Raw genomic sequence first — 63,759 nt, forward strand, 5'->3', positions numbered from 1 at the left:
TTGAGTGATTTGTTTTCACTTGAAAACTTTTTCATGGTTCTCATGTTTTCCTCATTCCTTTGTTTTCATAAATCTATTTTTATACACTATGTTTTTATAATTGTGTAATGAGACACTTCTTTCATAAATGACATATTAATATGTGTTATCATTGTCTTTTTTGTATGTGAGTTATGTTTAGCATATCTTTCATTTATGCTTACTCATATGTTTTTGCCTTAGCTTTCATTTCATATATTCTATATGGCATTTTGATAGGGGGAGCTATTCCCTATACTTGTTTTATACTCACTCATGCATATTGATAGGGGGAGCTTTCGCTCTCTTCATTATTGTTGTTTTCCCCTTTTTGATGTTGTCAAAGGGGAGAAATATTATGAGTATACATTTCCTTGTATATTTGCATGTGAATTATAATTTATATATTCATTTTCATTCATGCATATATCTTTTTTGTAAATTGTTTGTCATCATCAAAAAGGGGGAGATTGTTGGCCTTGTTGTTTTGATGATGATTTAACAAATAATTTACATCTAATATTATTTGTCTAGTGTTTGTGTTTTGTTATATAATTTACATCTAATATTATTTGTCTAGTGTTTGTGTTTTGTTATTTATTGTAGACAAACAATAAGTTAGAGGATGGATGGATTGCGTCATAACGATCATATCAAATGGAGGTTGGCGGAATAGTGGTTGAAGTCTTGCTATTCAAAGTTAAAGATCCAAGTTCAAACGTCATCCAAGTTTACCAAGTTGAGCTACAATGAAGATCAAGATCAAGCTTGTGTAACATTAGTTTAGGTTTATATTATGTGTGTTAGTACTTTAAGCTCAATCATATGCACACACACATTATATTGGTTTCCTTGTATATATATAGTTATATATATATACAACACAAATTTTGTTTTTATATATATACATAGTTATATATATATATACACAATTCAGTTTTGGTTTCCATGTATATATAGTTTCATATATACATATATGTTTTGTATCCATATATATATATAGTTATATATATACACACATAGTTTTGAGTTTTCATGTTTATAAATATAAGATTACATATTTCACATTTATTATTCTGTTTTGGTTTAGCTATATAGATATGAAATAAATTTACATTCATATATATAATCATATGTTTCATACTCTATTTTGTTTGAGAATATATTGCATAGAATATGCAGTTTTGAGAAAATAATGTTTTTATGGTTTATGGGCTTAACAATCATTCATTAAGTCCACAAAATCATTTTGTAAAGTTTCAAAACATGGTTTAGCCAAAATGTTAAAATTTATGTGTTCACATTTTCATGTTTTGGACTATTTCTTAAAATGATGATATTTCTCATTTGAGAGGTTATTTTTGAAAATTAGTTTTTGTAGCATGTTTATTATCATGTCTACAATCATCTCCCAAAGTTTTATAAGTTTTGAAATTTATTTGATATTTTTTAACATTGTTTAAAATTGAGTTTTTCTGTGCACTTCAGGTCTGTGCATGTTTAGTCGACTCATTAGTCGACTCATGAGTCGACTCATAAATAGACTCACGAAGTGCAGCGCAGTTATGATTTTTCTTCTGCTGAATCGACTCATATAAGTCGACTCATAAGTCGACTCATAAGTCGACTTATGAAAGAGCCGTTGCACAGTAGCGGCTAGTTTCCAGCAGTATATTCTGGGGGCTTTTTTGGTCTTTTTCTTAGGGTTTTTGCTGAAGTTTTGGGTTCCTATAAATACCCCATTGCTCTCATTTTTTAGTTGAACAAAGAGAATTTTTTAAAGAAGTTTAAGAAAGTTTTAAGCAAGGGTTTAAGTTTTGTTTAAGTGTGTTTAAAAGCTTTTAAGCATTTTTGAGTTGGAGTTTGTGAATTCAATTCCACAAGAGCTTGAGGAGATCATCTATTGGAGTTTGAGCAATCAACTATTCTCCCTCCATATCTTGTCATCTATTGAGAAGTTTTCTAAACTCTTTTCTAGCTTTATATTTATTTGTTTGATTATCATCTTATTAAAGCTAGTTTTATATTGAGTTTAGATTTGATTAATCTCATTGTTACACACACCCACTTGAGCTTATTGTTTTTGCATTCATAATATATTTGGGGTTGTGAGAGATAGTAACATTGAGTTGAGCAAATTGAGTTCTCACATTGTTTAGAGAACAATCATTTGTTGTGTGTCAAATTGTGAAGTTCACTTTGTAATACACTTGTACACCGAGAGGAGTGTGTGGTGAGGACGGAGTTGATACACTTGTACACCGAGAGGAGTGTGTGGTGAGGACGGAGTTGATACCGAGAGGAGTGGCGTCGGTGGCCTAGTGAGAGGTGATAATTCCGAGCACTTGAGGGAGTCGATACGTGAGGACCAACACTTGAGGTTGTAGTTTGTGTATGTACTTTGTGAGGATTTGTGAGAGTTGTCGGTTGACTTGATAACCGAGTGTGTAGAGTTTTCGGTTAGCTAGAAAACCGAGTGTGTAGAGAAGTTCCGGCTTCCAAACCGGGTGTGACGATAGTAGAGATCTCCTCGAGGTGAGGAGCGGGGACGTAGGTCGTGGGGACCGAACCTCGTGAACATATCGTTTCTTTGTGATTGCATTGGAGCACTTATTTTTGTGTTTATCATTTGTGATTGCATTGGAGCACTTATTTCTGTGTTTATCATTATATCGCCTTTGTAAATTGCTTATTGTTTATATCTTGTTTATATCTTGTTTCACCCTTGTGTTATTTGTATATCCTTGCATATATGACGCATCGCGGAAGTTGTAACCTTGGAATCCACCAGGGGTGTTCTCTGAATCCATAAAGAACGATCTTCGAATCCACGAAGAAATATTAAGGAAAAATAAAATTTTATTAATCAAAAGTTATGCCTTTAGGGCTTACAAGACTCTTCTTAAATAGAAAAAGAAACAGGACTCCTACAAGGACTCTAATTCCTACAAGGACTCTCAACTTACCAAAAATGGTAAAGAATTCCTAAAATATTAATACTCCTAAAAAGACTCCTTATGATTAGGAAAGTCCTCCGGTCAAATCTGAGATCAAATCGGATTTGTTTCCTAAACCAAACAGACTCCTAAAATATTACCAAAAAAAAGTAAAAACGGACAAAAATGCAAATATCTCTCAAACCGTAAGGAATTTGGCGAAACTGACAACGCAAACTGAACTCGATGAGGTCAGTTTGGATGGCTCCGTCTCGTCGAGATAGTCGATTTTCATATATAATTCGTCCAATTCCGATGTACGGTTTGAAAGTTACGGCCGTTTCTTCGAAACAAGTTATTTTCTTCGACCAGGCCTGCATTTGGGCTTGCGACTATCTCACTTTGACATAAAGGTGTCTGCTGTGTGTTCTACATCAGTCCCCCCTGCTTGAAAATAGCTCGACCTTGAGCTTACACTTGCATGAATAGCTATTTCTTCTGGTGGGTAATACTCAAACAAATCTGCAACATTAAAACTAGGAGAAATACCTAAATCTGTGGGATGGTCAACCACATAAGCGTTGTCATTAATCTTCTTCAGTATTTTGCATGGACCATACTTCTTATTCTTCAGCTTGTTGTAGGTGCCCACGGGAAAACGTTCTTTTCGCAGAAACACTATCACCATGTCTCCTTCTTCAAACACCTTCTTCCTCCTGTGTTGATCAGCATCGGCTTTATATTTAGCATTAGACTGCTCTATCTTTTCCTTCACCTCCTGCTGGATAGCACGTATCTTTTCAACCATATGATCCGCAGGAACACTCTGTCCGGGAAGCTTAGGCAATAGAGCAAGGTCGAGATAATGATTCGGAAGCCTTCCATACACAATCACAAAGGGTGCCTTGCCTGTAGTTCGACTTTCCATACAGTTATAAGCAAACTCAGCATGTGCCAAAGCAAGATCCCACTGTTTCGGTCGGTCTCCAGAGATGGATCTAAGAAGATTACCGAGTGTGCGATTGACCACTTCAGTTTGGCCATCTCTTTGAGGGTGGTAGACAGTACTAAACTTAAGAGAAATATTGAATCGCAACCACAAAGTTCTCTAAAAGTGAGATAAGAACTTAGAATCTCGATCGGATGTAATGGACTTCGGCACTCCATGAAGGTGAACTATCTCCCGAAAGAAAAGATTAGCAATGTTGCTCGCATCTGCAGTCTTCTTGCACGGAATAAAGTGCGCCATCTTCGAAAACCTATCAACCACAACAAAAACAGAATCCATGCCTCGTTGGGTTCGAGGCAGTCCCAACACAAAGTCCATAGAGATATCATGCCATGGTGCAACTGAGGCCAGTAATATCGTTCTTCAATGGCTATAATATTTTTCTGCTCCCTTCTTCAACTAAGGCCAGTAATATCATTCTTCAATGGCTGCAATTGTTTTATCACGTCCCAAATGTCCTCCTAGTCCGCCAGCATGAAGGTCTCGAATTATCTACTCTCTTAGTGAACTCTGGGGTATGCACAATTGATCGCCATGAAATAGATAACCATCCTGAATATGAAAGCCTTTGATTGGTTTATTTTGAAGACAGTCGTCCCAAATCTTCTTAAAATCTTCATCCTCTGCATACAGCTCCTTAAGGTACTCAAACGCAATTACTTCAGCCTTTAAAGTTACCAACAATCCAGCTCTCCTACTGAGTGCATCTGCAACCTTATTCTGCTGCCCAGATTTATGCTTCAAAACAAATGTGAAACGCTGTAGATATGCAATCCAACGAGCATGTATACGGTTGATGGTAGTCTGACTATTAAGGGTCTTCAAGGCCTGATGATCAGTGTGATGTAGAAACTCTCTCGAGAACAAATAGTGCTCCCAATGCTTCAAAGACTGAACTATGGCATATAACTCCAGTTCATATGTGGTCCACTTCTGCCGAGCTTCGCTGAGTTTCTCACTGTAAAAGGCAACTGGACGCCCTTCCTGAGATAAAACACCACCAATTCCTATGATGGACGCATCACAATCAACTTCAAAGACTTTTTGAAAATCTGGAAGTGCAAGCACATGTGCGGTGGACAACTTCTCCTTGATCAGTGCAAAGCTACGATCTGCATCTTCCCTCCAATTGAACTTTCCTTTCTTCATGCATTCAGTTATAGGTGCTACAATGTTGCTAAAATTTCTTACAAATCTCCTATAGAATGTTGCTAGGCCATGAAAACTACGAACTTCGCTGACAGTCTTCGGGGTAGGCCAATCTCTAATAGCACGAACCTTCTCTTCATCAACATGAATACCCTTTGCACTAACAACAAAGCCTAGAAACACGAGGCTACTGGTCATGAAGTTGCACTTCTTCAGATTGATGTACAACTTATTCTCCTGCAAAACTGTTAGTACCTCCCTCAAGTGGTCCAGATGTGCAGCCCCACTCTGGCTATAAATCAGGATATCATCAAAGTAAACTACGACGAACTTGCCGATAAAGGGTTTTAATACCTGATTCATCAATCGCATGAAAGTGCTAGGGGCATTAGAAAGACCAAAAGGCATGACTAACCACTCGTACAGGCCTTCTTTTGTCTTGAAAGCAGTCTTCCACTCATCTCCTTCCCTAATCCGAATCTGATGATAGCCGCTTTTGAGATCTATCTTGGAGAACACTTTTGAACCAGATAACATGTCTAGCATATCTTCCAAGCGTGGAATAGGAAATCTATACTTTACTGTAATCTTGTTGATAGCCCTACTGTCCACACACATACGCCACTCTCCATTCTTCTTTGGGACTAGTAGTGCTGGCACTGCACACGGACTCATGCTAGGTCGTATAAGGCCCTTCTGGATGAGATCTTCCACCTGCTTCTGCAAAATCTCTCCTTCCTTCGGACTCATCCTATAGTGTGGTAGATTTGGTAGTCGAGATCCAGGGATAAGGTCGATCTGATGTTGAACGTCCCTAAGCATGGGTAATTCAGAAGGAAGATCATCAGGCATAACTGCATCAAAGTGCTGTAAGAGGGTTTGTACTTTAGGTGAAATTTCGGCAGTGACAGACTCCTCTTTTCCTGAAACTACAAGGTATAAATCTCATTAGACTGCTTCACATCTTTCATAAAGTCTTCATTGTCAACGACCAAGAAATTCTTCTTTTCAGCCACATTGGTTTTGACAGGCCCCTTCTCGGTTAGAGGCTTGAGCACAATTCGACGACCATCCTTTTTGAAGATGTAAACGTTATCTTTCCCCCTATGCGTGGCATCAACATCAAACTGCCAAGGTCTGCCTAACAACATATGACATGCATCCATCTCTACTACATCACACAATGCCTCATCCACATAAGTTCGGCCAATGGAAAAGGATACCCGACACACTTCATCAACCTGTACGTCATTACCCTTGCGAATCCAGCCGATCTTGTAAGGAGCGGGATGCTTCTCCGTCTTTAGCCCTAACTTCTCCACCATGCACCGAGAGACAAAATTCTCGCTGCTCCCACTATCAATGATGACATCACAGATCTTCTGTTGCACCGTGCATCTCGTTCGAAAGATGTTATGCCTCTGTGGTGGTTTTTATGCTTTTGGAGCCAACAATCGTCGCCGCACAACACATGAGAGTTGTTCCCCATCATCATCAGCATCCAACCCACCATCATATTTTTCATCATCGTCTTGGTCTGCATCCTCATCTTCATGATCCACCATGTTCACAGTAACTCTTTTAGGGCACTGATTGGAACGATGACCAGGCTGTCCACATCTGTAACACTTGATCGGGTCAGGCTTGGCATAAGGGTTCGCTGGGGTATGCTTCTTTACTGTTGTTGTCGCTGGACCCTTGCCCTTCTTCGTTGTTGCATCCTACTCAGAAACAGTTTGAGACTGTTTACTTCCACCACGTTTGAAACTCGTGTGCGACCCGTCGGAAGCTGCCCATGATCCTTTACTATTTCGTCTGAGTTGTCGCTCCACCTTCTCGGCTAGGCTAACTGTATCTGCTAAGGTATAGGTCTGTTGTAGAGATACACGATCCTGAATCGCCATCCTTAATCCCCTTGTATATCGAGACATCTGTTGGGCCTCACTCTCGTTCAAGTTGTTGCGGGATGACAGCCGATAAAATTCTTGCGTGTACTCATCCACAATTCTTCCACCCTGCTTACAGTTCTGGTACTGCCCGAATAAAACTTGTTCATAATTACTTGGTAGAAAATGGGCTCTCAGTAGCTTCTTCATCTTTTCCCACCTTTTGACCTTTGGCTTCCCTTGACAAGATCGATTCAGACAAACAGATTCCCACCAAGCTGAAGCTCCACCTTTGAGTCGGTTTCAGACAAACAGATTCCCACCAAGCTGAAGCTCCACCTTTGAGTCGGTAGGCCACCAATTTTACCTTGCGTTCTTCTGCTGAAGCTCCACCTTTGAGTCGGTAGGCCACCAATTTTACCTTGCGTTCTTCTGGGATCTCCATATACTTAAAGAACCTCTCTACTTCTGCAATCCAGTCGATGAACTCTTCAATATGCAATTGCCCGTTGAAAGATGGCAGATCCATCTTCATCTTGAAACCTTCAACGTCATAATTATCCCTTCGTCGTCAGTCTCTGCGATAACCACCGTGGCGTGGGGGTGCATAACGATCTTCCTCGCTGTCGGAATCTTCATACGGAGTCGTCTCACGTCGTTGGCGACCATCAACGCGATTTCGATCTCCTGTCATGTCCAGACGCTCTACTACCGCAGCTAGTCGCTCCATGACAGTCTTCATCTGATTGACATCAGCCTTTAGCACGTCAAACTCAGTTCGAGAAATAGGGGCTTCATCATCTGCCATCGGATCGGAGGAATAAGGCTCTGATACCAATTGACGCAGCGCGGAAGTTGTAACCTCGGAATCTACCAGGGGTGTTCTCTGAATCCACAAAGAACGATCTTCGAATCCACGAAGAAATATTGAGGAAAAATAAAATTTTATTAATTAAAAGTTATGCTTCTAGGGCTTACAAGACTCTTCTTAAATAGAAAAATAAACAGGACTCCTACAAGGACTCTAATTCCTACAAGGACTCTCAACTTACCAAAAATGGTAAAGAATTCCTAAAACATTAAAACTCCTAAAAAGACTCCATATAATTAGGAAAGTCCTCCGGTCAAATCTGAGATCAAATCGGATTTCTTTCCTAAACAAAACAGACTCCTAAAATATTACCAAAAATAGTAAAAACGGACAAAAATACAAATATCTCTCAAACCGTAAGAAATTTGGCGAAACTGAGAACAAAAACCGAACCCAGTGGGGTCGGTTCGGATGGCTCCGTCTCGTCGAGATAGTCGATTTTCATATATAATTCGTCCAATTCCGATGTACGGTTTGAAAGTTACGGCCGTTTCTTCGAAACAAGTTATTTTCTTCGACCAGGCCTGCATTTGGGCTTGCGACTATCCCACTTTGATATAAACGTGTCTCCTGTGTGTTCTACATCAGTCCCCCCTGCTTGAAAAGAGCTCGACCTCGAGCTTACACTTGCATGAATAGCTATTTCTTCTGGTGGGTAATACTCAAACAAATCTGCAACATTAAAACTAGGAGAAATACCCAAATCTGTAGGAAGGTCAACCATAAGCGTTGTCGCTAATCTTTTTCAGTATTTTGCATGGACCATACTTCTTATTCTTCAGCTTGTTGTAGGTGCCCACGGGAAAACGTTCTTTTCGCAGAAACACCATCACCATGTCTCCTTCTTCAAACACCTTCTTCCTCCTGTGTTGATCAGCATCGGCTTTATATTTAGCATCAAACACCTTCTTCCTCCTGTGTTGATCAGCATCGGCTTTATATTTAGCATTAGACTGCTCTATCTTTTTGTAAGGACCGTGAAATTTTAATATTAGTTAAAATAATTTTCTAGTATTTAAAATATTTAAATATTATTTTTGGAAGAGTATTTATATTTTTCTCGAATTTCTAGATTTTTTTATGATTTGAAATCTAAGTTTTTATATTTATTTAAATGATTTAAATATTTATAAATTTATTTAGCACAATAAATATTTCTGGAATTTATCTGTTGTGTTATTGATACTATTACGTATCATTTTGAATAATACATGGTATTATTATTATTATTACGTATATTTTTGTATAATGCGTTGTATTATTAATTACGTATTATTTGTATAAATTATTGTTGCGTATCAACTGTCGTATTAGTATAACTGGTACGTTTTACTGTGTATATAATCATCCCATAATTGTTTGATTTTAAATACAAGTAAATATATTTTATTTATTAATTATTCTCGTTTAAATTGTACAATATGGGTATATTTTGACTATTTCGTATCAATTGTTGTATTAGCTCAACATGTACGTTTTTATTTGTAGATAATTATTATGTAATTAGTTTAATTTTTAAGTACCCAAAATTATTTATTTTAATTATTTTCGTTTTAAATACCCAACCCAAACCCTAACTAATACATATATATATAAATCCTTTTTCTTTCTTTTTCTTCTTCGTTTTCACGCGGCCGCCCCACTCGAGCTCTGCCTCTGGCTCGATCGCTGACTACAGCACCTCCCCGAGCTCGCCCCGTGCACCCCCTGCAGCCCTCGTCGCTGTTGTCGCTGTTGTCGTACCTCAGCAGTAGCTCCGCTGCGTCAGCATCGGCACCATCGCATCGTCATCAGACCCCACGGTCTCGTAGGCAAGATCCCGAACCTTAATTATTTTATTTTAATTATTAGTTTATCGTAAATTATTATGTGACTTGCCATTTCAATATTTATATCTGTTAGTAATTGATTAATTAAATTAGTCTGTGATATATTATTACCTGCGTGGGATTGCTTGACATGAATAGCTGTGTGGAAGCTTGTTGTGTTATCACTTAATTGTTACCCAATAGGAGAGACTGTACATGAAGACGACTTCTGTTAAAAGTATGATTTATAAGCGTGCTTCAAAGCATGGCTATACTCGCTCGACATTGATATCCCGATGTGAGGAGTCCCGAGTTCCCTCGATATCGACATCGCGGTATGAGGTTTCCTTGATTATTATTATTATTATAGCATTGACTAGACGATGCACTCTTGATCGGACGTGTTGTGGGTCACGGTTATGTTCATAGTTTTACAGAAGTCGTTCCACGGTAACTCCGTGGCTAGTGCATAATATTTCATGTACAGTTGCGTAATTAATATGACCAACATGGGGTTATAAAGGGGGATTGGATGGAGAATATAGCATGTATATAAACGGGCACAGCGCTTTCTTGTTATCTTGATATCATGAGTGTTATGTACATGGGCCAGAGGGCCAATACTTGACTTGAAGGCGGCCCCCGAATGACTTTACGGGGACCCGATTATATACATCAAAATATTCTTCCCCAATTCAAATAACATGTAAAACAAGAATAATATCCTTGCGTGCTTTATGGTGGACCTTGTTAGTTTTGTTGAGATGTAGATCAGTGTTGTTCTTTTCATACATAGATCGGGATTAATATTTAATTATCTACAATTTGAGACATATGGTATATACATGAGGGTTTCCTTGTTTGGATTATGGGTCGGGTCTTGCCGTGTGCCATACACGCTGACGTACACCTGTTTTCTTTGGTGTACGTCAGACTTAGTAGAAGAACAGGTTCAGCAAGAGCCAGAGGATTCTCAGCAGGAGTGCCTTGCAGACATAGCAGAAGAAGAAGCCGAAGTCTAGTCGTCTCTTTTGTTATATGCTGGTCATTGTTACTTTTGTAGTTCTTTCTATTTCCGTTGATCGATGTATCTTTGTACCTCTTCAGTATTCATTTGTTTAGTTTTGTATAAGGGCATGTTGACCCGAATATTCTATGTCTCGGATGATTTTGTATAAGGGCATGTTGACCCGAATATTCTATGTCTCGGATGATCTACTTTTGATGATATGTTTATTTCATATTCTGTATTGTTCATTATATTCTTGCTGATTGTGATCGGGGACCTGTGACTTCGCATTGTTTTTATTTCCAGACGCTTAGCGTATTGGATTGATAAGAAAAGAAAAGAAAGAAAATGATAGTATATATATTTCTTCTCAATCTAATACGTCGCGGGCTTGTTCACGTCTCGATTCTCGGGTATTTTGGGAAGCGGGGCGTGACAGGTTTTAGTGGTGGCCCATGCAGGTCACAGTCCCGGTCACGGTTCCGATCACGGTTCCGAGTTTTCACTAGTGAGAATATAATGGACAATTTAGATACATATCATATTTTATCCGTAAGACTATTCTTGAGCCCTTATTCCATTTCCTTGATAGATTTCGTTTCGTCCCTATCTTATCACTCTTTGACTTCGGAGTTTCCATCGTTCTTGTCCCATCACTTCGCGATTACCCTCTCTTGTTTAACTCCTCTATCCTCGTACCGATCGTTATTATATGTGTTGTTATTTTTACAACTATATTTTCTTTGATTTGACTTATACATTATTTGATTGTATTAATTTTGTATTATTTATTACATATTTTATGTATCACATACAGTGTTGTATTGTATGTTTTTATTTGTTTATAAATCTATTTTATCTTCCATAGTTCATGTTTTATGCATTATACATTTTATTTATGTATATGACGCTGATTGTATTTATGTGATTTTTGACTATTGTTTGTTGGAAATTTGCAGTAAAAAGACAATGAAAGAAAAATTTGACTTGTATTCCTCTCAAAATCAATTACAATTTGGATTCCGATTACAAAAGAGAGGAGAATGAATTTGATTCTCCCCTTTGTTTAAAACTGGGTTCTTCTTGGTAGCGATGGAGTGCCTCCTCCGATTGATCGCGTCGAACTTGCTCTCCGTTGACGATCCGACCGTCCTACTTCACTGGAACAATTGAAATGCTTGATGACTTCGATTTAGAACTCTTAACGAGTGTAAAGAACTCAGAACGAGTTGAAAACTCTGACAAGAGTTGTTGAAAACCGAATGTCTGATTTGATATGATTAACTTGGATTGCAAGCTTAATCACGAACTCTTAAATGAGTTTCAGAAATAAACTCAGAGCGAGTTAAAACTCGATAACAGAGTTGTTGGAACCGAAGATTCGGTTAATTACCAAATGGATTATGCCGTTGATGAAGGGATCCTCTGGGATTCGATTAACTGATCGTTGATCAGTTCTTTGATCTTCAAAAGATCTCCCTCTTCGTGCTGTTGAACTGCTGAGATTTGTTGACCCTAAACGGTTTTGATACCAGCTCACCTCAACCCTATGCGGTTTTTCTGCTAGAAACCGATCAACCTCTTATTCAGTTGAGTAAGTCGGTTATTTATAGGGGGGTTAGGGGTGTAACCAACCCCTAAATCCGCTCCTGAGTGGGCGAAGATCCCTCAGAACGTGGGATAACGGTTTTGAGGCCGTTCGGTTTGCGTTTGAACAAGTCAAAAAGCCTCAGTTGGCGTTCTGGGCTTTAACTCTACGTCCAAGGCTTGAGACGCAGAGTTAAATCTCTGTTAGAGATTTGAGACGCACAGGCCGTATGCGTTCTGAAATTGGAAACGCACAGGTCGCTGGTGCGTTGAAGTTCAACTCTGCGTCCAGAGTTTGGGGCACATAGTTGAGCCTGTTGAAGAACGCACGTTATGTGTGCGTTTAATGCTTTAACTCTGCGTTGCAGAGTTAGATATTTGCTGGAGAACGCACAGGGTGTGTGCGTTTCGTGATTTAACTCTGCGTTACAGAGTTCAATGTCTGCTGAGGAACGCACAGGTTGTGTGCGTTTTTGAATTCGTGAAACACAGAAGTGAATTTCTGCGTTTGAGAGAGGTTGTTGACTTGTAACCTCGTCCATTATAACATTGCAAAAGCTATTGCTTATTGATCTTTGCATGTTATAGGATATGAGAGTCGTCAGATTATAACTCTCACTGTTGGTTGTGAAGGCCACTGAACAGAGTTTTCATCAGCTGTCGGAAGTGTCGTCGAATTGTAACTCTTCTCGATCTGTGTGGAAAGTCTCCTATTTGCCGCTTTCGATTGTCGGCGCGAAAACTATTTGATTGTAGCTTTCATTGTTGGAGCTTGACGGGAATTAACATCCATAGTGTCTTCTGGACGAATATTTGCCCACAGCTCTCTACTAAGCAACTCACCAACTAAGTCCAACCTTTTATTTCTGAAATCATTACACTGCTCATCAGCATCTCCAGTAGTTGCTAATATAATATTAGTCATGCTGTTATCGCAGCCATCAAGATCAATCATCTCAGAGATGAGGCCGTGTTTATAGCGGTTGCAGAGTTGCGGATGCAGTGATTAGAAAGTCGTCTGATTGTAACTTCCATTATCAGGGCTTGATAGGGATCGGCTATCTATTGTGATTTTTAGACAGCCTACAGAACCCCCTCCAAAGTTTTCGAAAGTTCGCGGTTGACTGGGACGAATTTTCGGAATACTTTGGATCCCAAAATTTAGAAGACATTGTCAAACTTGGTTGATTGTAATCTAATTGTACTCATCCAATGGACTCTTCAGTAGAGTCACCTATTTCTTCTTGGCTTTAGTCACCTTGATGGCTGACATTAACCTCCCTCTAGTTATTTGGAACCATGTCTTGGCTTTAAACATAGAGGAATTCATCTAATTGAATTAGAACGCACAGATAGATTTCTTGCGTTATCGAACTAAAACGCAGGGTTGAATTCTGCGTTCAAAGGTTCAACCAATGCAGACGCACAGGTATATTTCTTTGTGCTAAATCATTACAACGCAGGGCAAAGCTCTGCGTTCAGAAGTTCAAGCAACACAGGCGCACAGGCCGTGTTTGGCGGGATTCTCGAATCCCGACCCGATTTGACAGCTCATAGCTATCTATAAATAGACCACCAAGGGTCAAATCAAAAGTCACCCGACTTTTTGCCTCTTTTTCTTCGAAAGATTTTTAACGAAGCCTCTTCGTTTTCAACTCCGGTGACCCTGTTCATCTTCTCCGATCCTTATCCTCCATGGGTTCCAAGAAAAAGGCTGCTCCTCGCCCCAGATCTCCTGTTGCAGCAGCGCCACCGCCTCCGGCTCCACCGGTCGGTGGTAAGTATCGCCCTTCGTGGCCGTCAAACTTGCTTCGACGAGTTCTTTAAAACCCTAGATGTATTGCCGTCAAACTTGCTTCGGCGAGTTCTCTGAAAAAAACCCTAGATGGGTTCTTGCAAACGAGGAAGATGACTCGTTTTGTAACGCAGAGTTAAGGCTCTGCGTTTTGAATTTGAAACGTCAGGGGCCTGACCCTTGCGTTTATGAAATTTTAACGCCAGGTTTGAACTGTGCGTTCAAAAACTTAACGCAGAGTTTGACCTCTGCGTTGATGAAAATTAACGCCAGGTCTAAACTGTGCGTTCAACAACTTAACGCAGAGTTTGACCTCTGCGTTGATGAAAATTAACGCCGGGTCTGAACTGTGCGTTCAACAACTTAACGCAGAGTTTGACCTCTGCGTTGATAAAAATTAACGCCAGGTCTGAACTGTGCGTTCAACAACTTAACACAGAGTTTGACCTCTGCGTTGATGAAAATTAACGCCAGATTTGAACTGTGCGTTTGATAATTTTCTTTCTTATGGACTTAACTAAAGCTCCCTTCATTTGATTGATTGAATATTTCTTTCTTTTGCAGTGCCTTACACCCGCGAACCTCTCAATCTTTGTCATCACTTCGGACGTGGGGGCGGCGTGGATTTTAACATGCAATTCAATCTGCGTCAGGAACTCCCGATATTCCAAGACTCTGACAAGGATCGTGTCGCCCTGATCTCGGATCCCAGTACAGATATACTTAGGGTATTAGTTACAGACGCCAAGTTTGAGACTGGGTCCCGTAAGAAGCTCGTCAAGCCAGCTTTTTTATTTGGGGATCGTGTCACCACCAAAGAGATTGTGCATGGCAGCCATTACAAGTGGCTAAGACAAATTGGAGATCGTCGTCTCTTCCTCCCTGACATGCATAGGATGTTTCCCATCTCTTACTACCAATGTGCTTCTGTTCCCCGCCACATGAACTGGGACTTGATGAGAGAGCAGGATGGGGTAGCTGTTGGGGTTTTGACTCACAAGGGTGTGCATACCGCTGGTTATAATCGACAAGTGTCGGCCTTGGAACCCTGCTTATTCTCGCGGGGATATCCTTTAGGAGAAACAGCTAGCCCAGCTAACACCTTCATGCGAAGATTTTTGGCCGCCAAAGGAGAATTCCCAACTGCAGTATTCCGAGCTCCTGGATGGGTACATTCCACCAAAACAGGATGGTGGGCACGAATGATAGAATTCGTGTTGGCAGAATTAAAGGAACCATTAGCTCAATCTGGGCTTGCTTGCCCTATTATGGCTACTAAATATGGAATCGCTCTTAGTCCATATAACTTCTTCGCCATTCTGGAGCGGTACAATCCAGAGACTTGTACGTTTTTCACACCGGGGAAGGAGAATTAGGGTTCGCCCTGCATGAGATGTTTGATGTCTCAGGTCTTCCTTTTGGAGACCTGCCATATGAAGAGTTTATTCCCGGATCAACTGAGCTGAAGATCTTGAAGGAGACGAACCCCGAAGTATATGACACTCTGTGGGAGGTGATGTGTTATTTTCAAATCTGCGGCCAACTGACAGGAGCACTTGGACGTGGTATCAAGCAGCTATCTTGGGCCGAGTATCTTTTCCAAAATTTGTCTAACAAGGCTGCCACCGTATCTTGTCGGGAGGCGAGCACTCCTGAGACCATTCAGGCTTTGATCAATGACGTCACCGTTCACTATGTCAGCGAGGGAATAGAAGATGACTTCCCAGCGCAGACTGAATTCGAGAGCTTCCATCACCAGGCAACCACTCCCATCTCTGATATGGCTTTATTAGCAGGTTTTCTCATGCTGTGGCTAAAGCGGTGTGTGGTAGATGCTGTGATGATTGAAGTAGCTTATCCGGCCGTCCTCTTAGCACATGGGAGACCCATAAATCTACTTTCCGCTATGACGTGCTGTTTACAACACGGTTTGAGGGAACTATGCCTCGAGTTTATCCAAGTGAAAGAGATAGATTCTGAAGGGACGAAAAGCTTGGTGACTCCCAATCCTCGAGTACCCTTGCCGTATACTTATCTAATGGCTTGGTACGTCTCCCATTGTGTACATTTGATGAGTGCTCATTCTGCTATGGATGAAGGCTTCATCCCTTTCGTGCAGAGATTAGAAAAAGCTACTTGGATAGGCACTTACGTAGTGAGGGTCCGTCAGATTCTGTCGAGAGACCTCAGCTACGACATCTTCCGCTGCTTCCCAGATTTTGAGGGCGGAGGATATGGACAGGTCTTCCAAGATACCACTGGTCCTAATGGTTTTACCCGTTTGGACGGGGGAGTTTTCAATTGGCTGTTAAATATTAGACCTGGTTATCTCCTCTTCAGGCAAAATGACAAATGTATAATTGAGCCCTATCAACGGTATCGCTTTGCTCGCCAATTCGGATACGACCAACTATACGTTGGGAATCCGAGGAGGCAGCTTTCAGTTATGGGCAACATATATGAAGGAGCTCGAGCCTGGTATTATTCCACCGCAGGTTGCACTGGGGCTACCTTCAGATTACCCCACAAAACATCTAATTCTCTTCTCTCCGTGGCTTTCTGTAACTGGTATCATACAGCTTCTACGATGCCAGATTATAAACTGTACACTTCAGGCCTTCGTGCGATTAGGAAGATGTATTCTTCTCGGAAAGGAGGTGGTCGTGTATCTCGTCTGAAGGGGATTGATGAGTTTTTACATTTTAGGAGAAGAAGAACTGGGACTAGAGAGTGCCCCGGTAGCGAGCCCTAAGGCTGTTGAAACTTCGAGAGCCAAAGCAACTGGAAAGAGGGCTCTCACTGAAGCAGAAGAAGCCCAATACGAGAAACGTACTCGTAGAAAGCTGCTAGTAGATCCTCCTGCTCAGAAGCTAATGGCGGGTGCTTTCAAATCTGCCAGTGGAGAGAAAGAGCAAGAATCAGCTGTTGCAAGTCGCCCTGATCGTGCTGATCCTCACTCTGGGGGATCTACCTTTTCTGAAGAATTTTCTCCTCACTGTCCCTTGGATCAGGCAGGGGGTGGAGATGAATTCCCAATTAGGGATATGGGGGTTTCTTCTACCATGGATCCCGACACCTCACCATTTCTAGATCAGACTCCTGGTGCTGCTGCTTCACCTGCAAGGGTACCGCCTACAACGTCTCCATCTGAAGGGGATAAACTGCCTACAGATGAAATGGCGACAGATGAACTTGCAAATCTTAATGAGAGTCAGTCTCCCGCTTCCTCTATACTACTGCCATCTTCGGGGACTATTATTCCTAGTCTCACGACTGGCCGGCTGACACAAGTGGATACGACCGCGAGCTCTCCTGGACTTTCAGCTGCTGACGATGACGAACCATTAGACTATGGGAGCTCGTCTCACCATGATGATGATGCTGATGAGGATGAAAGAGATGATGATGACTTTTATGATTGGGCGGATCAACCACCACCACCTTCTGACAAGGCGTCTGGTTATCTTCCTTTTTACCCTACTAGTAGAAATTACACCCTTTGATTTTTCTCACACTTTGATTTCTCTGGTGTTTCTTTCTTTTATACTGACTGCTCTGTTGTGTAGGTTCTCCACCTCCGGGGCTGCTGGTACGTCATCGTCTCCACACCCGCAAGTAGCAGACGTTTCCCCCTCCGAATCAATGCCGGTGACGACGAGTTCTTTACCAGAAGAACCTCTTTCGCTGACGATTCCTCTCAAGCCTGTGGGAACGGAGATCGTGCTAAGCTCAACCCAAACAGGGGCACTTATGGCTCTCCCTTCCAGTCCCTCACAATTAGATATCATTTTGCATCAGGGTCTATGCTTTTAGGCTCCCCATCGACATCTCCGATGAAGTCTCTGAATCCAGTGGCCATCCCTTCCATTCTAAAAGCTCTTCTACGACCGTTGGAAGATATGATGAAGATAGCGATTGAGGAGATCAGTGCTGGACGAGCTTCATTCGACTTTTTCAAACCAATACTCATGAACTCTTTGAACAACGTTCGATATGTGGATGACGCTCGATTGTTCCAGCACTGTTCTGAAGGCATCTCTTGGTTGGAAAAAGATCTGAGAGCTTTGGAGGAATTGCATCAGGCTGATCTTACTGCTCAGGCTACGTTAGTCTTTGATAATCTTCAAGCTGAGGCGGCCCGCCAATACGAATCTTTTCAAGAAGCCATCACTGAAAGGGAACTTGAAATTGCATCTACAGGGGCAATGCATTCAGAAGCAACATGCTGTGGACGCTTCTGGTGCTACTATACAAACGTCCCGTGCAGAAATTGATCGCCTTAGAGTTGAGTTGGCTCGACACGAGGCTGATCTCGCGCGAGAAGAAGAGATCTTGAAAAAGCTCACGCTAGAAAGCGTGAAAACTTATGCTACTTACCCTTCGTTAGTGGAGGACCTTGAACTTCTCCAAAATCAAGCTAATGCAATTACGCCGGACGAAAGCACCCTTAGGAAGAAAGTCGAGGTGATGGTGCAGGCAGCTCATGAAGAAAAGCTATCTGCTATTAAGTCCCGGCTCGCGTATTTCACTTTTACTGATCCAGAGGCTTAATCATGTAGTGTTCTTTTTGTTTGCTAAGAACAAGGTTTTTGTATCACTCTTTAATATTCTTGATGATAATAAAAAGAGTGATTCTGTTTTGTCTCTTTTCATTGCATGTGTCGTGTTCTGACTTGCAACGATGGAAAAATACCCAATCTTTAAAATTTCCTTTATTACCATCTAAGATAATTCTAGAAAAACTTTAACTTGTTGGGGGGGGTATGAACACTCGTTATTCCTTTGTAGAAGAATTAACTGGTTCAAACGGGTTTGAACTGTTAGAGGTGGTTTGTTAACATAACAGAGATTTGGGGATCTATCGATCTATTGAGAATAGTCAATAGATTAATTTTTGTAAGTGGTATGATTTTACTCTGACATGCGAGCGATCGCAATCAGAGTAATTTGAGGGCTTATCACTCTATTAGGGAGAGTTGATAAGTGGATTTTTTCAGAGGTGTAGTGTTAACGTGACAGAGAGGATATTGCTATGGAAGCAATTTTGAGGACTTATCGCTCTATTGAAGAGAGTCGATAAGTGGATTTTTGTCAGAGGTGCAGTGTTAACGTGACAAAGAGAATATTGCTATAGAAGCAATTTTGATGACTTATCGCTCTATTGAAGAGAATCGATAAGTGGATTTTTGCCAGAGGTGTAGTGTTAACGTGACAAGAAGAATATTGCTATGAAAGCAATTTTGAGGACTTATCGCTCTATTGAAGAGAGTCGATAAGTGGATATTTGTCAGAGGTTTAGTGTTAACGTGACAAGAAGAATATTGCTATAGAAGCAATTTTGAGGACTTATCGCTCTATTGAAGAGAGTCGATAAGTGGATTTTTGTCAGAGGTGTAGTGTTAACGTGACAAGAAGAATATTGCTATGGAAGCAATTTTGAGGACTTATCGCTCTATTGAAGAGAGTCGATATCAGAGGTGTAGTGTTAACGTGACAAAGAGAATATTGCTATAGAAGCAATTTTGAGGACTTATCGCTCTATTGAAGAGAGTCGATAAATGGATTTTTGCCAGAGGTGTAGTGTTAACGTGACAAGAAGAATATTGCTATAGGAGCAATTTTGAAGACTTATCGCTCTATTGAAGAGAGTCGATAAGTGGATTTTTGTCAGAAGTGTAGTGTTAACGTGACATCTGTGGCGGAACGAATATTGTAGCGTCTCACTAGGGAGGACTGCTAAATATCTTATCATCGGAGCGATGAATTGTGACTAAATATCTTATCATCGGAGCGATGAATTGTGATACTTGTGATTCGAACAAGATTTTGAGAATTTTATCACTCTATTAAGGAGAGCTGATAAATTGAATATTTACTACTCTATTAGGGAGAGTTAGCAAATTGATCATGATTTGACCGATTTTGGAGACTTATTGTTCTTTTGATGAGAATCAATAAGTGAGAATTAGACAGAGGAATTATTGTTACAACGATGTAAACAAAACTCAAGCTCTGTGGGATATGACATCCGTCTGAGGTGTAATATTAACCTGACGATGATTTAAACCCTGTTGAGGAAATACCAAGGTTGATCCTTCGTTTAGGATAACTGCAACGCAAAAAGGCGACCTTTGCGTTTGAGGTTCGAAACGCAGAGTTAAGAACCATTGCAACGCAGGTCTAGGCCTAGCGTTTGAAGAATTTGAACGCAGAGGTAACTCTGCGTTAAAGTCTAACCGACTTTATCCATTAACGCGAGAAATCACGTTTCAGATTCGGTTGGGATTCTTTCTTGGAGTCCCGAACCGATTGAACATCCCGACGGCTGTTATAAATAGACCTCTAAGGTCACATCAAGAGTCATTCAACTCTTTTTTCCTTGCTTAGTTCCAAGAACGAGAATTCTCGTTTCTGTTGATTTTCAGTCAATTCTCCTTGAAGAACTTCGTCTTCTCCGATCGAGATCACCCTCATGACACCCAAGAGGATGAGTTCGGGTTCCAAGAAGGTCGCCAAGGCGGCTTTGGAGGCGCCGCCGGCCGAGACCACTGGCGATGTCGCTGTTCTGACCAGCGCTTCAGCATTGATGTCGCTGTCACATGGACCTCGGTGCTGTGGTAAGCGGTGGCCATGGCAACTTGTTTCGACAAGTTTTCTAAAAACCCTAGATGGGTTCTCCTCAACGAGGAAGATGACTCGTTCTCCATCAGAAACACAGAGTTACGACTCTGTGTTACAAATTGGAAACGCAGACTTAAGACTGCGTTTAGGAAACATAGAGTTAATTCTCTATGTTAAAATTGGGAACGCAGAGTTTAGGACTCTGTGTTAAAAATTGGAAACGCAGGCTTAGAATTCTGCGTTCAAGTGTTGTAACGCAGGATTTGATCTCTGCGTTCAAGTGTTGTAATGCAGGATTTGATCTCTGCGTTCAAGTGTTGTAACGCAGGATTTGATCTCTGCGTTCAAGTGTTGTAACGCAGGATTTGATCTCTGCGTTCAAGTGTTGTAACGCATGGTTTGACCTCTGCGTTCAAGTGTTGTAACGCATGGTTTGACCTCTGCGTTCAAGTATTAATACAAGGGTTGGCTCTTGTATTAAAGCTTACCACGTAGAATTTACTCTTCGTGTTTATTTCATATTAGCAACCTCTTTCTGCTACTAACTATTGTTTCTGATTTTACAGTGTTTTTTCCCAATGTGCCACTTCTGCCGGAGCAGCACTTCAACTACACTGATGATCCCGAAGTGGGGAGAGGTTTTGGTCTTCGTAGAGAAATTCCTTTATGCACTTTCCCAAGTTTAGAACGAACACATTTAATTAGGTTTGCTGAGTGTTCCACGCTTAGGGCTCTGATCACCGATCTGGATCTGGAAACTCCTACGGGTCTGGATCAATTTGTCAAACCCTCATTTTTATTCGGTGACCATATATCTGCCGATGGACAAGTCAGGTATGTAGAAGACTCCCGGATGCTGCGAAGAGTCGATGACCGTTTACTCTTTCTTCCAAGCATGAAGAGAATGTACCCTCTTTCCTACTTCTTGAGTGTCGGTGGTCGCAGAGGTTTGGCCTTCGATCTCGTCAAGGAGAAGGAAAACATCTCGTTTGGATCTGGTCGATCATCTCGTGTTCAAATTGGCGGACAACTCAAAGGTCTGAGACCTGGTAGATTTGAGAAAAAGGACTTCGCTCATGAGACACCTCTTCCAGCAAACATTTTCATACGCCAGTTTATTGCTGCTAGAGGCGAATTTCCTACACAAGCCTTTCGTTCTCCTGGCTGGTTATTTTCTGGAGAAGATGGCTGGTGGACCCGGATGGTGTATTTTGTTCTGGAAGAACTTAAGGAGCCCCTTGCTCAGTCTGGCCTCACGATACCAGTACAGGCTACAAAAGGAGCCCCTTGCTCAGTCTGGCCTCACGATACCAGTACAGGCTACAAGACGCGGGATCATTCAGAATTATCCCTGCTTCTTTGCTATGCTGGAGCGATACAATCCGGATAGCTGCACCTTTTTCACACATGTTGGGGAGTTGGGATTTGCTCTCCATGAGATGCATGCGATATCGGGACTATCCTTCGGGCAAACGCCCTATGAAGAATTTATTCCCACCACCGAAGAACTCTCCCTCCTGAAGACTACTCATCCAGAGATATACAGCACCTTTTGGGAGCTGATATGCCATTTTCACATCTGCGCTCAGGTCGCTGGGATGCGTGGGGGTGGTCTTATGCATACTGCTTGGGCAGATTACTTGTTTCTGAATTTGGGTCAAAAAGATCTGAAGGTGACCCGTCTTGGCGTAAGCTCTGCTAAAAGCATCAAAGCTCGCATCAAGACTCCTAACGCTGTTTATAAGAATACGTGTTTGGAAGATGGATTTGAAGCTGACAGTGAATTTGACAGTTTTCATCATCAAGCTACAATTCCTATTTCTGACACGGCCCTCCTTGCTGGTTTCTTGATGCTATGGTTGAAGCGGTGCGTCGTGCCGACGAAACCATCTGAATCGATCTTGATTGAGGTCATTTATCCAGCCGTTCTCTTGGCTCACGGAAGACCTCTGGATCTTCTTTCTGCAATGACAGGTTGCTTGCAGAGAGGCTTGCGGGATTTGATTTCTGAGCTCCTTGACGTTAAGGAAATGAATGTTGCCGAAAGAAAAGTTTGGAAGACTTCTCAACCCCGCACACCAATGCCCTACACTTATTTAGTGGCTTGGTTTGTGCTGCACTGTCCCTCTTTGATGCGGGGGATTATACATAATAATGAGACCTCTACTCCTTTCGTGCAAAGGCTTGAGCTAGCCACGTGGACGACTGCGTACATAGTTCAGGCTAGACAACTTTTGTCTTCGGAAGCCAGTTATGACCTCTTTTGCTGCCGCCCTTGCTTTGATGGGGCAGAAGAAGAAGTCCCAAAGTTTGGCGACGTAGTCTTTGAAGGGTCCTCGCTTTTAAATACAGGGACCTTCCAGTGGCTTCTCACTATCAGGGTGGGTTATCTGGTTTTCAGAATAGGTGAAAGATGCATAATTGAGCCTTACGTTCCTTCACGTTTTGCTCGACAGTTCGGATATGACCAGCTTTACGTTGGTAACCCTAATCCACAATTAGCTCACATCGGGAATCTGTATGAAGGAGCTCGTGCTTGGCATTTCTTTATTGCTCGAGGAACTCATGCGCAGTTTACTCTGCCTAATTTGCCACCTAATTGTTCCACCGTAGCGGATTTCCGCAATTGGTTTAATAAACCTTCTCCAATCCCAAAATATGACATTTATACTTCATGTATAAATGAAATCTGAGAACTTTATAAATCAAGAAGTGGTTCCGGTAGGACTCAACTACCAGGGATAGAGGATTATCTGTCCTGCGAACGGGAGGTGGTCGGAATCGAAGAGATCCCAAAAGAATTGCCTGCTACAAAGCCTTCTGAAGATGAGGACACTAGAGAAGTTCTCGAAGGAGCACCCCCTCCCGAGCCCCGCTCCTTGAGATGATCTGGAAAGCAGGATCTCACTGCTGAGGAGGTAGGCGAATACGATAGAAGGATTCGCAAACGAAAACCCGTTGCAGTTAAGAATTCCAAGAAAGCTAAGTTGATGGGGGACGCTATGAAGTTTGCACTTGCTTCGTCTCCCGAAAACAGCGGGGATACTATGCCTCCAGCTGCTCCTCCTAGTCCTGAAATCCCCACAGGTGGGCAGGGATTGACCGTCCCAGGTTTAGTGCCAGATGTACCCGAAAAGCTATCATCTGAAACTGCGCACACTCCCATTCGCACTGATTATGAGAATTGCTTTATTTATCCGCCGACTGCTCCACCCCCAGGCTCGGAAACTTTAAGGAAGCTCATCGAGCAATTAGAGTACTGGATGCAGATGACCATCGATGTTGTTAGTCTCGGGGACGTGAGTTTCAAAGTCTTTGAACCCCATCTGCTGGAGTGTCTTGCCAAGATTAGGGACCAGGGGGATACATTGTGGACTGAACATTGTTGCGAGAGCATTATTGTTCTGGAATACGAATTGGAATTCCTTTCAATGCTACAACGCGATGCCATCGAACCAGAAGTGGATCGGGCTCTTTCTCAGGCCAGAGCTTTGAAGGTACAGCAGCAAGAGGCTCTTCAAAAGAGTCTAAACGAAGCAGATTCTCGTATTGCTCGCCTGCGCGGGGAACATCTTCAAGTGCAAGTGGACTTGGGCACTTTTGCTGCAGGTATTCGGGATACTGAGATTGAGCTTACCCGTGCTGGTATGGAGCAATCTCAGATAACTGCTCGCTTAGTGGGCGACATGGAAGTTATAAAAGGGTTAATTACTTTCTACGACGGTCTCTTCAAGGGCTTTTGCGACGAGCTTGTCGCTGCTGACAAGATTAGGCGAGAGATTGCAGAAGCAGCACCAAATGAAGAGGGGCTCAAGAGCAAGATAACAGAGGAAGTTAAAAAGGCTCGTGAGGAGAAAATATTGGCGCTGAAATCTAAACTCAAGTCTTTTAGACTGATGAGCCCCGATGTTTAGGACTTGGATTGCTTTTTAGCTAGGGAATAATTTTGTATCATTTTCGTTTCGACTGTCCTCATTTTGTATTCACATTTAACGATATTGAATGAAAATGATATCATTTTGGCTTTCATCATCTCTTTTGTTGAAATATGATTCAGGACAATAAAAAAAAAAGCAATTGCCATGAATATAGTGTTAACTTGGCATGAAATCAAAATTCTCTTTATTAGAATAATTCTAGAAAATTTCAATCATCAGAGGTTTAATGTTAACATGACGAAATACAAGACAGAAGTACACTATAAATAGGCAACCCCCAGCCTGATTTAGCTGGGGTTTAGGGGGCTACATGATTTACGGGAAGTATCTCTTAAGGAACTTCCCATTGATTGGCATCATGAGCCTATCTCCTTTTTGATTGATGAGCCGATAAGCTCCATTCGAATAGACTGATTCTATTACGAAGGGCCCCTCCCATTTAGGATTGAACTTCCCCTTGGTTTTGTGAGTCATTACCATGGGTCGTCTGTTGGCCAAAACTAAGTCGCCTTTCTTGAAAGTCCGTTCCTTGACCTTTTTGTTGTAGGCTTTGGAAATACAGGCTTGATACAACTCGATCTGTTGCTGAGCTTGAAGTCGTTTGTCATCTAAGGCTTCAAGTTCTTGTAGACGTCGTTGATGCTTTTCTTCTTCTGTTAGTCCCGTTGTAATAGCAATTCTCAGAGAAGGGATCTGGATTTCCAATGGCAGTACAGCCTCGCAGCCGTATACCAAAGAGAATAGTATAGCCCTTGTAGGGGTCCTCACCGTTGTGCGGTAAGCCCATAGACATTCACCAAGTCTTTCGTCCCAATCGCGTCGGCTCTTAGAAACAAACTTTTTGAGAAGCTTCACTATGGTTTTATTGAAGGCTTCTGCAAGACCATTTGCTGGCGGATAATAAGCCGTAGATGCAACACTTTGGATTCTGAATTTATCACAAAATCTCTGAAACCCGAAGCTAACGAATTGTGTCCCATTGTCATGATCTATTCGTCTCGGGACTCCAAAACGGTAGATGACGTGATGTTTGATGAATTTGATCACATTCGAAGTATTGACTTCTTTCAGCGGGATGGCCTCCGCCCACTTAGAGAAATAGTCGGTCACGGCTAGAATGAACTGGTGTCCTTTGGACGTTGGAGGGGAAATCGGTCCGACGATATCCATACCCCACATTTCGAATGGCCAAGTCGCTGATGTAGGGTGTAAGTTTCCCGGCGCCTGATGGATGAAGTCCCCATGAATTTGGCACGCATGACAACGTTTAGCATAGTCAACCGCGTCTGAAAACATCTTTGGCCAATAATAGCCGATACGTCGGAGGCGATCTCCTAATTTAGCTCCGGGCTGATGAGCTCCGCACATTCCGTCGTGAGCTTCCTTGAGAGCCTCTTTCGCTTCCTTTTGGGAAAGGCATCGAAGTAAGACTCCATCATGTGATTTACGATATAGGACTTGAGAAACTGCATCGTAATAGAATAGGAGGGCTTTTCGTTTAATTGCAGCCGCTTCCTTAGGATCATCAGGCAAAATTCCATATAGAGCATAGTCGATGTATGAGAATCGCCAATCCCTAGATTCGAACTCCATAAATGTCGTACAGACTTCTCCTGACGTCGTCTCGTCTGAGTTTTCCTCTGTAGGAATCTTGGAAAAGTATAGCTTATGTCCCATGACCGGAATCATTGTTTCGACCTCTGGTGGCAAGGCCAGGGAAGTTGCCAAAGAGGCTAAAGCATCGGCATATGCATTCTGAGCTCTTGGCACGTATTCGATAAAGAAGCCTTTGAACTTTTGAGCCTGCTCTAGCACTACGAAGTAATACGGGATCAAATCCTCGTGACGTACTTCATATTCTCCTCGGACTTGATTAACGATGAGCTGAGAATCACCGTAAGCCTCGAGGTGCTGAATATTAAGTTCTTCAGCACATTGCATTCCTAATAGCAGAGCATTATACTCGGCTACGTTGTTGGTGCAAGGTTCGATTAAAGAGAATCCCCTGGGGATTACGTGGCCGTTCGGAGAGATTAACACTACTCCTACTCCCGCAGTGATTGCTCCATGAGGATTTGCTCTGGATGCACCGTCGAAGAATAACTTCCACACTTGCGTAGCTTCTTGGGTAGCGCAAGCTTCAGCGACCTCGTCAGGTAATTCTTCATATAATTTAGACGTTCCCGATACTGGATGATCGGCTAAGAAGTCTGCCAGTGCTTGGCCCTTGACCGCCTTTTGAGGCATGAACTGCATGTCGTATTGCGACAAGAGAATGGCCCATTTTGCAAGCCGGCAATTTAGAGATGATGGTTTTGTCATCAGAACTCTCAAAGGATTTACCTTAGAGATGACCTGAATGGTCTGTCCAACTAGGTAATGTCGCATCTTTTGGATTGCGAATACCAAGGCGAGACACTCTTTTTCGACCGGATTGTACCGATGTTCGGCTCCCATCATAGTCCTGCTCAGGTAATAGATGGCTTGCTCTTGACCTTGATCATTGTTCTGAGCTAACAAAGCACCAAGAGAATGATCCATGGCCCTCACATATAACAGGAATGGTTTTCCTGATATCGGGGCCACGAGAACTGGCGGTTGAGTGAGATATTTTTTAATCTCCTCGAATGCTCTTTGACACTCAGCATCCCAAACAAAGGATATTCCTTTCTTCATGAGTTTAGAGAAAGGTTGGCAGCGCCCTGAAAGATTTGATATGAATCTTCGAATGTAGGCCAGTCTGCCTTGCAAACCTCTGAGCTCTTTGAGATTCTTCGGAGGTGGCATGTCTTGGATGGCACGCACTTTTTCTGGGTCAAGAGAGATTCCCTTGGAAGTAACGATAAATCCCAGGAATTTTCCACTTGAAACTCCGAGGAACGATTTTGTCGGGTTCATCTTCAGCTGATGTGCTCGCATGATTTCGAACATTGTCTTCAGATCTGCAAGATGATCGTCTTTACATTGGCTCTTTACTGCTATGTCATCAACGTAGCACTCGATCTTCTTTCGTAGGTGTTCGTGAAAGATTGTGTTCATTGCACGTTGATAAGTCGCACCTGCATTTTTCAATCCGAAGGGCATCACTGTATAGCAATACACCCCCAGTGGTGTTCTAAAAGCAGTATGTTTTTCATCGTCCGGGTGCATCTTTATCTGATTATACCCAGAGAATCCGTCCATGAAAGACATCCTTTCATACCCGCAAGTGTTGTCAATCATAACATCCGTGATGGGGAGTGGGAATTCGTCTTTCGGACAGGCGGCATTGAGATCACGGAAATCGATGCATATCCGGACTTTACCGTTCTTCTTGGGAACTGGAACGATGTTGGCCACCCAGTCAGGGTGTTGTTCATCCCTAACAAAACCTGAGTCTATAAGATTTTTAACTTCTGACTCAATTGATTCCATGATCTCTGGATGAAACCTGTGTTGTTGCTGTTTAACGGGTTTTACATCCGGATCGATGTTGAGACAGTGCATGGCCACCTTCGGGTCAAGGCCAGGCATATCTTCATAATTCCAAGCAAAGACATCTATATATTCTCGGATGAGAGATATAAGGTCTTCCTTCTCGGATGATGATAGGTCTTCAGCTATAAAGATAGGCTTGGGATCAGATTCATCTCCCATGTTGACCTGAATTACTTTATCTTCAGTGGGTGCTTCGCGTTGTTCGAATCACATATCCCACAAGATGTTAAGACGTTTGATCCAAGGATCGTTGGGTGACTCGATTAACTCTTCATCACCCCCTGCATCTTCATCAGGGTGACTAGTTAAAACCATGTTCACAGTCAAATCTTTAAAGAAAGGTCCGACACTGACATCGGATTCCCAAGAAGAGGTTCCGGACGAATGATCCTGACGCAGATAATTACTGGTTTCATTTTCTGAGGCAGGGGGAGTTGTGACATAACCTAAGCCCCTTCCGGTTTTTTGATAATAATCCGGAGGTTTTCCTTCAGGGGTTAGAGACATCCGGATTGGGGTTCGTCTACCTTTTCTGAAGTTCAGACCATGTTTCTCATTAAAGTTATACCCCATTTGCTTCATTAAGTATATAGACATGGGTTCGTGATAATGGAATTGGGGAACTCCGTCGTCTTCCTCTTAACTTCCTCGTTTGAGTTGTTCGGGTTTGACTTTACCAAAACAGATCGGCTTCTGCCCTTTCCTTTTGGATGGGACTTTGAAGAAAGCCTTCTGTACGTCTTCTGCTTCTTCATCTGAAGCAAAGAAAGATTTGATTGGCAATGTAAGTGATGCCTCTGTGCACATTGTGTGCCATGGGTTGGTACCTGCATTAGAATCATTCTCTACTGATTTATTTTTAGAGGACACATCAGGCAAGTACTCCAAAAGAAAATCTTCATTAATGCACCATTCACCCTCGCTCGGTACATTATTATTACTCTCATCCTGACCCATTACATCTAAATTCAGTTCCCATGGACAATCTTCCTCAGGATCTGGTTCGATAATGTAACAAGTCACTTCGGACTTGAGATCTCCAATTTGACACCTGAGTTTGATTTTCCCCAGGGGTCGAGTACTGTTGGCGTTGAACCCAAAGATAGTGGTCTGTGTGGTGTGCAGCCTGTGCATAGGGATCCCTAAGGCCTGCATGACCCTATAAGGCATGATGATGAGTGCAGAGCCCGGGTCAACCTGGACACGACTGATTTCGGAAGATCCGATATACCCCGTGTAGTATAGCAGCCTGTCGTGCTTATGTTTGACCTGCATGTCTTCTTGAGTAAATGATATGTAGGGTAAACTTCTTGCCGCTTGCAGACATTGCCGACCAGTTTGATCTTCAGAAGCTTCGGCGATCGGAGTGACTTGGGTGATAAAACTCTCTGTATTCTTCAACGCTTCAATTAAAGCTTCCTTGGTGGTTTTGGACAACCTCAGGAGCTCATATAGCGTAATTCTGGCTGGTATGTTAGCCAACTGTGCCATGACATTAAATTGGAAGGGAGTGCTCGACTCCCCGTATTCCTGGTGGAGATTCCTGTTGAACCGGAGTTCTTTTTGTTTCCCCTTATCAGCCGGCTTCTTCGGGACAGAACCCCCAGCGTCTTGGGGCTGTTCCTCAACTTCTTGAGCATTCTGACCGTAGTCTTTCAAGTAAGTCTTTCCAGACCGAGTGCCAGGGTTGTCTCCTGGGTATGCAGCCAGGGCAATCCTCTCTTCCTCCGAATCCGTGAGGGTCTTGAGGTGATCATCGTTCTCAGTAATGGAGGGACTAATCATGTTGAAAGACTTAGCCTTACCTCCTTTCTTCTTGGACGAGGTATTCGTCCACTGTTGGTCTCCCACTAGATCAGGGTGAACCCACATGATTTCTCCTTTTGAGGTGGTGAGGGGTATTAACCCCTTGTCTCTCTGACTGTGCAAGTCAGTATTCTTCAGACGCATTTCTCCCTTGTGGATGGGGACAACGCCATCTGCGGTCGTCACCGGAGGGAAGTCACCGAACTGGACTGCTATCATGTTGGTAGAGACAGTCTTCTGCTCCGGTTTCAGAGTAAGCACTTTGGCGTCCACCAAATTCTGAAGGATATCCTTAAAGATGTAACATCTTCTGGTAGGATGCCCCAGAAACCTGTGATAGCGGCAGTAATTAGGGTCATCTACCTTCCCTGCCTCCTCTGGCTTCCTAATTTCAGGAAGCTGTAACTTGTTGTTCTTCCGCAGTAGCTGGAATAAAGTGTCCACATGCTCCTCCTTGAAGGAATACTGTTTGGGCACTTTTTGCTTATTGGGAGCTTTGCCCTGCTTCGTGGGCGGTGGTACTTGAGAGTAGTCGGCTGCTAGGGGCTCTTTTCCCTTAGACCGCTAGGCGTTGTTCTGGTTGCGTTGCTGCTGCTGTTGCGGTTTGGGCTGTGCAGCTTCTTCGGCTTTCACCCGAGCTACAATCTCTTCAGCGTGTTCTCCTTGCGAAACAAGTTGTCTCAAAGAGCGACACTCCGCTACCCCCATCTGGGCGAGGAGCTGAGTCTGCAAGTTGTACCTACAAGTTTCAACCAGGGTTGACTGAGTCATACCTGAGGAGCATCGCAATGCCATGCTGCGGAATCTCTCCACGTAGGCCTTGATGGGTTCTCCCTTCCTCTGCTTAGCGGCGAGAAGAGTTGGGACAGAAACTTCCGTATCATCCTCGAAGAACCTAGCCAAGAACAGCCTTTCCAAATCTACCCATTTCTGAATAGATCCAGCAGACAGTTTCATAAACCATTCAAAAGCTACTCCCTTAAGAGTGCCGATGAACAAGCGTGTCAGGATGGCATCGTTCGCCACCACATCTCTAGTTTGAGATTTGAAATAGTAGATGTGTTGATTTGGCGATCCTGTGCCATCGAACGGTTGCAAGGTTGGGGCTTTGAACTTCGGTGGGTAAGGAGCTGTGTCCCACTCAGCGGGGTAAGGCCTCACCACTCCTTCTTCGCGGAGCTCACTTCTGTTGGCGATTGCATTGAGGCGAGCTTCCAGTTCATCCATTTTAGTGGATTGAGGATGCAGTTCTTTTTCCACCTCCTTCTCACCTTCAGAAGTGGATCCCAGGTTGAGAGTCTCACGATCCGAATGTTCGGTCGCTTTCTGTTTTCCTTTGGAGGTTGTCCTCCGGGAAGATTCAGGTTTGTGGCCTTTTTCAGCAATAAGTTGGGCCATCATATCTTTCAATTGGAGAAGTGTCTCCTGTTGCGCCTGGAGCATGACGTGATGTTCGTCCACTCTTTTGGCTATGTCCTCGGGATTTCCCGCCATATAAGCAGATACCTCTTGTGGTCCGACCGAGCTCGAAGATTAAGATTCGGCTATTGCTGAATGTTCATCACTTGTGGTAATCCCTTTGGCTAACTTTTGATAGTTAACCGGGCGAATAGCTCCTGTCCGAGTCCGGGTATGCTGATATACTCCTTCAAACTGGTCACAAATTTCCCTAACAGTTGGGGAATGACTTCTTTGTGACTCGTCAGAATCGGAACGTGAGGCTTTTCCTCTACCGATCATGTTGATGGTGACCTCAGGATATTCGATTTCAGAGGTCTTCTTTTTGTGACGACGTTGTCGTTTGGGAGGCCTAGCGACATTCGTCAACCTATTAAACACTGATTGCCTAGGCGTCGGTGAGCAACAGCTGCATTCGGAGAGGACAGCGGATATGAGCCGCTCACATTGGCATGAATGAGCCACTTGCTGTGTTGGCCTTCCTCTTGTCAATAGCTCACGCAAGTCGGAGACCTGGGAAAAATTTTGTGAAGGTGGGGATGGAACCCCCTACCCTTGGATGGGTTGGACATGGACCTTAAATCCATGCTGTCCCTCTTGAACCTTACGGACCATGTCGTGTTCTTGAGACGAAACACGAGGGTCACGTTTAGGTTTATAAACACGAGGTCGAGGCCTGTGTTTGAATGATGGAACAGATCCTTGTGGATCTTGTCCTGATTGAACGCACACTTGTGATGTGCATTTTGATGTTGAAACAGACCCCTGGGGGTCTTGTTTTGGGTGAACGCACCCTTGTGGTGTGCGTTTTGATAATGAAACAGACCCCTGAGGGTCGTTCTTTGTTTGAACGCACACTTGTGATGTGCGTTTGGTTGATGACCCAGACCTCTGAGGGTCGGGTTTTGATTGAAAGCACGCCTGTGGTGTGCGTTTAGATGATTGAACAGACCCCTGGGGGTCTTGTTTTGGATGAACGCACCCTTGTGGTGTGAGTTTGGCTGTTTGAACAGACCCTTGAGGGTCTTGTTTTGACTGAACGCACGGCTGTGGCGTGCGTTTGAATGGTTGAACGTGCCTTTGGAGGTCACTTTTTAGGACGCACTCTTGAAGTGTGCGTTTATGTTGAACAACGCGCCACTGAGGGTCGCGTTTGAGTTGGATAACCCCGAGACTCATAGTCGGGTTCATTGCCATGAAGTGTGCGTTCTGGAGCAGAAACGCACAGTTCAAGCAAAGGCTCAGAAACGCAGTCTTTGCATTGGGCAGTAGCTCGGCTATTCCGCAAATATGCTCACCGTATGGACCTTCTCCTTCGTCGAGCAGCATTTTTCTTGGCCTGTTTCAAGGCCTTGGCCGCAGCATCGTCGGCATTGGTTGGGTCTTCCTCCGACATAGGTCTCTTTTGACCTATTATGCGCCGTAGTGATACGGGGGAGGAATCTTCAACTCGCAGAGCGAGTTTTAGGTCTTGGCCAAAGGAGAGGGCTTTCTTTGGCATCTCAGCAGTAGTGATGACATCCTTAGAGGTCTTGTGGGTATCACGCCTAGCTTTAGGGCTAAGCGACCCAGAGGAGAGGACCTCCTCATATTTGGCTTGGTCGAACTCTATGACGAGAGTTTCGACGGTGGTTCCAGTAAGGTGAACGTCGGATTGCGCCACCACTTCCTCATCAGAGAAGCTAGTCCCCAGCGGAGTCGCCATCTTTTGTTTGTTGGAAATTTGCAGTAAAAAGACAATGAAAGAAAAATTTGATTTGTATTCCTCTCAAAATCAATTACAATTTGGATTCTGATTACAAAAGAGAGGAGAATGAATTTGATTCTCCCCTTTGTTTAAAACTGGGTTCTTCACGGTGGCGATGGAGTGCCTCCTCCGATTGATCACGTCGAACTTGCTCTCCGTTGACGATCCGACTGTCCTACTTCACTGGAACAATTGAAATGCTTGATGACTTCGATTTAGAACTCTTAACGAGTGTAAAGAACTCAGAACGAGTTGAAAACTCTGACAAGAGTTGTTGAAAACCGAATGTCTGATTTGATATGATTAACTTGGATTGCAAGCTTAATCACGAACTCTTAAATGAGTTTCAGAAATAAACTCAGAGCGAGATAAAACTCGATAACAGAGTTGTTGGAACCGAAGATTCGGTTAATTGCCAAATGGATTATGCCGTTGATGAAGGGATCTCTGGGATTCGGATTAACTGATCGTTGATCAGTTGCTTTGATGCTCAAAAAGATCTCCCTCTTCGTCGCTGTTGAACTGGCTGAGATTTGTTGACCTAAGCGGTTTTGATACCAGGCTCACCTGCAACCCTATGGCCGGTTTTTCTGGCTAGAAACCGATCAACCTCTTACTACAGTTGAGTAAAGTCGGTTATTTATAGGGGGGTTAGGGGTGTAACCAACCCTAAATCCGCTTGGCATGGAGTGGGCGAAGATCACTCAGAACATGGATAACGTTTTGAGGCCGTTCGGTTTTTGGCATTTGAACAAGTCAAAACGCCTCAGTTGGCGTTCTGGCTTTAACTCTGGGCGTCCAGGCTTGAAGACGCAGAGATAAATCTCTTGTTAGAGATTTGAGACGCATAAAGCCGGCATGCGTTCTGGAATTGGAAACGCACAGGTCGGGGGCTGGTGGCGTTGAGTTAACTCTGCGTCTAGAGTTTGGGGCACATAGTTGAGCCTGTTGAAGAACGCGACGTTAATGTGCGGCGTTTAGTCTTTAACTCTGCGTTGCAGAGTTAGATATTCTGGAGAACGCACAGGGTGTGTGCGTTTCCGTGATTACTGCTGCGTTACAGAGTTCCAGATGTCTGCTGAGGAAACGCACAGGTTGTGTTGGCGTTTTGATTCGAGAAACACAGAAGTGAATTTCTGGCATGAGAAGGTCTGTTGAGCTTGTATACGCTCGTCCATTATAACATTGCAAAAGCTATTGGGCTTATTGATCTTGCCGCTGTTATAGGATATGAGAGTCGTCAGATTGTACTCTCAGCTGTTGGTTGTGAAGCGCGGCTGAACAGAGTTTCAATCAGCTGTCGGAGAAGGTGTGCGTCGAATTTAAACTCTTCTCGATCTGTGTGGAAAGTCTCGCATTTTCCGGCTTCGATTGTCCGGGCGCGAAAACTATTTGATTGTACTTTCATTGTTGGAGCTTGACGGGAATTAACATCCATTATGTCCTTCTGGACGATTTTGCGCCACAGCTCTCTACCAAGCAACTCACCACTAAAGTTCGGCAACCTTTTATTTCTGAAATCATTACACTGGCTGGCATCAGGCATGCTCCTAAGTAGTTGGCTAATATAATATTAGTCATGTCTGTTTAGCAGCCCATCAGGATCATGCATCTCAGAGATGAGGCCGTGTTATAAGGCGTTGGCAGAGTTGGGCGGATGCCGTGATTAGACAGTCGTCTGATGTAACTTGCCATTAATCAGGGACTTGTCAGGGATCGCTATCTATTGTGAATTTTTAGAACGGCCTACAATATTCACAATATACTGTTATGTCTAAATTGATTTTATATAGTGATTATTATTGTTGTTGAATTCTTGTTTATCGCCTTTTGCTTTTTATATTTTTTATTTTTCATAGGACTTTGATTTTTTGTGTTTTCTTTGAGGCCTAACTATATTTTGTAATTAATTTAGCTTTGTTTTATATAACGTTTGTATGCTAATTATTATTGTGTATAGTTTTTATTACTGCCATTGATTATTATTATGATTTGCCTTTGTTGGTTTGTCTAATGTGGTGATTAATGTGTTTCTATCTATGTTATTTCTTGATGTTATTTCAATTCGTGAATTAGTATGTTCTGTATACGCTTATTAATAATCTTTATTATAGTTTGCCTAAATTTGTTCTGTTATTCTTTGCCTATAACTTTGTGCTTATTCTAGTAATATTTGTGTTATTTTGCGGTGTTTTAGTATATTTAGTCTGTTTACATTATCATTATGCTACTATTCTAATATTATATTATAAGTGTAATTATTAACTTGCTAGCTTTGTTTTATTAGCGTATAAAGTAGTTTTTTATTTAGTATATTTCCTTTCATTCTTTACTTGCCAATTCCATGTATCATCATTGTTTGATTTACATTATGCAATCGTTTCATGCTTTCTTTTGTTTGTTTATGTTTGCTTTCTTATTTCTATATACAGTTTTCTTATTCCATTCTAATACTTTTTATTTTTGTTCTTTGTTCAGATAGTCTGGCTTCATTTATTTAGTCATAATAATTTATATAAAGTGTGTTTTCGATAATTATTGTTATGATATAGCAACGTATAATATATTTATTTTGTTTTTGATATGATATACTACATATAATTCATTTCTTATATGTTGTTGGTGTCATATTTTCATCTTGTCCTTGCATGATTATCTGATTTGTAATTGTTAGTATATCACATCTTTTTGGTTTATGTTCAATATACCTCCAATATTCACTTACATTGTGGCTCCTTATTTTTTTACATAATTATATTATTTGTCGGGGCATCTAATTTTGTGGTAATACATTTGTAAATTCCAATATTGTGTAATAAATTATTTATCTACTAACATTTTGTATAACTCCTTTAACATGATTATTTGACTTGTATAATTGTTTTAATAATTGTATTTAACCTATTTATAGCTTGACTGTCTTTGATCTTTTCTATGTTCAGACTATTTTTGCATCATTTTCATCAATTGAAATTATGTTTTTCTTTTATTTGTGTTTATTTTGTATATTTTATAATTATTAATTCTAAATTGGTTTAGGGTTGTTTTCCTATATCTTTGATTTATACTTATGTATATCAATTCCTATTTTGTTATTGATCTTGTTGATGTTTGTTTTGCTCGTTTACTCATTTTTATTGATTTATATCTTTGCAGATTGTGTTTTTAAATATCATTAGTTTGAACGGCGGTATTGATTGTGTTTTTCAAATAATTAAATTTTCTTTTGTTTTTATTAAGCCATTGTTAAGTCCTGCTATTATGTTTGTTAAACTGTTATGTTTTTAGACTTTTCGAGCTTTTCTTATTAATGTTGTTTATGTTTCTGTTCTATTTCTTATGTGTTGGACTTTTTGTGTTTTGCTTTAGATTATTATTCTTACACTTGACTTTTCTTACTTAATATGTTTGCTGCTTTGTTCTCATAATGGCATGTATATTATTTGTAATGATTGTTTTTTTATAGTGTACATGTTTGTTTGAATTCCTAGAATATTGCTTACCTTATACTTTATACTGATTAGACTTGGCTTATATATTTACAAGTACTGTGTAACAAAAGTTCACACAGTTTAAATATGTTTGTATCATAGTATTTGCTTGGATTTTTATTGGGCGATCTGAGATGGCGATAGCGATAACTTAGTTGTCATAACTTGTATCTCATCTTGTGTTGTTCTGTCTTACATTCCCCTTTGCTTATGGATATGCAATTTATTTTGAATTGCTTCTCTATATGGCGTTGGGTTGAGCCTCTCTTCCCATATCTCTGTCTTTGGGTTTAATTCGCGGAGGGCGGAATTTATTTTAAGGGGGGTAGAATGTAAGGACCGTGAAATTTTGATATTAGTTAAATAATTTTGTAGTATTTAAAATATTTAATTATTATTTTTGGAAGAGTATTTATATTTTTCTCGAATTTCTAGATTTTTCTATGATTTGAAATCTAAGTTTTTATATTTATTTAAATGATTTAAATATTTATAAATTTATTTAGTACAATAAATATTTCTGGAATTTATCTATTGTGTTACCGATACTATTACGTATCATTTTGAATAATACGTGTTATTATTATTATTATTACGTATATTTTGTATAATGCGTTGTATTATTAATTACGTATTATTTGTATAAATTATGTGGCGTATCAACTGTCATATTAGTATAACTGGTAGCGTTTTACTGTGTAATATAATTATCCCATAATTGTTTGATTTTAATACAAGTAAATATATTTTATTTATTAATTATTCTCGTTTAAATTGTGCAATATAGGGGTATATTTCGACTATTTCGTATCAATTGTTGTATTAGCTCAACAGATACACGTTTTTATTTGTAGATAATTATTATGTAATTAGTTTAATTTTAAAGTACCCAAATTATTTATTTTAATTATTTTTGTTTTAAATACCCAACCAAACCCTAACTAATACATATATATATAAATCCTTTTTTCTTTCTTTTCTTCTTCGTTTTCACTGCGGCCGCCCCACTCGAGCTCTGCCTCTGGCCGCCTCCAGCCGCTGTCCAGATTTCGCGCATCCAGCCACCTGCGCCACCTCCGGCCTCTGCCCAGATCCGACGCTGCAGCCCCTGCCGTCAACCACCCCTCGAACCCCCCTGAACTCCTCCACCACCTCGCCGTCGCTCGAGCTTCCTCAATCCGCCGCTCGATTGCTGACTGGCAGCACCTCCCCGAGCTCGCCCCGTGCACCCCCTGCAGCCCTTGTCACTGTTGTCGCTGCCGTAGTAGCTCAGCAGTAGCTCCGCCACGTCAGCATCGACACCCATCACATCGTGCATCAGACCCACGGTCTCGTAGGCAAGATCCGCGAACCTTAATTATTTCATTTTAATATTATTATTTATCGTAAATTATTATGTGACTTGCCATTTCAATATTTATATCTGTTAGTAATTGATTAATTAAATTAGTCTGTGATATATTATTACTGGGCGTGGGATTGCTTGACATGAATAGCTGTGTGGAAGCTTGTTGTGGTATATCACTTTAATTGTACCAAATAGGAGAGACTGCACATGAAAGACGACTTCTGTTAAAAGTATGATTTATAAGCGTGCTTCAAAGCATGGGCTATACTCGCTCGACATCGATATCCCGATGTGAGGAGTCCCGAGTTCCCTCGATAATCGATATCCGGTATGAGGTTTCCTTGATTATTATTATTATTATAGCATTGACTAGACGATGCAGCTCTTTGATCGGACGTGTTGTGGGTCACGGTTATGTTTCATAGTTTTACAGAAGTCGTTCACGGTAACTCGTGGCTAGTGCATAATATTTCATGTAGCAGTTGCGTAATTAATATGACAAACATGGGGTTATAAAGGGGGATTGGACCAGGAATATAGCATGTATATAAACGGCAACAGCGCTTTCTTGTTATCTTGATATCGTGAGTGTTATGTACATGGGCCAGAGGGCCAATACTTGACTTGAAGGCGGCCCCCGGATGACTTTACGAGGACCCGATTATATACATCAAAATATTCTTCCCCAATTCAAATAACATGTAAAACAAGAATAATATGCTTGCGTGTCTTGTGATGGACTTTGTTATCTTTGTTGAGATGTAGATCAGTGTTGTTCTTTTCATACATAGATCTGGATTAATATTTAATTATCTGCAATTTGAGACATATGGTATATACATGAGGGTTTCCTTGTTTGGATTATTTCGTTCGACGTACTACGTCTCGAGTTGTAGATTTTTAGGTATTAATTCCATCTATTGTATGCTCTTTTTAATTGGATGATTAGACTGATCGCTAGCTACATGATCTCGTTACCTGATCGATTCTGGATGCTTTATGTTATCATGATTTAGTAGTGTTTTCATATTGATTTGTGGATTTCAGTTATACGTTCTTTTGTTGTTTCTGTTATCGTATCGTTTTTCGCATTGGATTTCCGTTCGTTCTATTTTCTTTGTGGGGTCGGGTCTTGCCGTGTGCCATACACGCTGACGTACACCTGTTTTCTCTGGTGTACGTCAGACTTAGTAGAAGAACAGGTTCAGCAAGAGCCAGAGGATTCTCAGTAGGAGTGCCTTGCAGACATAGCAGAAGAAGAAGCCGAAGTCTAGTCGTCTCTTTTGTTATATGCTGGTCATTGTTACTTTTGTAGTTCTTTCTATTTCCGTTGATCGATGTATCTTTGTTCCTCTTCAGTATTCATTTGTTTAGTTTTGTATAAGGGCATGTTGACCCGAATATTCTATGTCTCGGATGATCTACTTTTGATGATATGTTTATTTCATATTCTGTATTGTTCATTATATTCTTGCTGATTGTGATCGGGGACCTGTGACTTCGCATTGTTTTTATTTCCAGACGCTTAGCGTATTGGATTGAGAAGAAAAGAAAAGAAAGAAAATGATAGTATATATATTTCTTCTCAATCTAATACGTCGCGGGCTTGTTCACGTCCCGATTCCCGGGTATTTTGGGAAGCGGGGCGTGACACTTTTCCTTCACCTCCTGCTGGACAGCACGTATCTTTTCAACCATATGATCCGCAGGAACACTCTGTCCGGGAAGCTAAGGCAATAGAGCAAGGTCGAGATAATGATTCGGAAGCCTTCCATACACAATCACAAAGGGTGTCTTACCTGTAGTTCGACTTTCCATACAGTTATAAGCAAACTCAGCATGTGCCAAAGCAAGATCCTACTGTTTCGGTCGATCTCCAGAGATGGATCTAATAAGATTACCGAGTGTGCGATTGACCACTTCAGTTTGGCCATCTGTCTGAGGGTGGTAGGTAGTACTAAACTTAAGAGAAGTATTGAATCGCTACCACAAAGTTCTCCAAAAGTGAGATAAGAATTTGAATCTCGATCGGATGTAATAGACTTCGGCACTCCATGAAGGCGAACTATCTCCCGAAAAAAAAGATTAGCAATGTTGCTCGCATCTGCAGTCTTCTTGCACGAATAAAGTGCGCCATCTTCGAAAACCTGTCAACCACAACAAAAACAGAATCCATGCCTCGTTGGGTTCGAGGCAGTCCCAACACAAAGTCCATAGAGATATCATGCCATGGTGCAACTGAGGCCAGTAATATCGTTTTTCAATGGCTGCAATATTTTTCTGCTCCCTTCTTCAACTGAGGCCAGTAATATCGTTCTTCGATGGCTGCAATTGTTTTATCACGTCCCAAATGTCCTCCTAGTCTGCCAGCATGAAGGTCTCGAATTATCTGCTCTCTTAGTGAACTCTGGGGTATGCACAATTGATTGCCATGAAATAGATAACCATCCTGAAAATGAAAGCCTTTGATTGATTTATTTTGAAGACAGTCGTCCCAAATCTTCTTAAAATCTTCATCCTCTGCATACAGCTCCTTAAGGTCCCAAATCTTCTTAAAATCTTCATCCTCTGCATACAGCTCCTTAAGGTACTCAAACGCAATCACTTCAGCCTTCAAAGTTACCAACCAGCTCCTTAAGGTACTCAAACGCAATCACTTCAGCCTTCAAAGTTACCAACAATCCAGCTCTCCTACTTTGACTATCCCACTTTGACATAAACGTGTCTGCTGTGTGTTCTACATCAATATATATCTTGTCACATATCATTTGCTAGGATATATTCGTTAATTAGTTTTAAATTAGCATAAAATCGGATTAGATTAGCATAAACTCCCCCCCCTCGGGTTTTTTCATAGCGGCCTTAGGGTCTAACCAGGGGCGTAGCCAGGGCAGTCTTGCCCTGGGCAGCTGCCCAGGGCAAGAAACTGCCCCACTTCACCTCCCCCTCCCGCCTCCCCTCGCTTCCCTTCTTCTCCGGCCACTTCACCTTCCTCTTCCGCAGATCCAACCTCCTCTCCCTCCTCTTCCAGGACCTCCATCTCAACAATCCCCAACCCTCCTCCCTCTCCCGCGCCTCCCTCCTCTCCCTCACCGAGCTCCTCTCCCTCCTCCGTCGCTTCAAGTCCCTCACCGCTGACCACCTTTAGTTTTCGCCCAGGGCAAAAAATATTTCTGGCTACGCCACTGGGTCTAACACCTAGTTCGATCTCGCTAAAAGACAGTGCTATTGCACCTGTACGGTCCATGAAGCCGGCATCTAGTCTCCACTAGCACAGCTATTAAAAATCTTGTGTGTAATTAAAAAGCGCTGTATCATTCTTCATTTGTTGTTTTCCTCCAGAAAAAATCAATAAAAGCGGACGATTCTTTCATTGTCTCAATGTTTTGTAAATCTTTTTGACCAAAAACAACGGCTACGAGACTGTCTGCAGTAGTGACCGTCATGCAATAAAAGAGGACGATTCTCGTTTTTGGAGGAACTCAAATTCTCGTTGGTGATTGAATTATACTCCCAACCGAATGGTGAAATTAATGTTTGGTTTTATAAGTAAGTTAATGTATTCTCATGTTTGAAAGAATATGAATGATTCGTGTATACTAATTTAAATTTGGGCTCAATACCTATCGACTTAAACTTTTAGATAAACTCGGTTCTCAATACCTATCGACTTAAACTAAGAAAGAGTGCACTGTAATGTGATGCTATAAAGTCATCACATGGACAGTGTTTCTGTGTTATTAAGCGATATTTACATCGGATTTGGATAATTATTTTCAAAATACTCGAGTGGGAAACTTTCACCCTCCCCTCTAATAGATAATTGGACTTTTTTATGATTGCAAAGGATTACAAGAAGAACAATATCCAAAATTGGTACGATGAGCTTCCTTCCCACCCAGCACCAACATCAATCATCATAATACATGTATTCATGTCTCTAATTTCAGCCATACTCTTCGTGTGGGGGCCTCAATTTATACTCAAGATATTGGATATGTACGTAACTGAGTCAACACTACCAATAAATAACACACGTATAAGTTAGAATGAATTTGCTTAGTTCTTTCTTCTTATATTTGGTTGCCTGCACCACAATTGAACAAGGGTAGAGATACGCCAACTAACCAACCCCCACCCCCAGCAAACAAAAAAAGGCTGGGCTTGCAGAAAACCCCACAAACTTTCTGCTTTCTGCAAAGAGCTCTGCATTGCAAAACTTATCCGGATTTCATGTGATTTTGAAAGTTTGTGCTGGTTTAGGGCAGGAAAGTACGCGGGGGTTTAGTGTAATTTATCCATATGGAATAATGCTCAATTGTACTGGGGACCAGAGCAAGAAAGAAAAGTGGTCAAATTCAGGCTATATAGCACTTAAATATCTTACTGGTTCACCATATTTACACTTAAATACTCAAAGCTATAAACAGTAGCCCTTTGATCTCTACGTTGAAAAAAGTAGCCCTGTTGCAAAAAAGAATTGGCACTTATATACTTTATTATTTCACCAACTTTATACTTAAATATTCTAAGTTGTAAAAAGTAGCACTTATGCTAAGTTATAAGAAAGTAACACTTTAATAACTTAAGTTGTAAGAAAGTAGCATTTTAATACCTTCTGTTAGTTGTCAGAATATATTCTTAGGAATATTTTCATGATAAGTGCCAAAAGGTACTAATATGCTACTTTTTTATAACTTAAAATATTAAAATGCTATTTTTTAACTTAAAATATTTAAATATAAAGATGGTGAAATAATAAGATATTTAAGTACCATTTAGCCTCAAATTCCTCGCATTTCATGAGCTTGTTCCTTTTATGACTACGCTTCATACTTTCTTCTTTTGTTTGCTACGGTGTCGGCATCTCTAAATAAATTAAAAGAAGTCTTTTAAATTTGGTACATATTTCCATAGAAAAAGAAGAATATAAAACTTAATAAAGTATTTAAGGGTAACGATAATGATTGTCCACGGGACACTTGTTAACATCTGCTGCAACTCAAATCTAACAAATCTTTTCTTAAACAAAAATTTATTTTATGATAAAAAGAAGCCATAAGTCTAGTAATAAAATAAATACTCCTTGTACTTGAAAGTAGGATCTAGTTTTTCTCAGGAAAAACTACTTTTAATTCACTTCAATTCTAATTTTGTCCCTAATAAGAGGCTAAGTTTTCTGTCATTTTAATATTTAAGCTTTTCCTTTTCTCTATTCATTGCAATTTAAAAACACAGGTCCAGTAGCTTTTTCAGCTCAAAAAAAAAACACAGGTCCAGTATAGTTCCAAAAAAAAAAAAAACAGATTTAGTTATAATAATTATCCTTTTTAATTTTTTTGAAATTTAAGTCTAATTATCCTTTGTTTGAAACTTCTGAAAACAAAAGAAGGAGGACATGAGATTTTTTAGGCAAAAGCATGCATGAAGAACGTCGGCTACTAAATGTCTTAATCCAAATAACGAATTACAACAGCTAATTGAGAGAAAAAAACAAAGTCGTCGTTGTGAGAAAGAAATTAAATTACGTATAAAATTAACTAATCCGCATCCTAAATTGTCCCATTTGCAGAATCTATTAGACTTTGGCTTTCCCCCTCCCTTCTTTCTTTTGAATTTCATTTATGAGATATGTATAGCAAACTTCTTTGTTATCAACGTAAGTGTATTAAGTTTGAAGCCATTGTTTTTTAATCATCATGATCAACTCCTGCAAGAAATGCACCCGAAGACTAAGTAGAGTAGTTAAGAAAGTTGTAGTGTTCCGTGTTTAGTTTGTATCATCGAAAAATGTTTCTAATTAACGAGGAAAACCATATTGTTTAGTTGTATTTTACAACTTAAAAAACTTTTCTAACCCTTTAAGACGGAGCAAGTAGGATATGCATCTTTTTTTTTCAAGATTTTATTTTCTTTGGTAATTTTCATAAAACTCCCCTAAAATTCGAGTGTTTCCTCACATAATTGATACCCTTTAACTTTCAGAATGTCACAAAATCGCCCCATTAAAATTTGCAATTATCAAAATCCCATTCAATAATAGTATAAATCATTATCACATTATTTTAAATTTGAAAATTATTGTTGACTTGATAAAATATTACTATATTATATGATTTTTTTAAACTTACAATCAATATTATAACTAAATAGCGAAAACCATGTCGCTACATCAGAACTTTAAAGCTGTGATGATGTTTAATGGATTTAAGTCTATATTATACAATTAAACAAATTCTTTTTCAAAATAAGAAATTATTATTGATACAATCTTATCAGTCTAGCTAAAACTTACTCATTTAAGGTATTCTTACTACAAGGAATTGGTATTAATTAATTATAATATAACTTATAAACATATAAGTTAAGGTGCCAGATTATCAAATTATATAAATTAAGTAAATTTTATTATCTTATATCTTCTACAAAAATGCTTTGCTTTAAAAAAATTACTCCAGGAACTACTTTTTATATAAAAAAATTACTCTATGTTTTAAAAGAATTACACTAGGAAAATATCTTTTATTAAGATAAACGTTACGTTTTGATATCCTAAAATTTACATCTATTTAACTTTGATACCCCCAAAGCGTTGGCCGACACTTTGATACCCAAAGTTTACACATTTTTTGCTTGCCTACCCCCAAACAGTACACACATTGACCAATATTGCATACCCATCCTGACCTCACTGACCCCAGGGCCCCGACACTCTATAGGAGCCATTAATCAAAAAAATAAAAATAAAAATAAAAAGTATTACAAAAATGTCACACCCATTGAGACGAAACTTACCAATTCCGACAAACCATTCATGCGTGCACGGTATCTCTCTCAAATCCACCAATAAAATGCCCTAACCATCGCCACCTATAAATACACCACACAAGTACACCTCTGGCCTCTCTAATCCCCTCAACGACATGAATCTCTTCCTCAGAAACATGATCCCTTCTTGCTCCTGCTTCTCTGCTCCTTCCGCCTCCAAAGTCGCCAGCATCGACCCCGAATTCGAACAGGATGCGGCAATCCAACGCTTCGATTCATCCGGAATCCAGACTCTCATTTCAAACCCCAAAACTCTCCGCCGTCATCAGGCAGGGACAGGCTCCCAGACACCGTCCGCCTCGCGCAACCTCGACCAACCTTCGGCCCGCAGCCCTTTCAACAAGTCATCGAGCCGATGCCAGCGCCTTTATGAAATGTTCCATCAAGAACTCCGCGTCCTTCGAAGCATTAAACCTCACCCTAACATCGTTCGCCTCATCGGTTACGGTGACGACCGCGGCGGCCAGCTCGGAACTCTGGTGCTCGAGCATGTTCCCAACGGTACACTGCACGACGCGCTTCATGGTAATGTTAAGTCCGTGCTTTCTTGGCCTCAACGCGTGTCTATTGCGTATCGACTCGCGACCGCATTAAATTATCTGCACGAAGAATGCGACCTTCCTGTTGTTCACGGAGATATTAAATCCTCGAACGTGCTGCTTGATGATGGCATGAGCCCGAAACTTTGTGATTTCGGGTTTGCGAGACTGGGATTCTCTGCCACGGTCACACGATCAGCCATCCCGATGATGGGGTCGCCAGGTTACGTTGACCCGTGTTATTTGAGGACTGGGTTGGTCTCGAAGAAGAGCGATGTGTACAGCTTTGGGGTGCTGACTTTGGAGCTGATCAGCGGGATGGAGGCGTTTAGTGAGGAGAAGTCGAGGATGTTGACGGTGGTGATGAGGCCGCGATTGAAGGAGATGGCCGTGGAAGAGATCGTGGATGCGAGGCTTGGAGGAGAGTACAATAGAGATGAGGTTGTGATCATGGCGAGGATTGCAGGGAGATGTATTGGGGAGAATCCGAGCCTTCGGCCGGCGATGGGCGAGTTATTGACCTTGATGAGAAAGGATATACCGTCGGCTGCGTTTGGTAGGGTGTCCGGCAAGAAAATTGTTTGAAAATTTTCAAGGGTAAAGGAAATGAAGATTTAGGATTAGAATTGTAACAATCAAAACATACAAAATATTTGTATCGCAGCTCTTTCTTCGGACAAATTTTCAAAACCAACCCTTTTGCGATTTTATTCCCAAAAAACGACCTCTTTCCTCTTTATTTGTAAAAACCGACCTGGTTTCAGCCTCAGCGCTGAAACCAGGTCGGTTTTTTACAAAAAAAGTTCCGAAACTTCACGGGAGTTCAACTCCCGTGAAGTTTAGCAGCTTAATTAAATAGCTGTTAAACTTCACGGGAGTTGAACTCCCGTGAAGTTTTTTAGTTAAAAAAAAAGTTGAGCTGTGGAACTTCACGGGAGTTGAACTCCCGTGAACTTTAGCATCTTAATTAACTGATTGCTAAACTTCACGGGAGTTCAACTCCCGTGAAGTTTCAGAACTTTTTTTGTAAAAACCGACCTGGTTTCAGCCTTGAGGCTGAAACCAGGTCGGTTTTTACAAATAAGTGGGAAATGGGTCGTTTTTTGGGAATAAAATCGCAAAAGGGGTGGTTTTGAAAATTTGTCCCTCTTTCTTCACTTTAAGAAAAAGTTATTTTTGGACAAAGGGAGGGTTCGGTGGTTTTTATCAAAACTGCTTACTATTTGATGTGTGATCATTATTCTAAATATAACTCTCACTCCGTCCTCTTGAATTGCACTCAGTTTCTAGTTTTATACATGTTGATGGTTTAAATCACACAGGCAAAAAGAAGGTAATAGGGACCAGGTTGATATGAGGACCGCTCACTTTTTTAAATATCTGATTTGGAGTTCGGTTGTTCGTCCCTGCACGTGTAACAACTCGTAAGAGGATGGGGACTGGTTCCCCTGTTGTTTCTCCGATGATCAAGTCATCTAGGTGCTTGAGTGAGAATATGAGAAAATGCAGCGGAATGGAGAAAAAAAATCTGAGAAATTACATACCTTTGTATTTGGAATAGTTTTTCTTTTTTATAGCCATGCAAGAGGGGTATAGTCTAGTCTTTTTGGCTGAGCCTGAGCTGACTGCTGAGTCAGCGTCTACTTTACAGGTGTCGGTCGTAGAGCAGTCACAGGATGTGCGCTATCGCTTCGGCATTAATGAGATGGGATAGGCGGTGCACGAAGCTGACGTGGTCTGATGTGTCATAAATAGTATCAGGGATGGAGAAATGATGGCGCCTGCCAAGCATCTAATGTGATGTCGACACACTGTCAGTGGGCGAGAGGGGGTTTGAGGTTGAAGTCGTTTTTTGGCTTGTAACTAGGGGTGTCTAGAAGTAACACCTTTTGAGTCGACCAAACTAGGTGTCGAATAACTGGTCGAGTAATGGATTCACAACGAGTCATCTTCAACAAGAGGAGCGACAACTACCACCTTTCGAGTCGACCTAAGGAGACGCCGACTCAGTGAGTTGGCTAGGTCGGGATCTTGGCAGTCCTAAGCGTCAATTCGATTAAATGGTGTATATTTTGGGACACATGTCCTTTGCTGACAAAGGGTCATAATTTGGCGACTGAAAACACCATAACAGTTAGCCCCTTTCGTTTGGAGTCGGCTTGGGTTGGGTTCGAGTGAAATAAGAACTGATCTGGATGGGCACAAGCTTGCATTAAATGGGGAAACTGAAAAGTCTTCTCAGATTTCACGTGGCTGACGTCACTATACATTCTTTTTGACTGTTGCAGCTCTACTTTTTGTGTGGGATTACGGGTTGTTCGAGATTAGTGGGCTACGCCTTGATCCCTGAGATGCCGCTTTGGAATCTGAGAGTTAATATTGGCCGTTGGCCAAATCCTGATTCGGCCGTTCAGATTCCTGTAGTTGTGGATTCAGCTTCCTATATATAAAGCTAGGGCTAGGGGAATGACGTTTATTATTTTTTGAAATTCCCCTCTGAGAACTTGAGATCCTCCCTGTCCATCTTTTAAATGATTACTCTCCCCTCTATGATGGCATTAGATCCTGTAGATTGATAAGCTCTTCTGGCGGAGTTTCACTCCAAGGTGACCCAAGCACAGATGAGGATGATCCACAGGATATCTGATATCCTCCGAGAGTATGAGTTGATGGCCCCGACGAGGTCTGAGGTAGTCTATGACCATGGACCGAATCGGGCTCCACTTTACTTGAAGCACTTGGAGTTTGGCTTGCGGCTGCCCTTGCACCCTTTTCTTCAATAAGTTTTCACGGCTCTATGGGTATTGCCATCCTAGATGAAGTTGAACGCCATCGCGAACTTGTGGGGTTCGTGGTGATTTTCCATTGATTTGCAATAAAGCCATCTCTGAGAGTCTTGTGCCGTTTGGTGAGTGTTAAAGTGAACCAGACCGAGCCTTATTTTCACTTCTAGATGGTGGGTAAGTATAAGGTCATCACCGAACTTCCCGAATAGAACAATGATTAGAAGGAGAAGTTCGTTTAGGTCATGGGGGATGACTTAGATCTGGGCTACTCGAACTGGCCAAAGATAAGAAGGAAAGCGCTAATGGTCGGTGACTTGCTTGATGTCAAGAAGGATGCGTTGGACCAAATCAAGGTGTATGCTGGCTCTCGTTGTGTAGAGCATCTGCTTGACAATGCGGTCTTCCGAGTGGCCAATATATCGGTCGTGCCTCCATTCGCGAAGGACCAGGAGAGGGATTCAGCTCTAATCTTTGGAATAGCAAAAGCGGCGATAGGGTCGTTCGCTCCTCTAACCGACCCCCAGGAAGGACCATCAGCAAGGCTGGAAAAGCATCTCCGTCACGACTTGGCCCTAATGGACGTTGAGACAACCGAGGTGGAGCCTTACGCTGCCCTCATCCATAGGCGAAGGGGAGACCGTGAAGGGATGAAGAGCAAGTACCTCAGGTGCCGACCGAGGTGGTCGAGGCTGACGTCATCCATGTAGACGAGTCAGGTACGGAAGAGCAGGCCGAGGCTCCCCAGGAAGAGGTTGGAGCTGAGGCAATAGCCTTCACTAACGAAGGAGGGGCATCCCTCCGCCGCAGAAAATCATCACATCGGAGGAAAGAGCTGGTCGGGAAGCAGATGGCGCCTCCTGTAGGGTTAGAGCACCCCTATCCTCATCGCGTCGTTGAGATTAGGGAGGAAGAATGGGACAGGACAAGGCAGTACCTCATTAGGTCTTCAGAGGTCTACCCTCGATTTGGACAACAACCCAACCCAGAGAACCACCACCAGCCTACCCACCATCTCGATGTCAAGGGGTCAGTCCTCGGTTCTCGCCTAACTTAGGTGAGGGAAGTCGAGCAGTTCCAACTTCCTCGGGACAAGAAGTTCTTAAGGGGGGTTCCTAATGCCGGTCTCTACCAAAGCCTTCGGAGCTACTTGGTTCGGGGAGCGCTAATTGAGCAAGAGATATTTTGGCTAGATTGAGCAGATCTAGACTTTGTATCTCAAGCTCTTAGGGAGATAGCTTCCCTAAGGGCTGGCAGAGGGGCCGACTCGAAACGAGCTGTGGGGCTGCCAGCTCCAAGATCTAAGGTCGAAAGGGTCAGGTGAGAGCTTGATGAGACCAGCAGGAAGGCTAAGAGACTAGATGAGCTCTCTAGGAAATAGACCATGCTAAGGTACAAGTCAAAGCCAAGAAGCAAATGGTGGTGCATACGAAGCGTCATCTAGACGAGGAGCATGCAGCACTCGCCAAACTTCAGGGGGAGGTCACCCACCTACAGGCATTCTTAGCAGTAGCCTAAAGTCACAGTGCCTACTTCGAGTATGAACCTTACCACAAGGGGATCACAAAGGAGTATCGCCAGGTCCTTACTGGAAAAACAGAGGTGGCGATAGTATGCAAGGCTAGGTACGACTACCTCGAGGCATAGCTTCCAGCCAAGATAAGGAACCCACCCGGTTGCTTTCAAAACCCTCCCATCATAGCCAAGTGTCTGGATGAGTTAGTGGATGTGGAAGCGCTGGGGGGGGACCTCAATCTTAGCAAGGAAGAGGGGGAGTCAGATGATGAAGCTCTTAGGTCTCTAGGTAGGAAGACCGTCGAACGAGGTGACCGCTCGACTCCTCCGCCGACTACTACCAGTGACTCTTTGCCTTTGACCCCAAGAGCTATAATGGACCTCTCTTAGTCTCCTAGAAATTTCCTGTCTCTCACCTTTACACTGTATATGTGCATATGTACTTTGTAGATACTTCTTATAAATAAATAAAGAGATATTTTTAAGCTTGAATTACTTTCCTTGTGCTGTGCAATCTTATTTTGGATCACCTGTGTGAATTAGCTCCACCATGGGCTTGTGAATTTGACTGCTGACTCGAGGGGGTCATTCTTTGTTGAGAAAATACGTCTCGAACTCGAGTAGTTGTCGTTGCTGTTGTTTGTTATTTTTTTCTTGGTTTAGAGTCAATCGATTTGACGGCCCTTGCTAATTACCGTTTGAACTCCTTGGGGCGAGTGCCTGAGAGTACGAGTTAGCTTTTATGGAGGGTGGGCTATCTTAGTAGAGAGTATTATTTCTTTTAGGCACGTCCGTTGTCGACTCTGTAGGTAAACTAGGTCTGGTCGACTGTTTATCGAATAGACGACGTTTGGCGAGTTTCCAAAAGTCATTATTAGGCAGGTGAAACATCACTGTTTGAAATGATATGATGACGTTATCAAAAGTCAGAAAGTATTTTGTCGCTTTGATTTTCCAACGAAGAGTCGTGGAGTAAAGAGGGCGGCCTTCGCGTTTCAGCTGCGAAGCGTTAGGATTTCAAAGTGTATCTCTCTAATTTCCCCAATTTACTTACAAGCTCTTTACCATCTTCCATTACTGCTCAAACCTCCACTATCGGTCACAAACGAGGAGAGAATCGATCTTCTTCAGCCAAATCGCTTGAAGATTATCACCCAAGAGCTCGAGATGTACTACGAGCTTTACGACCTCCCTAAAGCCTTCACGCTCTTAGCACCAAGTGGGGATGAGCCTGTGTACCGCCACAGCCGCCACAGCCAGGACAAGTCACCACTTTACGTCGCCCACCTTGAGTATGGGCTCCGGCTATCGTTCCATCCCTTCATTAGGGATACGTGCATCTCTCTGTGGGTGTCACCCTCTTAGTTCACCTCCAACGCGATTGGGGTTTTGGTGAGTTTTGTGGTGATTTACTACCGGGTCGGTATCTCGCCGAGTATGCGCCTGTTTGCAAACCTGGTCAGCGTCAAGCCGATGAGGAAGGACCTCTATTATTTCCTATAATACATAGAGGGTTGTAAGTTGGTATCAGATGCTCCAGAGTCGAACAGAGATTGGAAGGAGCGGTTCGTGTGGGTCTTCAGAGCTGATCCTCCCCCAACTAGCCTGAGATCAATAACGACGTGCTGAAGCCGTGCTTCCTTATCGCTGAAGAGAGGCAGCAGCTAGAGAAGATCCACTCTTATTTTAGGTCTCGGAAGAGAGGAAATCTCTTCGAGGTGACATCTCTTCGGGTGGCGAGCATATTGATGGTCTCTCCTACTAAGGCCAATAGGGTGCGGGCGAGCCTACTAGCTCTCCCCTTAGAAAAAATCCCTCAGAGGAATCCGAGGAGGGGTAGGAGTCAGGCTCATCCATGAGCCCCCAGAAGAGGTTGAGGGGTTATCTGGACCTCGAGAAAGTGGGCGGTCTAATGTTGCATGTGGCGGATATTGCCATCAGACTGGCCAGGTCACATGCTACGGCTAGGAAAGAAAGAAAGGAAAAGAAGAGAAGGCTGATCGAGGGCCAAGAATGTAGCAGGTCAGCTGGGGAAACCCAGGTTGAGTCGGCGAAAGAGCAGCAGTCGGCCGACCCTGCTTGCCAGCAAGCTGAGGTTGTTGTCATCGACGATGCTTCCTCCCTTAGGCCAGCGGGGACGGTCCATGCGATAGCGCCTGCTAAAGTTAGGGCTCTTGTTGAGGAGGCAACCGGCTCGATCTTTGGCCCCAGCCATCCCGTAGGCCGAGCAAGGAATCTACCAGGACTTCAGGAGGTGCTGAAGAGCAAGCAGCACCCCCTCTAGAATCTTTAGTGGGTGAGGCTGGCGAGGAGCAAGATGGTAGCTTCTAATGACCTTTTCGTCATTTGGTTCAGAGCTTGACCCCTAAGTTTGGGAGGAGTCCTAGGCCATGCTGATGGGATTGTCGTCGTGCCCCTGTTTGACAAGGAGGGAATTCCCAGAGGACAACAGGTTCATCGCGGAAGTGCCTCTCGACACAGAGAGTACGGTCTTGGGGTTAACAACAATAGCCCAAGTCTGAGCTATCCAATAGTTAGCCCTTATGAAGGAATAGGTACTCTTGTGGGAGATGCTGAGTGTCAGCTTGTACTTAGCCCTCAAAGGCTACTTGGTTCAGGGGCGCTACTGAGACTGAGTTGTTTAGCTAACTTTCTCACACGTACAACTGAGGCAGAATTGGCTAGGGAGAAATCGGGAAGGGAAGTGGCATAGAAAAGGGCCGCCGCCTTGAAGGCCAAGCTGAACAGCAACGAGGCCAGCTGGCATTAGGAGCTGGATGCGAGGGAAAAAACGATCAAGGGGTATAGATCTCACGACACCAAGCAGCCTATCTCCATTGAGAAGCTCCAAGGCGAGGTGGCCCAGCTGAGGGAGGAGGTTGGCCATCTACAGCAAGGAATCACCGAGCGGGATGGTCGCCTATCTTCCTCAGAGGGGGAGGTTGAGTCCAAGAGGTATCTCAAGGTGATGGCTCAAGAGGATGCTCGGTCAAATTGTCTCTCGGTCGAGCATATGAAGCGGGACCATGAGGAAGAGCTATCGGCCCATCAGACATCCATCGCAATCATCAAGGACTTAGAGGATCAGCTTGCTCGCTTAGACTCAGAGTAGTACAATATGAAGATAGTCGACAACTGGCACTAGGGTCGCTTAGGAAAAACCGAGGTGGCCTTGGCTTGCAAGGCTGGTGTCGACTACCTAGCCTCGCTGCTCCCTACCATCTCTCACCCCGCACTTGACCGCCTTTACCCTACCCAAGTCTCTTGCTGCCTCAACCTCCTAAAGGAAATCGAGGCGAGTGGAGAGGGGCTAGAACTAGTGTTGGGTGACGGCGACTACGATGAGTCAGGAGACGACCACGGAGAAGTCCCTCCTGCTCACTCTTCTTCCGCTCCCGCCTCTGCAACCTCCACAAGGGATCCTCCAAGCCTTACTCCCAAACCTAGCTGAGAGGCCTAAGGGCTTCTTTCTTTTCTTTCTCTTTTTTTTTGTAAATATTGACATAGATAATGTAATAAAGTTTGTTGATAATGTAATAAAACTCGTTCGAAGTTTGGAATAAAGATTTGGACTTTGCTTTCATTATGGAATTTGTCTTTACTTATTTTTTTATTTTTGCTTTGATTGTTTGCAATTCTAATCTAGCTGAGAGGACAAGTGTTGGTTGTCATGAGTCGGTTGTGTTTGGGTGACCCGATTGTTGAGGGGTCGAGGTGATCGGCTCATTTTACATCTCTTGTCGGTGAGATGCCTTGGTGTTTTTGTCGAGGATGACTGGAAGGTTAGAATGCCTAGGACTTAGTGGGGACGCCTAGGTCTTTTGGCAAAATGAAAAACCGATGGTTGGGTGCCTAGGTTTTAATGAGGATGCCTAGGTCTTTTTAGCAAAATGACAACCTGAAGGTTAGGTGCTTAAATCTTAATGAGGACGACTAGGTCTTTTCGACAAAATGATAACCCGAAGGTTGGATGCCTAGGTCTTAATGAGGACGCCTATCTCTTTTCGATAAAATGTCAACCCAAAAGTTGAGTGCTTATGTCTTAATAAGGACGCCTATGTCTTTTCGGCAAAATGATAACCCGGAGGTTGGATGCCTAGGTCTTAATAAGGACGCCTAGGTCTTTTTGGTAAAATGATAATCCGGAGGTTGGATGCCTAGGTCTTAATGAGGATGCCTAGGTCTTTTTAGCAAAATAACAATCTAAAGGTTGGGTGCCTAGGTCTTAATGGGGACGCCTAGGTATATTTGGCGAAGTGACGGTTGAGTCATGTGTTGTAACCGACCGTGTAGCGGGCGTGCCTTGGATTTATTCTGAGAGGGCAACAAAGGCTTGGAGTTCTTGCACAGATTTGGCACTTCGAGAGTGTGACACGAGTTAGGTTTAAAAAGATTTCTTTCATAATAAATGAAGTTTTTTACAAGATTATTGAAAATATTTTTTATGATGCTCAATGTTCTAGCGGTTTTGTAGGATTCTTCCATCTGGGACCCTTAGTCGACAGGTGCCTGCTCGCAACTCCTCAAGGACTGTGTACGGGACTTCCTAATTGGGAGCTAGTTTCTTATTATTGACAATACATGTATTTAGAGTTGAATCTAAAGATGACATGCGGTCTTTCATATTATTCGACACATCATTTTGCCTATTTGCATTGTTAATAGAAGTAGAACAAACATACTTATTCTTAAAAAAATTAAATTTATTTCTAATAGTTTTTACTTCTAGCATGACATCATTTTCATCATGATTTAAGCTAGCCATCTTCAAAGTCAAGGAACCATGATCTAATTTTAATTTTTCATTGTTTTCTTTAAGGATCACATTCTCTTTGGCAATAATATCAAATTTAGAAGCATTCATATCATGATTGGATTTTAAGTTATCATTCTTGCTTTTTAAGTTTACAAAATTATGATGCAATTTGTTACAGGCATGCATTAATCATTCATGAGCACAAACAAGTTCATCTATAGATAAATTATTATCGGATTCAAACTCGCATACCTTACTAGGGCTATCACCTAGTGGTCGTGTGCACGATGAAGCTCCAATTGTATTTGAAGTAGAATCCGCCAAAACACGTCGGATCTCTTCCAAGTTTCCTTAATGTGCTTCTATAAATTTTAATAATTTATAAGCACTATCAAAAGAAGCAAGCTTGTTAGATATAGATGAATCAAAAGTATTAAGTAAGAATTCTAACAAGAGCTTATTCATTGTAAACATTCTTTTATCATTATTGCTCCACTTAGATTTCTTTAATGTGGGCACAACATAAGAATAATCAAAATTTTCCTATAAATCAAAATGTTTAGATCTAACAAGGAGTTTAAATCTAACACACCATTAAGCATAAGGGAAAGCATTAAATTTTAGAGCAATATTAATAGCATAGCCTAAACTAGGTACACCGTGCATGTCCATAATAAATATATGCAAGCGAGATAATCAAAAAAACTAGATTAGTAATAAAGCAAAGCAAGGATCTTTGACTCTATGTGAATAAGCCACAAATCAAAGAGTACCAAACTCTGATACTAATTGAAAGTACCCTAGAGGGGGTGAATAGGGTAATTGCTAATCTAATCCGATATTGATACCAAATTTAAAACTAATTAACTAATATCCTATCAATATGACGTATAATGAGATATATGCAAGGATAAACAATATAACACAAAGGTGATATAAACATGCACAAGATATAACAATGATAATAGTGCGCCAAGACAATCGTAAAGACAAAGGAAATGATCACAGAGTTCGGTTAACCCTTGACCTACATCTCCGCTCCTCGTCCCGAGGAGATTCTCCACTAATCACAAATACTACACAATTGGTTTTCAAAGTTTATCGAAAACTTTTACAAATCACACATTAACAATCACACAATATACTCCTCTAAGTGTTGGCCTACTCGTGTCACCTTACTTAAGTGCTAAGAAACTACTACCTTTCCCTAGGCCTTTATAACCAAACCACTCCTCTTGGAATTGACCCTGGTCTCTTCCAACCACTCCTTTAAGTATCCTTGTGTATTACAACGTGTCTCAATAATAGTGCAAATAAATGATTTTGTTCTTTAATACAAGTGAGAATGAAAATTAAGCTCTCTCAACGAATTACACTCACAACCCAAGTATACTATATGTGAAATACTAAAGCTCAAGTGGTTGTGTGTGATACAATAAGTTAATTGAATTTTAACTCAAATAATTCTAGCTTATGAAATGAGAATCAAAATATAAATTCGCTATAAGAAAAGAGTTTAAGAAAACTTCTCCAATTAAACAAAGAGATGTAGGAATGAAGATTTGAGGTAGAATCACCTCAAAACCAAAATTAAAGATCATTCTCTTTATAAAACTCTCTTCAAATAAAACAAACTTGATTTTTCTTAAAAACCCTTTAAACAAATTGTTAAAAATCTTTCTTAAACTTTCTAAATCAAACAAATAAGTTATGAGGCATATATATAGCCTCTCAAAAGAAATCAGCCAAAAACTAGCCGTTACAGCCAAATCTGACCGTTATCGGTCGACTGATCTTTTGGATCAGTTGACCGATAGACTAAAATCTCAAAAGACTAAAAAAATACTTCTGATCGGTCGACCGATAGACTAAAACGGTCGACCGATACTGTTCACCAACACTGTTCACAAAATATGAAACCTCAAAATCAGATTTTCTAGATTTATTTTAAAATAGTAAAAACAACTCCAAAAACTATAAAATTTGGGTTATTCATATAATCATAAACATGTTAGAGAATAAATTTTTGAAATAGCATTTCTCATTTATGAAAACTCATCTGGTTTGCAAAAATAACATGAAACCCGAAAAGCTGATTTTATAAATTTATTTTCAAATAGTAAAACAATTCGAAAACTTATAAAACTAAGGGAAATGTTTATTCACGTGAAAACAAACATGTTAGAAAAATAAATTTTCAAATATCATTTCCCATTTGAAAAACTCAACATTTTGCAAAATCTCAAGAATACGAGTTCGTTAAATACATGATTTTGACAAACGATTTCAAACAAGCGTGAAAATTCTTTTGAATGGATTTATAGACTTACAAAAATATGTAAAACATTATTATTGAGTATATAATCCTTAAACGTGTTATTTTCTCAAAACAACGTATAATGCGATAAATATGAAACATATGTGCATGTATATGAATATATCTATTAGTTTCATATTTATATGTCTAAAACTTATCTTTCAAAGTATTTGTACGGCTAAACATATCTTTTAGCAAAGTGAAACAACCAATGAAAACAGTAAAACAAAACGTGTATGTGTAAAATTTGAGTTTTAAGTATCAACACATAAAGTATAACACATAACTACAAACACTATACCAAGCAAAGATTCTTCATATAGCTCGTCTTGGTTGTGGGGATGAAGCAATATTAAATTTGACTTGAATTGTGATGGCTTCATTCCAATATCCTTCCAACCTCCTTTGAATATGAACGTGAAAGTACAAGTCCATCCAACCTCTAACTAAGACCTTTGTGTAGGATACATAACAATCAAATGAAAATACTTAACAAACGGTATTAGGAATTATTTGTTAATTATTAAAACTAGATTAGACAATAGGCTCATAAACATGAGACCTAAGAGTAATCGCCTCGGCGCCATAGGCTAGCTTGAAGAGAGTCTCCCCAGTTGAGTTCTTATGGGTTGTGCGGTAAGACCAAAGGATACCTGAGAGTTCCTTGACCCAGTTCCCTACCACCATATCCACCTTCTTCTTCAATGCTTGGAGAATTCATTTGTTAGTGGCTTCAGCCAATCCGTTGGAATTGGGGTGGCGACTGAGGAGAACTTGAGGTGAATGTTATACTCTTCACAAAAGCTTCAGAAGCCTCCGCTATCGAACTGAGTGCAATTGTCCATTACGAAGGAAAGAGGTACTCCAAAGTAGTAGACAATAGACTTCAATACAAAATTCATGATGTTACTCTCACTAATTTTGGCCAGGGGTTCAACTTCAATCCATTCGGTGAATTAGTCGATCACTACAATGAGAAACTTCCTCTGTCCTGAAGCTATGGGGAGAGGACCCAAAAATCCAATCCACATTAAGCAAAATGTACGAGACTCATGATGGAGGTTAATACGGTGGTTGTTGCTTGTAGGATGGATGAGAAAAACTAGAACTTCTTGCACAGAGAGACGAGTCGCCTTGACTCATCTAATATAGTAGGCTAGTAGTATCCTTGACGGATGACTTTCTGCGTGAGGATTTTAGTCCCAAGATGGTTTTCACATGTTCCCTCATGGATCTTCCTGAGAACATAGCTAGCCTCTGATGGACGAAGACATCAATGATAGGATCCCACACTACTGCCAGAGTATGATATCGAATAGAGCTATCTATCGATCACGAGATAGCGGCGAGAGTTTCTTTGTAGACGATTAGCTTCGGTGGGATTCTCAGGCACAATGCCCTGTGTCAGGTAGAGGGTAATAGGATCTAGCCAACAGGGCACTACTAGTGTCTCAGTTTGCATGACTGTCTCCGGCAACTTAGAAATGCTAGGACACTCAAGGATGTACGTGTAAATAGGCCATGAGTTGTTCCTCGAACTTTTTTGACCCGAGCATAGAGAGGGCATCTGCCCAGGCGTTAAGAGCACGGGGAATACCTTAAAATCCATAAATCTAGCTAATAGCTGCTTAGTCGCTTTGAGGTACATGGTCATCTTTGGGTCTTTAGCCGCATATTGTCCGTTCACCTGGTGGACGACTAATTGTGAGTCGGCCAATATGTAGAGGTGCTCTACCTTTACCACTTGCGCCACTTGAAGGCCAGTAAGAAGAGCCTCATATTTGGCTTCATTGTTTAAGGCTGAGAAATTAAAAGAGATGGAGTGCCCATGTGTCAACACGTCTAGGCTACGCAGGACTACTCCTGCTACACTGTCGGCTTCCCCGGAGGACCCATCCACCTTTGATAACCATCATGAAGCAAACTCGAGCGAATTACACTACAAGGTGTGACATATCTATAGAATAGGTGCCCAGAATGCTGAGGGTGCTAGAGGTTCTTGCCGAGTCGACGGTGAGGGCGTGTCTAGCTTGTCACCTGATGAGGTCGACTCGATAAGAAAATCAATGATTGAGCTTTGATTGTCATTTTAGGCTCAAACTGTATGTCATACTCACTAAGTTCAACTGCCCATGTGACTATTCACCCAGAGGTTGTGGGGCTAACTAGCACTTTCTTCAGAGGCAAACTTGACCGTGCGATTACCGTTTGGGCTTGGAAGTAAGGGCAGAGTCTCATCATGGTGGTGATGAGGATGAAAGTAGCATTTTCTATAAGGGTGTAGTTGAGCTCGCTCACTTTCAGGATTCGGCTGACATAGTACATGGGCTTCTAGATGTTCTTCTCTTTTCGGATAAGGATGGAGCTGACGACTTTGAGGGAGATGACCATATATAAATACAAGGTCTCCCTTCCTATGGGTTGGCTCAGCAATGGTTTGATACTCAAGTAGGCCTTAATGTCTTGAAAAGATGCATTGAATTTAGCTGTCCAAATTATGCTCTCCTTCAGTTTCTTGCTTCCCCTTAATGTTTTAAAGAATGAGAGGCTCCTCTCGACAGATTTGGAGAGGAATTGACCTAGCACTGCTATCTTTCCATTCAGCTTCTGGACATCCTTCAAGATGCGTGGTTTGGGTAGTCGCTCTATGATAGCTATATTTTCCGGGTTAATCTCAACGCCTCTTTGTGTGATCATGAACCCTAGGAACTTTCCTGATTGCTCCCCAAAGGCACACTTGGCCGGATTGAGCTTCATGCAGTAGCATCAAAGAGTGGAGAAGGTCTCATCCAGGTCTGATTTATAGGCCGACGCTTTTTTTGACTTTACCAGTAGGTCATCTATATAAGGTTCCAAATTGCGGCTAATTTGGTGCTTAAAGACCTTGTTCACAAGCCTTTGATAAGTTCCTTTAGTATTTTTCAATCCGAATAGCATCATTTTGTAGCAATAGGTTCCCTGGTCAGTAATAAAGGAGGTCTTCTCCTGGTCATACTCTGACATGAAAATTTAGCTATAGCCAGAGAAGGAATCCATGAAGCTAAGTAACTCATGACTCACACTCTCGTCGACCAGCTGATCGATTCGAGGCAAGCAATAACTATCTTTGGGACAAGCTTTGTTGAGATCGGTGAAGTCCACACACATCTTCCATTTGTTCAGAGCCTTCTTTACCAACACCACGTTAGCCAACCATTTTGGGTACTGGACGTCCCGAATAAAACCAGCTCTAAGGAGCCATTTGACTTCATCTGCGGCTGCCTTCTATCTTTTAGGACCAAGATGTCTCTTTTTCTGTCACACATGCTTAGTGTTCAAGTCGATAGCCAGCTCGTGGCTTATTATTTTAGGGGGGATCCCTAACATATCTTCTAGCCCCCAGGCTAACACATCAGCGTTTGCCTGCAAGAACTTCGTCAACACTTCTCGTAAGGGATCCCCTAGGCTAGATCCAACCTTGACTGTATTCTGCTCTTCTCGGCCGTTTGGTATCTCCTAGTGCTCTTCCACTGGTATCCTCCTCTGCCACTCCGTTGCTTTCTCCATCTGGAGGTAGGTCTTCTCAATAGGCTGGGGTTCTTGCACACCCTTACCCTTGGTCAAGAGCAGGTAACAGGACTTGTCCTCTCGCTGGTTGCTCCTAGCAATCCTGACATTGTTAAGAGTTGGGAACTTTAGCTTATGGTGGTAGGTTAAAGGGATTGTTGGCCTTCTTGTTTTGATGATGTTTAACAAACAATTTACTTCTAATGTTGTTTGTCTAGTATTTGTGTTTTCTTATTTATTGTAGACAAACAACGTTGTTGGAGGTTGGATGGATTGCGCTTCAACGATGATATCCAAAGGAGGTTGGCGGAATGTCGGGTTGAAGCAACATACAATTCAAGTTAAAGATCAAGTTCAAGCTTCATCCGCAATGTGTACCAAGTTGAGCTACAATGAAGATCAAGATCATTGCTTGGGTAACTTTAGTTATAGGTTTATATTATGTGTGTTTAATATGTTAAGCTCAATATATATACACACACATTTTATCGGTTTCTTCGTATATACATATATAGTCATATATATATATATATAAGTTTTGGTTTCTATGCATATATATAGTTATATATATACATACATATGTTTTGAGTTTTTATGGTTATATATATGAAATTCTATATTTCATATTTTCTATTATGTTTTTTGAAAACATTGCATTGATGATATTTTTCATTTGGGAAGTCCTTTTTGATATTTCAAGCATGTTTATTATCATGTCTACAATCATTCCCCAAAGTTTTACATTTTTTGGAATTTATTTGATATTTTTAAACAGGGTTTTAAAATCAGCTCTAAAACTGATTTTTTCTAGAATGTTAGTTCTCGGTCGACCGGTACGGTCGACCGGTCAAGTAACCATTCGTCAGTATTTTTCCAGAGAGTCGTCGGTCGACCGGTCCGGTCGACTGAGAGCTCAAATCGGTCGACCGACAGAATTTCCGGTCGACCGACGATGGTCCAGAACGTTTTCTTCGTGTTTTTGCTCTCATCGGTCGACCGACGGAATTTTCGGTCGACCGACAATACCGTTGGCTCCTAACGGCTATTTCCTGAGCAGATTTCTGGGGGCTGTTTTGTCATTTGTTTTGGTGTTTTTGCTGAGATTTCTAGTGGGTATATATACCCCATTGCTGATGTCTTTTCAAACTGATTAAGAGAGTTTTAAAAACAAGTTTAAGAAAGTTTTAAACAAGGGTTTGAGTTTGTTTAGTTTGTTTTTGGGGTTTGCTGTTACAAAGAGGAGTTTGCATCACCAGTTGAGGATTTCATCCTCAAAATCTTCTCATCCTCTCTTTGTGTTTATAGAGAAGTTTTCTAACTCTTTTCCCTAGCAATTTCATTATTGATTTATCATATATTAATTATTGCTAGTTTGCTATTTGAGTTAGATTTCATTTTACTCATTGTTACACACACCCACATTGAGCTTTTAGTATTTACATACATAGTATAGTTGGGTGGTGAAAGTTTGTAACTTTGAGTTGTGCTTAATTGTGTTCTCATCCATAGTTGAGAACAATCATTTATTATATTGTGCTTATTGTGAGATTCACTTTGTAATACACTTGTACACCGAGTGAGGAGTGTGTGGTGAGAGTCAGAGATCGTCCCAAGAGGAGTGGCGTCGGTTGACGTGCCTAGGGAGAGGTTGTAACCGAGCACTTGAGGGAGACACGGCTAGGTCCAACACTTAGTGGGTGTAGAGTGGGATTACAATAGTGTGTTGATTGTAAAGTTTTCGGTTAGCTAGAAAACCGAGTGTGAGGTGTAAACGTTGTTCGGGTGAACGTAGAAAACCCGGTTGATAGTGGATTTCTCCCCGAGAGTGGGGAGCGGAGACGTAGGACGGAAGGTCCGAACTCCGTGATCATCTTTGTGTGTTTGTGATTGTCTTGGCGTCTCACTTGTGCTTATTGTTCATATCATTCTTGTCGCCATTATCTATTGTTCACATTGTCCACTATCTTGTTTATCTTGTTTATGTTTATATCACCCTTAGTTTATATATCATTGCATATATATTTCATCATATAGGATATATCACTTTGTGTATATTGCATATTCTTGCCCATAATAGATTGTATACCTATCTTGCAAGAATATAGTTGTTAATTATTTTTAATTGGCATTTAATCGGATTAGATTAGCATAAGACCCTAATCCCCCCCCCCCCCTCTAGGGTCTAACAGGGATGACCCGAAAAAGGTGAAGGGTGGTTCGGCCCAAGATGGCATTATGGGCCGACTTAAGATTCATCACCAAAAATTAGACTTGGACGATGGATTGCTTGGGGCACTCTCCAACCACCAAGGGGAGGGTGATCATCCCTTCAAGTAGGAGAGAATGATCAGTGAATCTGATAAGGGGGCCTTTACAGGGAAGCAACTGAGATTTGTTGATTCCCATCTGGTTAAAGGCATCGACATAAAGGATGTTCATCAAGCTTCCATTGTCGACCATAATCCTCTTCACCTGGAAGCTGTCAATTTTGGACGTTATGATGATAAGGTCATCATGAGGTGTCTCAACGCCCTTCAGGTCGGCATCTCCAAAAGAGTTAGGTTGCTCCTCTCTCGACTTCTTATCACATTGGTTGACCCATAATGCCCTCTTAGCATACCTCTTCCGTGCATTATTGGATGACCCTCCGGTGGTGGGGCCACCACTAATCATGTTGATGACCCGCTTATGGCTGGGCTCTGGGGGTCGAGTATCCTAGCGTTGTCAGGGGACGAGGTGACCGCGAGTGGGATCTCCTATCGGTCGTAGCTAGGGCAACTTCTCTCCTATCTCTCTAAGAGACAAGCTTCTTCAGGTACCCTCTCTAGATCAGGTCCTTAATGTCCCTCTTCAGGATACAGTAACCATTGGTGAGGTGGCCGTGATCTCTGTGATAGTAGCAATATTCTCGAGTGCCTTGGCTCCATAGGTCTGATCTCATCTTGGGAACGGACTCATTAAGGTGCCCCTCCTTTTGGACCATGGCGAGAGCTTCTACGAGGGAGATGTTGAAGATAGCGAGAGCGGGTCTAGGTGCCAGGGCCCTCCGTTGGTCCCTCATGTCAAACCGATTGGAGCGGGAGTTGGTTCTCTGGGGGTCTCTCAGCCACTCTTGTCTTGTTGGGAGGGCTTTTGCTGACTCTAGTGTTGGTGCTACCACCGGTACTACTGTGAATACTGATGGTGTGGGTAGTGTTAGTGCTGCTGTTGTTGTCGCTGTTGCTACCACCGAGGTCATTGCCGTGGAGGTTTCTGTGGCCCTGGCTTTCGCCTTATAAGCTCAGGCATCCTCCATGTTCATATACCTATAAGCTCTGGCCATCAGTTGTTCATAGTTGGCGACCAGCTTCTTAGCAAGTGAGTCGGCCAATTTGTTGTTCTGCAGACTGGCCAAAAGAGCGGACATAGCAACCACACTCTCTAGGTCAATGATCTCCATCCTCTTCGCTTGGAACCTCTTGAAGTAGGATTGAAGACTTTCTCTGGGCTCCTGCCTTATTTGAATTAACACATGAGGGGGG

General features: G+C 41.8%; 1 protein-coding gene across 1 annotated transcript; it reads left to right on the forward strand.

Annotated features, from left to right (window-relative positions):
• Positions 44,878–46,537, forward strand: LOC109838954 (probable receptor-like protein kinase At4g10390). The gene is made up of 2 exons (XM_020407386.1): positions 44,878–45,985; positions 46,468–46,537. Exon 1 carries the CDS (start codon positions 44,878–44,880, stop codon positions 45,904–45,906), a length of 1,029 nt encoding a protein of 342 aa, XP_020262975.1. The 3' UTR covers positions 45,907–45,985; positions 46,468–46,537.

Source organism: Asparagus officinalis, chromosome 4 (assembly GCF_001876935.1).
Source record: "Asparagus officinalis chromosome 4, Aspof.V1, whole genome shotgun sequence".
In the NCBI taxonomy this organism is placed as follows: domain Eukaryota; kingdom Viridiplantae; phylum Streptophyta; class Magnoliopsida; order Asparagales; family Asparagaceae; genus Asparagus; species Asparagus officinalis.

Bases quoted from the DNA above. Each gene is read 5' to 3' on its own strand.
- LOC109838954 (XM_020407386.1), top strand. From the start codon at position 44,878: ATGAATCTCTTCCTCAGAAACATGATCCCTTCTTGCTCCTGCTTCTCT.